At 48.2% G+C, this 51276-nt stretch overlaps 2 protein-coding genes across 5 annotated transcripts; both read left to right on the top strand.

Annotated features, from left to right (window-relative positions):
* Positions 1-6594: 6594 nt before the first annotated feature.
* On the top strand, positions 6595-28692 carry si:ch211-14c7.2 (uncharacterized). Of its 4 annotated transcripts, none has more exons than XM_052044258.1 (8): positions 6595-6681; positions 7345-7472; positions 13644-15420; positions 20228-20469; positions 23338-23468; positions 24805-24934; positions 26363-26488; positions 28358-28692. In XM_052044258.1, exons 3-8 carry the CDS (start codon positions 14073-14075, stop codon positions 28493-28495), a joined length of 2115 nt encoding a protein of 704 aa, XP_051900218.1. In that variant the 5' UTR covers positions 6595-6681; positions 7345-7472; positions 13644-14072; the 3' UTR covers positions 28496-28692. The 4 variants fall into 4 exon arrangements, with proteins under 4 accessions (XP_051900218.1, XP_051900221.1, XP_051900222.1 ...); XM_052044259.1 differs by having other exon boundaries at positions 6668-7185; XM_052044261.1 differs by lacking the exon at positions 26363-26488.
* A 7563-nt stretch (positions 28693-36255) lies between these two features.
* blvrb (biliverdin reductase B) lies at positions 36256-43806 on the top strand. Its single transcript, XM_052044289.1, has 5 exons — positions 36256-36450; positions 39223-39384; positions 40236-40325; positions 40639-40770; positions 43566-43806. The coding sequence occupies exons 1-5, from the start codon at positions 36375-36377 to the stop codon at positions 43721-43723; spliced, it is 618 nt and encodes a 205-aa protein (XP_051900249.1). The 5' UTR covers positions 36256-36374; the 3' UTR covers positions 43724-43806.
* Positions 43807-51276: the final 7470 nt, after the last annotated feature.

Here is a 51276-nt window from a genome sequence, read left to right as displayed (position 1 = left end):
AACTCTATGACTCTAAAATATACTTGCTCCTGTGTCCAAGGCCCTACCTGTATAGTGGAATGAGCTGCAAGGTGGTCACAGAACATTTCTGGAAAGTAATATCGACTTTTTATTTGGAATGTGGCAAACGTAAGCTCACTATTTAAAAAAGGAAGATGCAAAGTATCAAGGGATACTAAAACAGATCACTCTAAAATAAGTGGTGTCGTTGACAGTGAAGATGATTACCGGGATTTACAGAGGGATCTTGATCAGCTCGGTAGGTGGGCCGAGGAATGGCCGATGGAGTTTAATTCAGATAAGTGTGAGGTGTTGCATTTTGGGAAGACAAGTGAGGGTAGGACTTTCACAGTGAACGGTAGGGCCCTGGGGAGTGTTGTAGAACAAAAGGACCTAGGGGTACAAGTACATAGTTCTCTGAAAGTGGCATCGCAGGTAGACAGGGTGGTGAATAAGGCTTTTGGCACGCTGGCCTTCATCAGTCAGGGCAATGAGTATTGAAGTTGGGATGTTATGTTGCAGTTGTACAAGACGTTGGTGATGCTGCATTTGGAAGATTGTGTTCAGTTTTGGTCGCCCTTTTATACAAAAGATGCCATTAAGCTGGAAAGAGTGCAGAGGAGATTTACGACGATGTTGCTGGGACTCGAGGGACTGAGTTATGGAGGGAGGTTGAGCAAGTTGGGACTTTTTTCATTGGAGTGCAGGAGCATGAGGGATGATCTTATAAAGGTGTATAAAATCATAAGGGGCGTAGATAGGGTGAATGCACACAGTCCTTTTTCCCAGGTTGGGGGATCCAGAAACTAGAGGGCACAGGTTTAAGGTGAGAGGGGAGAGATTTAATAGGAACCTTGAGGGGCAACTTTCCACCCAGAGAGTGGTCCGTATGTGGAACGAGCTGCCAGAGGAAGTGGTTGAAGCAGGTACATTAACGACATGTAAAAGGTGTTGGACAGGTACATGGATAGGAAAGGTTTAGAGGAATATGGGCCAAATGTGGGCAAATTGGACTAGTTTAGTTGGGAATCTTGGCCAGCAGTTGGGCAGAAGGGCCTGTTTCTGTGCTTTATGACTCTATGAATGCTTTAGGACAGTAACCAAATCCAAAGGGGCTCCAAGCCCATACACACAGGCTTCCTCAGCACTCGTAACATAGTGTCAGCTGATTGAAGATGTTGCCACCTCACTGCATCAACAATGGACTGGAAGCCACGCCAGGAAACTTCTTGTGCTGATTTTCGTAAACACAAGTCCACTCCTCTGCCAACTAGTACACCCTGACCAGTTCACCTTACTCATGACCCTGACTTTCCCAACCGCACCTGCAGACACATATGGCACACAAAGGTATCTGCAAGTGAGTCAGCCTCATGACTGAAGGCATTGTTGAAAGAGCTGAGGTAAATATAAGGAACAAACAATCTGCTGGAGGAACTCAGCGGGTCGAGCAGCATCTGTGGGGGGAGAGGAATTATCAATGTTCAGGTCAAAGCCCTGCATCAGGACTGGAGAAAAACTTCTTCAAGGTTAGCATACCTTGAAGAGACTTTGCAGTGTAGTAAAATGGAGACCTAAGAGACTGCAGGGGATGAGTCCTGATGCAGGGTTTCAACCTGAAACGTTGACAATTCCTTTCCCCCCACAGATGCTACCTGACCCACTGAGACCCTCCAGCAGATTGTTTGTTGCTCCAGATTCCAGCACCTGCAGTCTCTTGTGTCTTCTCTGAGATAAATACCGTATGACTTCTTTTTGCAAAGACTTTCCTGTTTTATTGAAGATGGAAGTTGCGATTAAATAACAACTCTCATTGTGATCCCCAAATATTTTACAGCCAATGAAGTACTGTTGCGATGTAGCACAAGCTGCAGCCAATTTGTGCAGGACAAGCTCCCACAAATGTCAGTGAAATAATGGACTGAGTTAACGATTGCGGGCTGCCCCCAGAACACTCTACGCAAAAAATGCATTTCACTGTGTGTCTCGATGTACATGTGACTAATAAAGAAATCTTACCTTATCTTAATGATGTTGGTTGGGGGTTAAATTCTGGCCAGAATACAGAGAGGAATACTTCAATTCTTTGCTAGAACTGTGTTGTAACATTTAGCACTGACTGGGGCAGATTAGGATTCTGCTTAACATTTCTCCTTGGCACTACTGACAGTGGAGTGAGATAATGTAAGAGACTGCAGACAAAAAACTCAGCGGGTCGTGCAGTATCTGTGAAGGGAAATGGACAGTCGACGTTTTGGGTCGAGACCCTTCATCTAGATTGAAAGAGTGGAGGTGAGAGAGCCGGTATAAAGAGGTGAGGGGGGAGGAGCGGTGCAAGAGCTGGCAGGTGATGGGTGGATCCAGGTGAGGAGGGCACACGGAGTCAGGCGGGAGTGGGAAGGTTGGAGAAAGTGACAGAGGCTGGGAGGTGGTAGGTGGTGGCAACAAAGGGCTGCAGATGATGGAAAGAGATAACAGGCTTCCTTATGATCATTCTGCACAGATTTCAGTTTTACAGTCAGTCATCAGGGGGTCTCTGTGTAAGGTCCATGCTACACAATGAAAGAATGGGTTAGATGGCTACGGTCGGCTATTCCACAGTGTAGGAATTCTATTCATGTCTTATAATCCATTGGAAGGTTTTAACTCAAGTTCAAGTCTATTGTTGTCATATGCAGACATACACAAGGTATAAATGCCATGAAAATTAGCTTTTTGCAGCAGCAACACGGTACAGTACACTTAACTTAACATAAACTTAACATAACTTACATGACAAGATGGACAAAATGAACATAACAAGATTGGTGCAAGTTGAGAGAGAACAAGAAATGAGATAAGATTTCTTTATTAGTCACATGTACATCGAAACACACAGTGAAATGCAGTCAAAGTCAAAGAGTTTATTGTCCTGTGCACAAGTCCATGTGTGCACAGGTGCAATGAAAAACTTACTTGTAGTAGCATCATAGGCACTTGGCATATAAGCAGCATTCAGAAGAAAAACGTCAATAAAACATAAATTATACACAGTTTTTACAAGGAAATACAATCAGAACTTAAATTAATGTAGGTTATACTTGCTCTGCACTGTGAAATTAAATTGGTAAATTGGTTTATCATTGTCATGTGTACCGAAGTACAGTGAAAAACTTTGTTTTGCATGCCATCCATGCAGATCAATTCATTACACCGGTGGGAATGATTACAATAGAGGTAATGAGTAGATCTGCAGAGAGCAGCTTGCAACGAGTCACTCCAGTGCCAGAGTACTGCTGGTTTTCAGCTCCACAGTTAATTTGAAGGTGACCAATTGACACTTCATTGACTCCACAGAGCCATCAAAACAAGCCCTTTAGCCCCCTGAGTCCACATTGACCATCAAGCACCCATTTTACACTAATCCCAATGTATTCTCCTCACATTCCCATCAACTTACTTCAGATTCCACCCCTCACCTGCACACTAGCAAATTACCACAGCTGATTAACCCACCAACCTGCACGTCTTCAGCTGTGGGGCTTGTACAATGAAAATAAATAAAAACAAGACCTGTGCAATTCAGCCCATCTAGTTCACGCCGGTATTCATAATCTGCATGGCCCTCATCTCACCTTCATCCTGCCCTGTACTAACACCTTACCATCACCTTTCGCTCTCTGTACTTATCAAGGTTCCCCTGAAATTCTTCAAAGCAATTCACCTCAACCCCTGCCTGTGGAGTGAACTCTCCAGTGAGTCATAAGGTCATAGACTTGTACAGCACGGAAATAGACCCTTCAGCCCAACATCTCCATGCTAACCCAAGCTGCCTACCTGAGTTAGTCCCATTTGCCTGCATTTGGCCCATATCCCTCTGGAGCTTTCCTCTCCATGTACCTGTCCAAGTGTCTTTTAAACATTGTAATTGTACTCAAAAGAAAGTTTCTCAAATTTCTTTTTGGATTTATTAGGTACCAATCATATAGCTTTGTATATATCGAATAATATTGTAATTAAAGTCCTTTTCTCTACAATTTATAGACCACCTAAGCAGTTTATTATTGAACTGGGGTGTAGGATTATCATAGAACTGGTATTGTTGGTTCATTCATTACCAGGACACATCAGGAGAAAATCTAGATGAAAGTTATCTCTATACCTTTCTATTATTTATGATGTTGACGTCAATGGGAAAGCAAGTTTACCTGGTTACCAGACCAATGCAAGCAGTCAGTGTGAACCAGTGTCACGTCTTCACCCAACTTGGTGACTTGACAGAACCAGCTGTGGTTTCCCAACAATCTGGGACCTTTCTGGAATATTTTTTGGAATTAAGTCCAATGAGAAACCTGACAGACAGAGTTTGGAGAGTGGGAATAAGAGGGGAACAACAGAGCAGGTTTGAGGCAGTTTGGGGTGTTGGATGGAGTGACAGAGAAGACCTGAGGTGGTTTGTGGTCACAGGGTCAGAGAGTCATACAGCATGGAAACAGGCCCTTCAGCCCAACTGGTCCATGCTGACCAAGTTGTCTACTTGAGCTAGTCCCATTTCCTTGGGTTTGGCCGATATCCCTCCAAACATTTCCCATGCATGTACTTTAATGTCTTTTATGTTGTAATTGTACCCACCCCTACCACTTCCTCTGGCAGCTCATTCCACACACCAACCACCCTGTGTGTAAAAAAGTTGCCTCTCAGATCCCTTTTAAGCCTTTTCCCCTCACAAATGTATGACCTCTAGCTTTAGACTTCTCTACCCTGGGGAAAAGACTGTGTCCATCCACCTTATCCATGCCTGTCATGATTTTATAAACCTCTATAAGGTCATCCCTCAGGCTCCTACTCACCAGGGTTAAAGCCCCATCCTATCCATCCTCTCCTTATAGCTCAAGTCCTCCAGTCCCAGTAACATCTTTCTGAATCTTTTGGAGTCATAGAGTCATAGAGCACGGAAAGAGGCTTTTCAGCCCAACTGGTCCATGCTGACCAAGGTGCCTATCTAAGTTAGTTCCATTTGCTCGCATTTGACCCATATCCCTTTCAACCTATATACCTCCCAAATGTCTTTTAAATATTTTCTGAACTCTTTCCAGCTTAATGACATCCTTCCTATACCCAGCCGACCAGAAACTGCACACGATACCCAAGTATAGTCTCACTGATGTCTTGTCCAGCTGTAACATGACATCCCAACTCCTGTACTCAAGTGCCCTTACTGATGAAGGAAGCATGCCAAATGCCTTCTTCACCACCCTGTCAAACTTATTAGCTGGGGGACTGAGTTCAAGAGCTGAGAGGTAATGCTGCAGCTCTATAAGAATCTGGTTAGACCACACTTGGAGTATTGTGTTCATTTCTGGTTGCCACTTTATAGGAACGATGTGGAAGATTTGGAGAGGGTGCAGAGGAGATTTACCAGGATGTTGCCTGGATTAGAGAACATGGCTGATGAGGAGAGGTTGAGCGAGTTAGGGCTTTTCCCTTTGGAGTGATGGAGGATGAGAGGTGACTTGATAGGGGTGTATAAGATTATGAGGGGCGTAGACAGAGTGGACAGCCAGCATCTTTTCCCCAGGGTGGTAATGACCAATACCAGAGGACATCCGTTCAGGGTGAGTGGAGGAAAGTTTAGGGGAGATGTCAGAAGTAGTTTTTTTACATAGAGAGTGGTGGGTGCCTGGAACGCACTGCTGGGCGTGGTGGTGGAGGCAGATACAACAGGGTCATTTAAGAGACTCTTAGATAGGCACATGGATGAAAGAAAAATAGAGGGTTATAGGAGGCGAAGTAGAGGGTTATGGGCAAGCATGGTAGTGTATGGGCAGGCACGGTAGTGTAGTGGTTAGCGTAACGCTTTACAGCGCCAGCAACCCAGGTTCAATTCCGGCCACTGTCTGTAAGGAGTTTGTATGTTCTCCCCATGTCTACGTGGGTTTCCTCTGGGTGCTCCGGTTTCCTCCCACATTCCAAAGATGTACGGGTTAGGAAGTTGTGGGCATGCTATGTTGGCGCCGGAAGCGTGGCGACACTTGCGGGCTGCCCCCAGAACACTCTACGCAAAAGATGCATTTCACTGTGTGTTTCGATGCACATGTGACTAATAAAGGTATCTTGTCTTAGAGAGGGGGATAGATTGTATGTGGATAAGGGTTATATAGGTTGGCACAACATTGTGGGCTGAAGGGCCTGTACTGTGTTGTACTATTCTATGTTCTATAACCTGTGTCTCCACATTCAGGGAACTGTGTACCCATACCCCGAGGTCCCTCTGTTCTCCAACACTTCCCAGGGCCCTACCATTTACTGTGGATGTCCTGCCTTGGTTTAACTTCCCAAAGTGCAACACCTGACACTTGTCCAAGTTAGTTCCCATTTGCCATTCTCTGACCCACCTCCCAAACTGGTCTAGACCCCCTTGTGAACTTAGGTAACCCTCTTCGCTGTCTACTACACCACCAATGTCGGTGTCGGCTGGAGGTTTGAAGAATGTGTTTCATCGTGGTCAGGGGCTGTTTCTGGAGTGACAGGGATCCGACATAGTGTGTGGTGTCGGGTGGAGTTTTGGGGCCAGATCTGACGCTGCTTCTGGTGTCGGTAGGAGTGACAGCCCAGGTTTGGGGCGGTTGATATTTCTCTTTGATTGAAGCTCCGCCTCCCTCCCAAAGCGGAGCGTACAGAGGGATCTGGGTGCAGTGCAGGGTGAGTGCGCACTAGAGCTTTTAACGAAATGCCCCAACAACCTGCGATTTGTAGGCACCCCGAACAACCCCCGGAGTCTTTCCCCCAACACCGTCTCACTCCGCCCCAGAATGTAGGGACGGTCCATCTTCAGTTTCACCTGAAACCGACGCGATGCGTTCTGGTTTTCTGCAGAGCTGCAGGCACTGAGCAGAATGCAGACAGGTTCCCTGCAGTCAAGTATTTCTCTGCAATGAGACGGGGAAATTGCAGCCTCGTCTCTGTGTGTGTGTGTGTGTGTGTGTTGTGTCCCATTTTCTGTTGAATTCGAAGCTCCGGCCGTGTTGCGTTAATCCGGCTCTGAAATCCATCACACCCGGGAGCCAGGAGTGAAGGGGCGGCCTGTCAACCGGCAGCGCTCGGCTGCACTCAGAGACCGCTGACAGGTGACTGTCACAGAGTGGGCTGCAGAATGTCATCTAGACCGACGCTGCCACAAAAGGCCATGAATCCACCCCACGGCTGGTAAATATTGCATGGTCTGCCGGAGATCCACCAGAAGCACAATGTGTGTTTATTGTCCACGGTGCTTGTTGAAAAATTAACGATTTTTAAATGATTATGACAAAAAAATGTAGGTTGCAATTTATTGATGTGATGGATTGTGTTCTTTCTATTGTGAAGGGAGCCTTCGGTCCGTGTGTGGGCGCGTGCACGAGCATTGCGCGTACTCGCGCCGGTGCGGGATTGTGCCCGCGCCTGGATGTTGCGGGAAGAAGTGACTTCGGTAGGGCAAGAGCAGGGTGGAGCAGGTAGGTGTGCCGGGACGGTCCTGTGTGCGGGTGTAGGAGGTGCGGGCAGTGCGGGGACTATGCGGGGAGGGGAGATCTCCTGATGAAATGAGATCTGTGACGGTCGGGGAGACAATAGCCTGATGTTGGTTGCTGGGATCACGGTCCAGAGGCAGCGGTGGGGATGTGTCTCGGAGCTGATGTTTGGCCTCTGCAAGGCAAGGTTCAGAGAGAGGGTCACTGACCGGCAACTGTGACTCGGTTCTCTGTCCACAGACGCGGCTGAGTTCTACCGGCATTTTCTGGTTTTGTTCTGGATTCTAGATTCTGACATCTGTAGTTTTATGGGTGTATTTGTGTGGTGTGTTTGTGTGTGCATGTGTGTGTGTGCATGTGCATACATGAATGTGTGCGTGTGCATACATGAATGGGTGTGTGCGTGCATACATGAATGGGTGTGTGTGTGTGCATACATGAATGGGTGTGTGTGTGTGCATACATGAATGGGTGTGTGCGTGCATACATGAATGGGTGTGTGCGTGCATACATGAATGGGTGTGTGTGCATACATGAATGGGTGTGTGCATGCATGAATGTGCATGTGTGCATGCATGTGCATGCATATGTGTGTGTGCATGCACATGTAAATTGGTAAGTTGATTTATTATTGTCACATGTACCGAGGTACAGTGAAAAACTTTGTTTTGCATGCCATCCAGACATCATTTCATCACATCAGTGCATTTAAGTAGTACAAGGGAAGGACAATAACAGAATGCAGAACAAAGTGTTACAGTTACAGAGAACGTGCTGTGCAGGCAGACAATAAAGCGCAAGGCCATAACGAGGGAGATAGTGAGGTCAAGAGTCCATTTTATCGTAGGAGAGGTCCATTCAATAGTCTCATTGTGCTTAGTGGGGTAGAAACTGTCCTTGAGCCTGGTGGTACCTGCTTTCAAGCTTTTGTATTCAGCCCGATGGGAGGGGGGAAGAACAGAGAATGTCCAGGGTGGGAGGGGTCTTTGATGATGCTGGCTGCTTTACCGAGGCATTGGGAAGTGTAGACAGAGTCCATGGAGGGGAGGCTGGTTTCCATGATGTGCTCAGCTGTGTTTACAACTCTCTGCAGTTTCATGCATGTGTGTGTGTGTGTGTGTGTGTGTGTGTGTGTGTGTGTGTAGGGGGTGATGGGGTGGACATTCGCTGTTGAAAGGGAGCCCAAGGTTTTACAATCGATTCCAAGGGAGAAATGGGTACACACGGTTGTTGCAGTTCAGTGTGGATACAATGCATGCAGTGATTACCAGACATCCAGAAACTGAAACAAAGTCTGTGTTAAATAGAACAAATGCTTCACTGTTCTCAGCAGATTAAGAGGTTAAAGGGTGTGTTAAAATGGACAATGAGCTAATCGGGAGATTAAGAGGTTAAAGTGCATGCTAAATTGGTGATCATTGGATTTACGGGTTAAAATCCTTGCTAAAATGGAGCATGTGCTGATCAGGGGATTCAAGGGTGAAGGTGCACATTAAATTGGGTCGTGCGATCAGGAGAAAGGCCACCAAACTCCCTGCTGACTAGCAAGTTCAAATCTCACTCCAGCGACCACGGTATCCAGCCTAATAGTTTGGGAGCAGCACTGAGGTCAATGTTAGGAGGAGACATCAAACAGAAACTCTGTCTGCCTACCCAGGCATATACAAGGAGCTCAGAAATGTGTTTGAGACCACCCAACTTTCTGCAGTTCTCTTGGCCTTTCATTGAGGGCCACTCACTTCCCCTGCTCGCACCCTGAACTTGCATCTTTCTCTCATTACTTCCCCCCTCTGCTCACTTATTCACTTGACCCTACTCCCACCCAACAGCAGATCACCCTCCCTGATGTAGTCAACTGATCTCTGAGTCACTGCTCCCTTTAATGGAATCAAGGATAGTTCAGTATAATTGGCCCAGTGGCACAGCTGGTAGAGATGCTCCCTCACAGCACAGGAGACCCAGGTTCAATCCCAATCTCCGGTGCTGTCAGAGGAAACCCACGCAGACACGGGAGAACGTACAAACTCCTTACAGACAGCGGCCAGAATTGAACCCGGTCGCTGGCGCTGTAATAGCATTATGCTAACCGCTCTACTACCGTGCCTGCCAATTCAGTAACAACCACCACACTGGTGTACCTCACCCACAAGGTGAGGATGGAAATGGGGAGCTAGTGGGTGAATGGGCTACACCTTTCCAAGTAGACCTATAACGGCAAAAAACTGCAAAGGCAAGTAATTGCAAATAAAAGCTAACTCAACAATTCAACAATTTCAGCTAACTTGCTTTTTCCGTTTGTATCTAACTGGCCAGTTCTGCCCTGGGATTATTCATCTCCTGCACCTCCATTTGTATCTCTCCACAGATGCTGCCTGACCTGCTGAGCATTTTCAACTTTCTCTTCTTATCTTCAGGTTCAGCAACAGCTCTGACCTGCATTTCACATCCTTAACATGTCCCTGTATTTGTTTTTGCTCTCTCGAAATGCCCTCGTTCGTCTAATAATCTGATGGCTTCATAAGCATTGGGATCGCCTAGGCAACCCTCACCCTACCCTACTGGAGACTTTCCATCTCTTCCCCATCCTCTCTGCAACTTAACTCATTTTCTCCATTTCCAATACTAACAAAGGGTTTTCAATCTGAAACTTGAACTCTTGTTTCTCTTTCCAAAGATCCTGCCTGACCTGCTGTGTATTTCCAGACCTTAGTCCTAACCCTAACCACCCCCACCACCACCCTATTCCTACATACATGTCTATATACTTACACGGGTGCCTTGGACCCCTTCCCCTCACACAGGCTAGGATACCACCAACCCCAGAGGTCACGCCCACCAACCCAAATCACCTCCTCCACCCTTCTCACCATAAACACTCCCACATGTCAAAAATTCACCACCACCTCCAGCCCTTCCCGGAACACTAATATCCTGACAAACACTAGCCAACAGCCCCACAAGTCAAAACCCCTCACAAACACAACTTCAAAAATTCACCACCACCCCCAGCCCTTTACCTAACCCAACCACCCACAACCCTAGCCAAATCCCTGACAAACCCTTGCCAACACTCTCACAAGCCAAAACCCCCCACAAGCCCAATAATCCCCCACCCCCACCTCACATACACGACTACAATACCTGGGACCCCTATCCCACCCTATTAAGATATGGAATAAAGAATAAGGCACAGATCCCAATAAAGGCGAGTGGAGTGGAACCAGGATAATGAAGGCACGGGCCAGATCAAAGTGGCAGGGTCCAGTGCAACTGAATCTCCAGTAACGAGATCAATGAACACAGGGATAATTTTCCACTGTCTGCTAACTAACAACCTCACCCTATTTAAGTGAGTCGCTGGGTCACACAAGGAAAAGAGCCAAGGTTCATACTTCTGGTGACCCCAGCAGACTAGAGCTCACCACAAACACAGCATTCTTCCAACTCTGTCTGCCTCTGAACATCCAGCTCCCTTGACCCCACCATTTGCGGCTGTGACTTCATCCCTTAAGGAGCTTAGCTCTGGAACTCCCTCCTTCAACCTCTCTGCCTCTCCAATATCCCTTCCATAAAATCTACCCCTCTAACCAAGTTCTCATTGGAAAGCCAAGTTTGGCACTGACCCATGTTTTGTGACTGCTGAACTGAGTCACTGGAGAGACAGTGAAGCTGGTTGATATGAAAGGTCTTTATTCATTACGAGAAGCAGGTGTTTGCTTGGAGACCCTCTCGGTGGAAACTCCCCGAACTAAAAGTACATTAAGTTTTTATACTCTTAAGAACAAAGATACCAGCTGGTAACTCAATACAATTTCAATAGCCACAATGACATGATCTACCTCGATACTTTGAGTCTGACAAATGGTTCCATTGAATTACACATTTACAGTGGGAGCACACTAACTGACAAGACACCTCTGAATGTTCAAACACCTTGGCTGGGGCAAAGCAATTCACATGGATGGTCTGAAAGCTTCTGAGGACAGAGAATGCAGACACCCAAAATGAATGTTGTGAGGGCCGACTCTCTGAGTCCACAGATATCCCAGTTATTGACGGACAATGGCCATGTTTGATGTGCTAAGTGACAAAGTCACTTGGTTGGTGTGGAAGTTTCCTGGAACTCAGTCACAATGGTGCAAAGTAACTTAGTTGAAGGCATCTGACGCCTGGTTTGATGTAGGCCAATTAACCTACCCCGTTGTTTTTCGTTTGGCTGATGCATACTAGAACATCTCGTGGTCATGTCAGTTGACAAACCATACCTCCTGAGCAGCCAGCCTCCTGCTGTGAGTCAGTAGCCAATGATCTGTAGATAGTACTGATTACTAAGCTGTCCTTTTAATATCACACTGATTGTGGCTTGCAATTTACATTAAGAACTGAAGACTTGTTCTTGTTTGGGTTATTGTCTGGTATGTTCAGATAATTCCTGAATCTCTGACACCATGGAAAGTCATGGAGTCGTGCATGGTCGTGGATAAACTTAAGGGTTGAATGGCCTACTCCTGCTCCTATTTTGCTATGTTCTATGGTTCTGTCAGGTATTTTCATCTGCTAACACACCTGTGCACACATGGACTCGTGCATGGGACAATAAACTCGACTCGACTAACATTTTAACGAAACACCTTGGGGCATTTTACAACATATCACATGCTCATTATTGTGCTTGTAAGTGCGGGATCTTGACTAGGACCAGATCTGTTTGGCATTAAAGCCTTTCAGAACTGACTAGTGCCACAGAGGCGACTTGGGAAAACTTCAGGGGAAGACGAGGGTCTGTGCAAGTCCAATCATCACAGGAGTCAGTGCCAGGCTGTGCAGAGAGGGAATCACAGTGCACCCACGTCCAGTTTTCCCGTTTCCAATCCCATTAAAACGGATCAACCGCAGGCACTTCTCATTATCATGTTCGTTATCCTGCATCTCATTAGGAATGCACCTCATTAGCTGATATTAATTTGCATGAATTTCACTGCCATGGGTTGAACGAGGTAAAAATGAAATGTTGTAGACTGTAAATTAAATATAAATTTCCAGAATTGAGCAGCATGTTAGTGTCTGAAAGAGAAAACAACAAACTCTTCTGAGAACAGCTTCCATCTGAAAGACCAAATTAGAGTTCCCCAAATGCTCAATGCACTTCACAAGTAGTGAACCATATCCCCACTTTCAAACACAGCCTAATTTACCATGTCCCAGGTGGTTCTGTTTCGATCTCCACTTTGACAGTATAGTCACCAGTGGCTCGATGAAGAGAAACAGTAAGTTGTGTGATCCAGCCACGCACCAGAGACACAACCACAACAATACAGATGCTGCCTGACCTGCTGAGTTCCTCCGGCAGTTTGTTTTTTTTCTCTAGGTTCCAGTATCTGTGGTCTCTTGTGTCTCCATCAGCACAAAATCAATGTTGATTCACCCACTGCAGCACTGTGGGAGTTACACACTGTGGGAGATGCTGTCTTTTGAATTGAAGCCTTGCATGCTGTTTGTAACAGATTCCATACCATTACTATAAGATATAAGGTTTCTTTATTAGCCACACGTACATCGAAACACACAGTGAAATGCATCTTTTGCGTAGAGTGTTCTGGGGGCAGCCTGCAAGTGTCACCACGCTTCTAGCGCCAGCATTGCATGCCCGCAACTCCCTAACCCTTACGTCTTTGGAATGTGGGAGGAAACCGGAGCACCCGGAGGAAACCCACACAGACACGGGGAGAACGTACAAACTCCTTACAGACAGCAGTGGGAATTGAACCCGGGTCGCTGGCACTGTAAAATGATTACTGAAAGTTTAGTGGACAATATTAGTGGAATTAGCAATTTAATTTCAGAATTTACTTAATTAATGGAATTCAAACTCCCCAGTGCCAGTGGTGGGATTTGAACTCTCATCTCTGGTTTACTAATGTAGATGCTGGAATTGGAACTGGTCACATGTACTGAGGTACAGTGAAAAACTTGTCTTGCATTCCGTTCATACAGATCACTTTATTACATAGTGCATTGAGGTAGTACAAGATGTTGGGAAGCTCGTCCATACATAGAAGCAGTGTAGCCTGAGAAATGTAAATTATTCTCATCTTAAAGGGGATGAGGAGTCAGTTTAATACGGGACCAAGTTCTAACCTGTCTTCCTTTGTTCAGTTCTGCAGTTTGATGCCTGGGATACAACTTCACTCCTTCTGCTGCATCCTACATGGGTCAAAAAGATTGGCTTAACTCTCCCCAGCACGCTGGTAACCGCACCGAAGAACAAGGGGGCAAGAAGCAGGGGACCTGCTTCAAGTTATCCCCGGTGGTGAAGACGCCCCCACCTCTGCTGGGATTTTCAGGGGTGTGCTCCCTGCAGGAGGTTTGAGGGGCTGTGGTGTGCAAATACCTTCGGCTGGTGAAGGGATTGGGGCAGTGGGGGCGGAAGAGGTTTCAAAAACACGGTAGCACCACGGTAAAGGAGAGACGTCCCTGGGGCTGCAGGAGTGGTTGCCAGAGAGGGGGTGACATTTCCAAACGGGGAGGGGTGATGGGTTTTCAGCTCCCCCTCTGCCTTTAGATGGAGAGGGGACCTTGGCGTTGATGGAAGTGATGCTGTCGGGCCACCAGCTCTATGGTGCCAGCCTGCTGACCCCTGGCACTGGGGACTTGGTGAATCGGCTTCCTCCGCAGGGCAAGCCTGGCAGCAGCCCCTGGGCACCACTCCGTCCCACCAGGAGAGGCATCCAGGCCAATGGCTGCTGCTGGAGACGAGGCCCTCTCAGCTTGGCCGAGGATGGAGCTCGGCCCTTGGAGCTGACTCAGGAGGTAGTCTCCCTACCGGGCCGGCTTGCCAGTGGGAGGGGCGAGGAAGGTGGCGGCATTGGTTCTGGAAGGCCAGTGCTGGCGGCTGGTTCCACAGCACATGGAGAGGGCTGTCCCTCTCTCGGAGCTCCAACCATTGAGGAAGCAGCGGGTGGGTCCTGTCACGGAGCTGGTCCCGACACAGAGGTAGAGGGTGGGTCCTGTCATGGAGCTGGTCCCCACACAGAGGTAGAGGGTGGGTCCTGTCATGGAGCTGGTCCCCCCACACAGGTAGAGGGTGGGTACTTTCACAGAGTTGATTCTGCCGCAGAGGTCGAGGATGGGTCCTATGATGGAGTTGGTCCCCCTGCAGAGGTAGAGGATGGGTTCCATCATGAACCTGGCCTTGGAGCAGTGGCAGAGAATGGACCCTCTCATGGAGCTGGCCTTACAATGGAGACAGATGAAGCTGGCCAGATAGTGGAGAAAAAGCATGGGTCCAGTGATGGAGCTGGTCCCGGGGTGGAGGTGGATGATGAGCCCTGTCACGGAGCTGGCACACCCGGTGGACTCTGTCACAGAGCAGGCCATACAACGGAGATAAGTTGTGAGCCCTACCATGGAGCTGGCCGGAGGGGGGACTCACAGGATTATGGCAACCGTGTTGGCAAAGATGGTGCATTCACAGACCTGACAGATCTCCAACAGCAGCCGTGCATGCATCGGGGTATCCAAGTTGGCAAAGAGCGTGCTCCAGAAATGACTGGCCTGTCAAAAACCAACCCATGTGCAGCCTGGGAGCACTGGAGTCCCACTTCAGTCGTTGACTTGCGTCCTACAGGCCTGGCAACCACGACGACAGCTGCCATGGATGGCCAGGCCCATTGGCTCGATGCCAGCCCCCAGGAGAATGAGGAGCCTGAGGAGACTGATGATGAGTTTGGGACATTCGAGAAGGCGGGGAACCTGGTGCTTTGGGCCGAATCTGCCGACACCGTGTGGCTGGAAGACGGGAGACTGCTCGACCAGAGCGGAAACAGAGCCACCAGTAACCGGGAGGCTGGCGAGGACGCGGACGACCATCGAACGTGGAGACCTTGGCCCGAGAGCCCCAATGAAACCGTACAGCACAGAGCAAGTCGACACGGTAAACATCAAGGGGTGATGAGGCCTAGTGTTGTGCTGATGAGGCCTAGAGTTGTGCTGATGGAGTTCAGTTGACTATAGCCATTTGGCATGGCTCGTCTATTGGTTTCTTGGCAACGGGATAACACATGGGCTCTGCTATTAGATTCTATCATTTTCAGCTTCTCTCCCAATGCTGGTTAGACCACGCTTGGAATATTGTGTGCAGTTCTGGTCACCACACTATAGGAAGGATGTGATTAAGTTGGAGAGGGTGCAGAAAGGTTGTTGTCTGGTTTGGATGGCTTGAGTTATAAGGAGAGATTGGATAGGCTGGGTCTGTTTTCCCTGGAGCGAAGGAGGCTGAGAAGTGTAGTGATAGAGGTACATCAGATTATGAGAGGCATCACTAGGGTAGGTAGCCAGATTCTGCTTCCCGGGGTAGGGGTTTCTAAAACTAGAGGGCATAGGTTTAAGAGGGTAGAGGTGTCTAAAACTAGAGGGCAGGCACGGTAGTGTAGCGGTTAGCGTAACGCTTTACAGCGCCAGCAACCCGGGTTCAATTCTGGCTGCTGTCTATAAGGAGTTTGTACGTTCTCCCCATGTCTGCGTGGGTTTCCTCCGGGTGCTCCAGTTTCCTCCCACATTCCAAAGACGTACGTGTCAAGGTTGACCTGCGCTTCTGTAAAAAGTCAGACAACAGCAGAACCAAAGAACTTATGATAAATGCTTTATTAGCTTTCGCTAGCGGGAGTGGGGGAATACAGAGAGAGTAAACCATGTAACCCTAACTCTATACTGAAACCCACTCAAAGAGGACTTGGCTACAGCATACCTTTATACCCATTTTCGAGGGAAAACTAGGTAAGAAGTTACTCTTGCACAGGCAATTGTTTACATAAAGTTTCTTGCATAACTTGCATCTGGCATTGAAACTAGACAAAACTAAATCACACTATACATGAGATCATTCTTTACCTTGAGAACCCGTTTACCCGTTATGAGAAGCATACTAAGAAGCAAACTATTAACTCTTACACTGCCGGTCATTAACCCTTGCATTCCCAGCTATCTATTACATACGGGTTAGGAAGTTGTGGGCATGCTCTGTTGGTGCCAGAAGCACAGCGACACTTACGTGCTGTCCCCAGAACACTACGCAAAAAGATTCATTTCACTGTGTGTTTCGATGTACATGTGACTAATAAAGATATATATTTTTAAAATTTTATTTACAGCATGGTAACAGGCCCTTCTGGCCCAACGAGTCTGCGCCGCCCATTTTAAACCCCAAATTAACCTACCCGTACGTTTTTGCAATGTGGGAGGAAACCAGAGCACCCGGAGGAAACCCACGTAGACACGGGGAGAACGTACAAACTCCTTACAGACAGCGACGGGAATCGAACCCCGATCGCTGGCGCTGTAATAGTGTTGCGCTAACTGCTACGCTACTGTGCTGCCCCTATATATCTTATATGTTATCTCTTATCTTTAAGGTGAGAGGGAAGAAGTATAGCGAGTTCATCCAGCAGGTTGGTTGTTGCTCCATAATCCCAGCATCTGCAGCCTCTTGTGTCTCCAAATTTAAAGGGGATCTGAGGGGTCAATTTTTCACACAAAGAGTAGTCGGTATCTGGAATGAGCTGCCAGAGGGGCTGATGGAGGCAGGAACAGTAATAACATTTAAGAGGCATCAGGATGGGCACCTGAATGAGCAGGGCATAGAGGGATATGGAACTGTTGCAGGCGTAGGGTTAGTATAGATAGGCTGTGGGCTGAAGGGCCTGTTCTATGCTGTACAACTCTGTGACTTGCAGCGGTGGGTCAGACCTTTATTGCTAAGTTGGAAACCAGGGAGAGAAACCGAGGGAATGCACGCTGCTCCACAGGAAACCCATCCTCCCCAACGGCCTCACCCTACACACCGAGCTCCCCAGTCACCAAGGAAAATTCCTGGGAATGCTCAGTTTCAGGAGCAGGAGGAGCGATTCCTCCCCCAGGATTCCTCCCCTTCTCAATCCCGAGGGAGGAATTGTGTCTTCCACCCACTCACACCTGTGCCAGCACTTTGAGGGGGCCAAATTTCCATATGACATAGAAAGAGGCCATTCATTTGAACGGCCATGGAGCAATCCTATCCCTCACTAATTTTTCCCCTGTAACCCGTTCTCCCCACATTCCCATCAACTCCCGCCAGATTTTCCCACCCATCTCCACTAAGGCATAATTTACAGTGGCCACTTAAGCTACCAACCCGCACGTCTTTGGGATGTGGGAGGAAACCGGAGCACCCGTGGGGGAAACCCACATGGTCACAGGGAGAATGTGCAAACTCCACACCGACAGTGCCCGAGGTCAGGATCAAACCTGGGTCTCTGGAGCTGTGAGGCGCCGCTCATGTATCTGGCATCTCAACCCATTTTGGTCATAGCTCTGCAACTCTTCCTTGCGGAGTAGCTGCTTGAAGCGTGTGGTTGAATCTCATTCCAGTACCCATTCTAGTCCCTCCCTTTGGGCTCAGTGTGGAGCAGGTGTCAAAACTGGGCTTCCCCAGATCCTACATCTCAATTAAATTAACAGGACCGGTTGTGTAAGGTTAGTCTGTTTTCCCTTAAGATAAGATACCTTTACTTAACACATATACATCAAAACACACAGTGAAATGTGTCTTTTGCGTAGAATGTTCTGGGGGCAGCCCGCAAGTGTCGCCACACTTCCGGCACCAACATAGCATACCCACAACTTCCTTACCCATACATCTGTGGAATGTGGGAGGAAACCGGAGCATCCGGAGGAAACCCACGCAGACACGGGGAGAACGTACAATCTCCTTACAGACAGCGGCCAGATTTGAACCCGGGTTGCTGGCATCGTCATAGCGTCACGCTAACCGCTACACTACCGGTGTGAAATTACCCACCTTGTAGGAAAAGCAGAAAAGCAAAATGAGTACTGGAAAATGTAGCTGCATAGAGAGCTGGGTATCCCCTGTGCAGGGGATATTGCATTAAGATTAAGAAAACAATTGGAGAGTTGGCCTTTATCACAAGAGTGGAATATAAATGTGTTATAGGAAAGACTTGGTTAAACTGAGCGCAGAAAAGATTTATGAGGATGTTGCCAGGACTCGAGGGCCAGCGTTATAGGGAGAGGTTGGCCAGGCTCGGTCTTTATTCCTTGGAATGCAGGAGAATGAGGGATGACCTTATAGAAATGTTTAAAATTATGAGGGGCATGGATAAGGTGGATGGTAACAGTCTTTTCCTCAGGGTAGGGGAGTCCAAAACTAGGGGGCATGGGTTCAGGGTGAGAGGGGAAAGATTTAAAAGGGACCTGAGGGGTAACTTTTTCACGCAGAGGGTGGTGAGTGTATGGAACGAGCTGCCAAAGGAAGTGGTTGAGGCAGGGACAATAGTATCATATAAGAAGCACTTGGGTAGGTAGATGGGGGGGGGGGGGGGGGTGGAGGGATATGGGTTGAACACAGGAAATTGGGACTAGCTGGATGGGCACTGTGGTTGGCATGGACTGGTTGGGCCGAAGAGCCTGTATCCGTGCTGTATTGCTCTGTGACCCGATGGAGGTGTATAGATTCATGAGAGGCATGGATAGGGTAGATCATCAGAGTCTTTTTCTCAGGGTGGAAATGTCAAATACTAGAGAGCACAGCTTTAAGCTGAGAGAGGGAAACTTTAAAAGAGATTTACGAGGGAAGTTTTTATACAGAGAGTGGTGGGTGCCTGGAACAGGCTGTCAGAGGAAGTGGTGGAAGTCGATACAATGGTGGCATTTAGGAGACATTTAGACAGGCACATGAACAGGCAGGGAATGCAGGGAGACAGACTGCGTGCAGGCAGATGGGATTAGTTTAAATTGGCATCATGGTCAGTACAGACATCGGGGGCCGGAGGGCCTGTCCCTGTTCTATGTTCTATAGAAGTCTTGTTGCAAGTGGATATTGGTGAGACCTCAACATGATATAATTTTGGGCTCCTTGTTTAAGGAGGAGTATTCTTCGGGGTAAATAAAAACAGAAAATGTTGGGAACTCTCAGCAGGTCAGGCAGCATCTGTGGGGAGAGAAACAGAGGTAATGTTTCTTTGTTCGAACTGTCTAGAAACGTTAAGTCTATTTCTCTCTCCACAGATGTTTCCTGACCTGCTGAACATTTCCAACATATTCTGTTTTTATTACAGATCTCCTGCATCTGGAGTTTTTTTGATATTCATATACTTGGAAGCATTTCAGAGAAGGTTCAGTAGGCTGATTCCTGGGGGACGAAGGTGTTGCCCTATGAGGAGAGGTTGAGCAGATGGACGAGTGAGAGGTGATTACATTGAAGCATTTGAGATTCCAAGGGGTTAGATGTGAAAAAGGTATTTCCCCCTGTGGGGCTGGGGTTGGGGATCTAAAACGAGGGACGCACATTCAGAATTAGGGATCCCCCGTTTGAGGTGGAGGTGAGAAGGACACAGGGGGTTGTGAATGTGGAGTTCTCTGCCTCATAAGATAAGTCATTGAATACGTTGAAGGATGAGATAGATTTATGGACACAGGAGGGGAAAGGGTGTTAGGGAACAGGCAGACAGGGACTGAGGCCAAAATTTGGCCATGATCTTATTGAATTGCAGACACAGTGAGAGGTCCAGTCCTTCTTCCATTGCTTATGTTATTTCAGGACATCAGAAGATTCGGGGATGATCTGACAGTGTTTGCAGTGGTAAAGGGATTTGATGAGGTTGGTTTGCAGAGACTCTAACCAGTGACTGAAGGGACGGGAAGACCAAGGGTCACACAGTACCAGAGGTTTGTTTGTCGTCTTCCAGGGTCCTCTGACGGTGGAGTTGAAAGCTGGGAGAGCAGGAGCCCCCACCTCAGCACCTCCCCGACCTCCAGAGGTGGCTGGACGGCCTTCCACAGTGACAGCCGGGACGGCGGCTTCGATGCTTTCTCACCGAATGAGCGGGAGACGGGACAGTGTGGGGGCGGAGGGCAGTGGTGGTCCGCGGGTGCACTGGAACGTCCTGCTTTTCCAAGGGCATCGCCTTCTGAGTCTTCAGCAGGCAGAGTAAGTGACCTGGGCATCGAGGCAGCTGTTGGTGCCCGACACTTACCTTCCCACAGCCCGACTTGAACCACGTGGTGAGCACACCCCTCTGCCCCTTGCCCCCTCGCATACTTCATCCAGCATCTCCTTAAAAGGTAGGATCATTCAGATTGACAGCTGCTGACTCCGCCTCCTGTCAACAAGGCCTTGGTATTCAGTAAAACAGACCGTAATGTAAATTGGTAAAATTGCTGCCCTCACCCCATTTTACTCTCCCCACATTCACGTCAACTCCCCCCAGGTTCCACCACTTGCTCACACACTAGGCGAAGCTTACAGCGGCCAATTAACCTCCCAACCCGCACGTTTCGGGATGTGGGAGGAAACCCGAGCGCCTGGGGAAAACCCACGTGCTCTCAGGGAGAACATGCAGACTCCACACAGACAGCACTGGAGGCCGGGCTGAAACCCAGGTCGCTGGAGGTGTGAAGCATCAGCTCTACCTGGTCCTTCACTGAACTGCACACTTAATCACTCCATCATTAGCGTCCTTGCCTCCAGTTGGTGTGGATAGAAGAGAGATACGGGCCAAATAGGGGGAAATGGGACTAGCTAATCATGACTTGGTCGGCGTGAACAAGTTGGGCCGAAGGGCCTGTTTCCATGCTGCGTAACTCTATGACTCTACTCCCTAGAAGTTCCTCTCTAAATCCCTGCACCTCTCTCTCTGTTAGAACATAGAACACTACAGCACAGTACAGGCCCTTCGGCCCACAATGTTGTGCCGACATTTTGTCCTGCTCTAAGATCAATCTAACTTTTCGCTCCCACATAGCCCCTATTTTTCTATCATTCATGTGTCTATCTAAGAGTCTCTTAAATGTCCCTAATGTATCTGCCCCCACAACCTCAGCTGGCAGTGCATACCATGCACCCACCACTCTCTGTGTAAAAAACTTACCCCTGACATCCCCCTTAAATGTTCCTAAAACCATTGACAAGTTTGTGGTCACCTGCCTTAATTTATACAGCACAACAATTTGTGCTTGACAGCACTCCCTTGAAGTTACTTACTATGTCGAATAACTGATGCTGTAGGATATCATGGTTGTCAGAGGGTAAGCCCAGTGGGTTTAGGAAGGAATTCCAGAAGGTTTTCAGGAGCAGGAGGAACTGCCTCCAAAGAAACTGGTGAAGGAGCCAGTAATGGAGCACTGTAGATTCCTTCGAAGGATGTAGCGGTGGAGATTGTAGAGGTATGAAGGGGGAAGACTGTGGGAGGGGGTTTGAACACCACAATTTGGTGTCGAGACAGAGAAGGTTCCAATAAAGGCAAATAAAATGTTGGCCTTTATTGCAAGAGAGGTAGGCTGCAAAAGCACAGTGGTGCGGCAGTTAGTGCTGCTGCCTCACAGCTCCAGAGACCCAGGTTCGAGCCTGACCTCGGCTGCTGTCCATATAGAGTTTGCGCGTTCACCCTGTGACCATGTGGGTTTCCCACCGGTGCTCCGGTTTCCTCCCACATCCCAAGGACGTGCTGGTAGGTTAAAGGGCCACTATAAATTGCCCCTAGTGTGGGTGGGTGGCAGGGGATTCAAGCGAGGACATTGATGGACGTGAGAAGGAATGGGCCTCAGGGAAATATGTGGGGGAATGGTGGGAATGCTCTGAGAGCTAGCATGGACTTGATGGACCTAACGGCCTCTCTGTTTGTTGCATCTGAAATAAAATGTGAGGAAGTCTTGTGACCAGAAGACAGGTTTTAGTGTGTACTGTAGACAGATTTGATCTCACTTAAGGAGGAATATAATTGGCCTGTAGTCAGTGCAGAGAAGGTTCACTGGGTTGGTTCTGGGGTGAAAGGACTGTCCTATAAAGGAAAACACTGAACTGAGCAGGTTGTACTCATTGGAGTTTGGAAGAATAATGGATTGTCTGATCGAAAGAAGGACCCTGACAAGGTAAATGCTCTGCAGAAATTTCACGACTGAGCAAACCTGGGCAGAGTCTCACGACGTGGAGTTGCCTGTTTAAGGTGGACGAGAGGTGGAATTGTTCTGGGGCTATGAATCTCTGTAATTCTCTCCCCCAGAGGGGGAGTCAAGGGTTTCAGAAGGAAAGTGGGACTGAGACCAAGATCAGGTCAGCCACGATCCTGCTGAATGGCAGAACAGGCTCATGTTCACATATCTCCATGCCACGTAGTAGGAGGTTATTTGGCCCATTAGGTCTATGCCAGCTCTTAGAGCAATCCCAGTGATTTTCCTTGCAACCTGCTCTCACTCACACGCCCAGTTAATTAATAACCAACCCGCATGTCTTTGGGATGTGTGGGGAAACCCACGGGGTCACAGGGAGAACGTGCAAACTCCATACAGAGAGCGCCAGAGGTCAGGATCGAACCTGGATCACTGGAGCCGTGAGGCAGCAGTGCTAACTGCACTTCCACCCTCCCACTACGAGCAGAGTGAGACAGAGACACAGGAGGGGTACAGTTGACCCCTCGTGCCTGCTCCACCACTCAATAAGATCGTGGCTGATTTTTTGCCTCAGTGCTAATTTGCTGCACTAACCCCACATCCCTTGATCCCTTTAATATCCCTGCCCCAATAATGAAGGTGGTGGGTGAAAGGACAAGGTGTGAATTCGGAGCAGAGTTTGGTTTGGGTACTGAACGCTGAACGTGGGATTATCTTCCAACAGAATTATAATCTGAGCAGTGTGTGTAGAGATGGAACCAGGGAGGTTCGCTGGTCCAATGACAGGTTGTCCAGAGTTTATCTCAGCTTCCAACACTCCGTCTGGGTTTTGGCAGTGGTTAACATTTTCCTTGTGCTTACTTGTAGCCCCAGCTCCCTGTACTGACTCACCTGTCTCTCTGGTTCCCAGGGTGTCCTGGAGTCCGTGTTGCACTCCTGTTTCCCCACTGTCTCCTCCGTCAGCGGCTCACGTGACACATTCCCCACATTGGAACGGATTCTGGGCGGCACTGAGGAGAGGAGGGGTGAAGGACTCCTGAGGTATGCTAACCCGGTGTTCGGCACACAAACACTGTGGACACCACCCTGGTCCAGTCATGGCAGGTCCAAACTCTGGAAATACGAAGAACTTACGATATAGAAACAGGCTGCTTATATGTCAACTATGGCTCAATTGGAGCACGTGCATCTCAAAGAGAGTGTGGTCATTATAGAGAGATACAGCACGGAATCTGGCCCTTCAGCCCACTGAGTCCGTGCCGACCATCAACCACCCATTTACACCAATCCCATAGAAACAGAAAACCTACAGCACAGTTCAGGCCCTTCGGCCCTCAAAGCTGTGCCGAACATGTCCCTACCTTAGAAATGACTAGGCTTACCCATAGCCCTCTATTTTTCTAAGCTCCATGTACCTATCCAAAAGTCTCTTAAACGACCCTATGGTATCCGCCTCCACCACCGTTGCCAGCAGCCCATTCCATGCACTCACCACTCTCTGAGTAAAAAACTTACCCCTGACATCTCCTCTATACCTACTCCCCAGCACCTTAAACCTGTGTCCTCTTGTGGCAACCGTCTTAGCCCCGGGAAAAAGCCTCTGACTATCCACATGATCAATGCCTCTTATCATCTTATAAACCTCTATCAGGTCACCCCTCATCCTCCTTTGCTCCAAGGAGAAAAGGCCGAGGTTACTCAACCTCTTTTCATAAGACATGCTCCCCAATCCAGGCAATATCCTTGTAAATCTCCTCCGCACCCTCTTTGTGGCTTCCACATCCTTCCTATAGTGAGGTGACCAGAACTGAGCACAATACTCTAAGTGGGGCCTGACCAGGGTCCTATATAGCTGCAACAATACGTCTTGGCTCCTAAATTCAATTCCACGATTGATGAAGGACAATAGACTGTATTCTCCCCACATTCCCGTCAACTTACCCCAGATTCTACCCCTCATCCACATGTTAGGGGCAATTTACAGTGCCCAATTAACCCACCGACCCGCACGTCTGGGATGTGGGAGGAAACCGGAGCACCCGGGGGAAATCCACCCGGTCACAGGGAGAATGTGCAAACTCCACGCAGTCAGCACCCGAGGTCGGGATTGAACCGGGGTCTCCGGTGCTGTGAGGCAGGGACTCTGCCCACTGTGCCACTGTGCTGCCCAGGTGAGTTGTGTGTTGCAGTCTGCACCAAGATCTTGGCACAAACATCCTGCCCACTCCTCTGGTTGTGGTTATATTCTAGGCAGGAGCCAGTGAAGGGGGTACCTGAGGTTTGCCTCACTGGGCACCGTTGCCATGGCGAGTCCAGGGGGGTGGGGGGAACGTGCTGCGTCGGCGTGTCTTTTACCTCCTGAACCATTCCATTGCAGCGGCCGGGCCTGTGAGCTCTGGGCTTCGCTGCGGGACATCGACGAGGCTGTGGGTCTGAAGCACAAACGGACGGGGTGTCGGAGTCACGGGCTGCTCCTGCAGTCTCTGAGAGTGGATCCTGCACACGTGGTGAGTCCCGGCTTACCCAACCTTACCCTTTTTTTAATAAACATTTATTAACTAAAAGCACTACAAAAGGACAACCAATGTTAATACACTACAACTAATACAGAAAGAGAAGAAAAAGTGACACGAATTAAACACCCACAAAACACACACGCAACACTTCAGAGAAGAATCGCATTCTCACCATCCGTGACACATGCGATCCCCTGAGGGGCCCACCGAGCCAGGGTGACCGCGTGCTCCCCCGAACCTTACACTTCCATGTTTAAACGAAAGGAGGCCAATCAGCCCATCGAGTCTACGCTAACTCTCGGAGCAATCCCTGTGCACTTATGTTCAGGACTTTGATGCAAAAACTTCAGATCACTTTACTCTCTGACGATCAATTCAGTTTATTTCAGTATTTAAAAGCAAACGTGAATGTAGAGTTTCACCAACACCTGAATTGGGGCTATTGCCCCTGGTCTGGCAGTGTTGTCCCAGGAGAGAGATGGGTGTCCCGAATCTGGGCATGTGTCCTGGGGCAGGGGTGCTGCTCTCGGTGTCTTGGGGCAGGGGTGCTACTCTCGGACAGAGCGGGGTGTCCCGGGGCTGGGGTGCTGCTCTCGGACAGAGGGGGGTGTCCTGGGGCAGGGGTACTGCTCTCAGACAGAGGGGGGTGTCCTGGGGCAGGGGTGCTGCTCTCGGACAGAGTCCTGGGGCAGGGGTGCTGCCCTCGGACAGAGGTGTGTCCTGGGGCAGGGGGCTGTGGTTAAGAGCCGTGCATGTTATCCAAGGGCTGGGTCTGTCTCATCTCCCAACACTCCCTGTCTCAGCACTCAGTTGGTTTTGACTCTGGTTAACATTCTTTCTGCTTCTTATTCTCAATCCCACCCTTTTCCTAAAACTACGATAATCCGCTCTCCGGCCGCTCAGAAATTCCGATGGTTGGGCATCCGGCTCACCAGCTCATGCTCTCTGTCCCCTCACCAAGACCCCAGTTCCCACACTCCCTTGAAACTTACGGGATTCACTGAAATGTTGCTGTGTAATATTTTTCTTTACAAAATGATCTAAAAGTGTGTTGGAGTGTTAATAAATAATAACACTCAATAAACCTGCTAGTGCGGCACCAAAGTCCTGAATGTGCTGGATTAGCGGAGGTTTCCTCGACGCGATGCTCCTTATTTTTCGGGAAAACGAATAAAACTGCAGCTGCCGGAACCTGAAGCAAAAACAGATATTTTCCGAATCCGCTCCCACCTCTCTCTCTCTCTCTCTCTCTCTCTCTCTCTCTCTCTCTCTCTCTCTCCCTCTCGCTCTCTCGCTCTCTCTCTCTCTGCGTTCGCCTCCTGCTCTTTCCTCTCTCTGTTATTTTTCTATTCTACCCCTGCCTCACTCTACTCCCCTGTCGATCCCTTTGCCCCTAATCCCTCTTGCTCCACATTGCAGGATCTCCCCGCGGGCCGAACAACAACCCTGGGCTCTCCCCCTCAGTCCTCCTGGGAGCAGAGGTTGGAGTCGTTCCCTTCTCCGGTTGCCTTGGGCCGGGATTCCAGGGAGTTAATGTTGATCAAGGTAGGTCAGGTCAAACAAACCCGAGCAGTTCACCCTCAAAATTCTGCCCGCAAAGGAAAGAAGTTTGGAGGACTTAGTAATTCCTTTTGGGAGAGGGAAGATTGCCCTGGAAAAGGACCATCACCCTCCTCAATACTTAGTAATGCTGCTGCCTGTATCCCAGCTCTCACACTGGGTTCACCATTGCCACATCCCGCTGACGTTTATCTGCTCTCAGTCCTTCAGTGTCTCAAATCCTTCCTCGTCTCCCCCCCCCCCCACTCTCTATCTCTGTAACCTCCTCCACAGCTACAAACTCTGAGACACCCCTCCAACCTCTGCCCTGTTGATCATTGCTGAGTGATGTCACTCCACTACTGATGCCTCTGGCTGAAGTTACCAAGGCTTGAAGTCACAGTGTCATAAGGAGGTACAGCCCATCGAGTCCACACCAACCATCAACCACCCATTTACAACACACACCAGTCCTCGTTGAAGGGTCAGCGGTGGAGAGGGTGAGCAGCTTCAAGTTCCTGGTTGTCAACATCTCAGAGGATCTATCCTGGGCCCCCAACACATTGATGCAATCATGAGGAAGGCACACCAGCGGCTCTGCTTCAATAGGAGTTTGAGGAGATTTGGTATATCGCCAAAGACTCTTACAAATTTCTGTAGATGTACGGTGGACCGCATCACAGCCTGGTACGGAGCCTCCAATGCACAGGATTGCAAGAGGTTGCAGACAGTTGTAGACTCAGCCAGCACAACCCTCCCCACCATCGAGGACATCTTCAAGAGGCGGTTCCTCAAGAAGGTGGCATCTATCACTGAGGACCCTCACCATCCGGGACATGCCTTCTTCTTGTCACTATCATCAGGGAGGAGGTACAGGAGCCTGAAGATCCACACTGAATGTTTCAGGAACAGCCTCTTCCCCTCCACCATCAGATTTCTGAACGGTCCCCGAACCCATGAACATTACCTCGTTATTCCTTCTTTTGCACTCTTCATTTACTTTGTAATTTATAGTAATTTTATGCACTGCACTGCTGCCACAAAACAAAAACTTTCACATCATCTCAGTAAGTGACAATAAACCTGATTCTGAAAATCCTGGAACTCCCTCCCTATCAGCAGTGCGGGTGTACCCATACCTCAGGGACTCCAGCGGTTCAAGAAGGCAGCTCACCACCACCTTCTCAAGGGCAACTAGGGATGGGCAGTTAAATGCTGGCTGAGCCTGCGAAGGCCACGTCCCTTGAATGAATTGAAAAGATAGGTCAGGTCAGGTTTTCACTTCAGGCCCAAGACCCTCTGTCAGAACTGGGAAAGAGTTCTGTTCCTCTCTCCACAGATGCTGCCCGACCTGCTGAGTGTTTCCAGCATTTTCTGTTTTTTATTTCAGGGACAGCACAGGTTAGAGACGGAGTAAAGATCCCTCTACACTGCCCTGTTGGAGATAGCTGGGGCTAGATATATGTCACTGGGGCTGGTATGCATCGTGGACAAGGTCATATTTGAATGTAAATTTTGTATACAGAACATGTAACAGTACAGCACAGGAACAGGCCCTTCCGCCCATGAACTAATGAAGCTAATGACACTCAGTCCCTTCTGCCTGCACAATGGCCATCTCCCCCCAGTCTCTGCACATTCATGTGCCTATCTAAGAGCCTCTTAAGCACCTTTTTTGTATCTTCCTCCCACCACCACCCCTGGCAGCGCATATACTCTAATGGAAATAACATAGACATTGTATAGTTTATATACAGGTTAAAACCCCTCCACGCTGAGCTGTCATTCACTCTGGGCAGACACAAGCTCAGGTTAGATACAGAGTACATGACCCTGTCTCACACTCTGCCATGCCTTTGCTTTTTTCTTTTCCAGAACTCCATCCCTCAACACCAGATGAACGGCTGCAGCCCAAGCCATCGTATCCAGGCCTTCTTTTATCACTGGACACAGGCCGATAGAAATGGGAGGAGCAAGACTCCATACGACGTCAACAAGAACTTCATGGCCTAGGGGACCGGAGGCCGCAGTGTTGGCACTGTCTGGTTCTCTGTGAACTCTTTTGCACAGACTTTTAACTGTGTCTCCAAGTTGTGACATCCAACATCTGGAAGGACTGTTTGCCCATGGAAAGAGTGTAAGGCAACGTGGACAGGACTGATGGGGTTGGGGATTGTAGACCTTAAAAGAATAGAGCAAAATACTTGAAATCTCCATGGCAACATTATTTTCCCTGCGTTTCAGAAAGCCAGATTCAAATCCATCTTTTCTGGACTGGTTCCAAGGACTTAGGCTCCAAGTTAGACCAGAGAAGCCAGGGTTGTTGCCCTTGGAGCATAGGTTGAAGGAGGAATTTGGCAGAGGTGTACAAGACCCTTTTGAGCTTGGATCGGGAAGCGACTTCCATGTGTTTCATGGACCAGGGAGGGACTGAAGATATCTCCGGGACAGGGGGAATGTGAGGGTAACTTGTTTATGTGGAGAGTGGTAAAGATTTGGAAGTCACTGTAGGGCTGTTGTCAATCAGGGCTTTCAGAAAGGAATGGGAAAGAAACTGGGGGGAATATAATTGGGAGTGCAGTGGGGAAAGAGCAGAATGGAACTGACTTGCTAGATTGCTGTATGGGACTCGATGGGCTGAATGGCCTAATTGTTTGCACAATGATTAACCATCAACGCGTGTGTCGCTGTTGTGAGTGAGAAAACAGATTCGATGGGTCTCAAAAGCAAGGACTCTGAACACAGTCTGGCAGTAAATGATTTTATTTACAAAAGACGAGCATGGGAAAATCGCACCAGGGATAAAATACACGCACGCACGCACGCACACACACACACACACACACACAATGAACTAGGTACATACAATCAAGAAAAAACAATACGATACCCGCCACCCCTTGACTCAGTGCAGGCACGGCTCTGTGCTACTAGGGACACTAACTAAAACGTTCCCAACCCTTTAACAGTGCACACCTCACTAACGATTTCTCCAGTGCCGTGCCACAGTACTTGGCCTGGAGTGAAGCAGGGTGATCCCTCGAAGATGGCAAAAGAGAGCCGAGTACATGTGGCACCCTTTATAGTGCTGGAGGGCTGGGGGATCCAGCCCAGGTAATTTACAAAGGCCAATGGCCCAAGGTCAAGTACAAAGGTACTTAAAGAGGCCAATGGTCAGGTGTGCGCTGATGGGTGGGGTGGAGCCAGACCTTGATTTGCAGTGGTGTGTCTTCTGACCAGGTAGTGGGCAGTGCTGTCACGTGACAGCTATGACCCTCCACAATACAGTCGCAGGGTGACAGTCATATCCCTGGCTCTGGCATGGGTCAGGGAAAATGGGATTGAATTCTATCCTGCAGTGGGATTCGTGCTGCTCTGGCTGGGTCCTTGAGAGGGGTTCCTATCTCGGCACTGTGGGCGGTGGATCGAGGTCCCTTCCTGACCCCGGCAGTCCAGACGAGTGGATGGGGTGGGACAGGCTGAGCTGAGGGCACGTCTTCACAGGTAGGGGGTCGTCCACAGAAGGGAGAGGTGACCATTGGGAATATAAATGAAATGGTGGAAAACAGATCTGCTCCCACTGCCCTTGGACAAGTTGGCATCACTGTTCACTGCTCCTGCACACCTGTAGTGAAACAATGAAGGTCAGCCGTCAACGAGAGAGAGAGGGAGATGAGTGGTTTTGACTGAACCTGCTTGGAAGTGAGAGGTTAACAGTGTAAGGTCCCTGTGCTGGGTGCTTGAATCTGCCCCCTTTGTATGGTCTGAAATGTCCACTGGATCTGCCTTTCAGGGAGAGGATGCCGGGTGTCCACACCCTGTGTGAAGAACCACTCTTCACATGAGGAATCATAGGGAGTCACGGAGTCGGCCCACCCAGTCCTCACACCATCAACCACCCACATTTACACTCATCCTACACTAATCCCATGTTATTTCCCCGACATTCCCAGCATCAAAAGATTTAGGAGCAGGAAAAGGCTATTCAGCCCTTCGAGCCCACCTTGTATCACTTTGCCCTCTCTGCCTATCCCTCAATTCCTCTAACATCCCCAAATCCACAGATCTCTGTGTCAAATGAACTCAGTGACTGAACCTCTGGCAGGGAGAATTCCCCAGGTTTACCGTTGTCTGCGTGGAAACATTCTCCTTGTCTTGGTCCACAAAGGTCTGAGACAATGAGCTGCTTTGTAATTGGTAACTGGTTTATTATTGTCACATGTACCAAGATACAATGAAAAGCTTTGTTTTGCTTGCATCCAGACAGATCACTCCATGCATCCAGACAGATCACTCCATGCATTAAGTATGTCGAGGTAGTAAAAAGGAAAAACAATAGCATGCAGAATATAGTGTTACAGTTGCAGAGAAAATGCATGCAGGCAGACAAATAAAGTGCAAGGGCCATGACGAGGTAGATTGAGAGAGCAAGAGTTCATCTTTATCATACAAGAGGCTCGTTCAAGAGTTTTATAACAGTGGGATTGAAGCTGTCCTTGAGTCTGGTGGTACGTGTTTTCAGGCTTTTGTATCTTCTGCCCAATGGGAGGGGGAGAATGTCTGGGGTGGGTGGGGTCTTTGATTACGTTGGCTGCTTTACTGAGACAGTGAGAAGTGTAGACAGAGTCCATGGAGGGGATTCTATTATTTGAGTTATTCTATTCACTCAAACGATGTGGGTTTTGCAGGCTGAGCCAGCATTTAATTGGCCATCCCTAGTTGCCCTTGAGAAGGTGGCCTTCTTAAACCACTGCATTATGCACACTCAGTTATTTACTTTCCAACTAAGTTGCCTCAGCGTTAGAGTCGTGGAGACGTACAGAACAGAAGCAGGCCCTCCAGCCCACAGTGTTCGTGCCGATCACCAACCACCCATTCACAATAACCCTTCACCCGATCCCATTTTATTCTCCCCGCATTCCCAGCAACTCCCCGCACACCCCAGCCCACCCCTCACCCGCACATCAGGGGCAATTTACAGCGGCCAATCAACCTCGCATCCTTGGGTTGTGGTTGGAAACCGGAGCACCCCGATAGGGGTATACAAAATTATAAGGGGCATAGACAGGGCTTTCCCACCGTAGGGGTATCAAAAACAAGAGGGTGTGGGCTTAAGGTGAGAGGAAGGAGTTTTAAAGGGGGTCTGAGGGGTAGGTTTTCCATGCAGAGAGCGGGTGATACCTGGAACATGCTGCTGGAGGAGATGGTGGGATCAGATGCTGTCACTATGGTTAAGAGAAATTTAGACAGGCATGAATAGGTGAGGCGTAGAAGGATACAGACCTAGTGTGGGAAAATGAGGTTAGTGTAGATGGGTATAAGGTCGGCATGGACATAGTGGGCTGAAGGGACTGTTTCTGTGCTGTAAGACTATAAGGCTCTATTAAATCCACACAGTCACAGGGAGAACATGTAAACTCCACACAGACAGCACCGGGGGTCAGGATTGAACCTGGGTCACTGGAGCTGTGAGGCTGCAGCTCTGCTAGCTGTGGCACTGTGCCACCCATTAAAGCCTTCCGCAATGTTTGAAGGCCTCCCTACCCCAAGGGAGTTATGCACCCCTGGTAAGGAACCACTGGTTTGAACACTTCAATCAGATCAACACTTAATCTGCTAACACTTGGGGTGCGAGGTGGGTCTGTGCAACCTGACCCTTGGCCCTGAGCTCCTGTATCGGCAGCAGATGTGGCTGCCAGCAGAGTGCGCCGGAGAGCCTCCTGGGTCTGGACTCTGACCGTGCTCCACAGAGCCAAGCAAGGCCGAGGTCCTCGATGAGTCACCCCCTGCCCTTCAGCCTCAGCTGCCTGCCTTGCCCACGGCACGAAGGGTACGATCGAACTGAAACGTTGACTGTCCATTTCCCTCCGCAGAGGCTGCCTGACCCGCTGAGTTCCTCCAGTGTGTTGTGTGTTGCCCCAGATTCCAGCATCTGCAGTCCCTTCTGTCTCCATGGTGTTCCCAAAGTCTTCAGCAGCCAGGGTGGTGATGGTGGGAAAATGCTGAGATGCAGGTCAGCAGTGGAATAGACCCATGGGCAGAAGGTCCTCCTGTTCTTATAATGGGTTTCCAGGCTTTTGAGCAGCTCACCCTACACTGGAATGGTGCCCGGCCTAATGTCAGACAGGTGTTCAACGTCCCTGGGACGCGCCAGACCATGGACTACGACGCTGGGGGAGCCTTTCCCATTAGGTGAGGGTAAGGAGCACATCTTCTGCCCATGGAGACTCAGGGGCTGTAGACACCCCTCATCACATGGGGGACACTGAGCCACAGGCATCTCCTCAATGGGATGGAGTTCCAGCAGAATCCTTTCATCCTGGGCAACACCGTGCCTGTGTGAGGGTCACACCTACAGGCACACCAGTGCGAGGGTCTCACCTACAGGCCCACAGTGTGAGGGTCACACCTACAGGCCCCACAGTGTGAGGGTGACACCTACAGGCCCCACAGTGTGAGGGTCACACCTACAGGCCCCACAGGGTGAGGGTCACACCTACAGGCCCCACAGGGTGAGGGTCACACCTCCAGGCACAGTGTGAGGGTCACACCTACAGGCGCAGTGTGAGGGTCACTTCTTTCTGTGGTCCACTGGAGTTTATAGCCACTGAAGGTGTGTGAAGCTTGGTTTCTGGATCTACTATTTCAAAAAAAAATTTATTCAAAATAAAAGATAAATACAAAGAAAGAAAATGATGCAAAATACAAGAGCTTAACATTCAGTGTTGTTACATTCAGTAGTGTAAAATTGAAAGAGAAAAAAAAACTACAAAAACATAGCACCATTGCCACTGATGTGGCTCCCTGAGGTGATTCCCCCTTTCATTTCTCGAGGGGCTTCCTCACCCTTACACTTCCCAATCCGCTCCAGCCAATTCTTGCTACACTCCTCAGCCCCTCCGAACCAGACCCCCAGCACCTTCAGGTAATCAAACCTGACGTTGAAGGGGAAGTTGGATTGGTCGGGCCAGTTACTGAAGAGTACGGCCTCGCTCTTCCTACGGTTGACTCTGGCTCCCGATGCCAACTCGAACTGGTCACAGATGTTGATTGATCTGCGAACTGACCGTGGGTCCGAGCAGAAGACGGTGACATTGTCCATATACAGGGAGGTTTTGACTTGTGTGCCTCCACTGCTTGGCAACTTCACCCCTCTTATGCTCTTGTACTTCCTGATGGATTCGGCAAAGGGTTCCATGCAGCACATGAATAAGACTGGAGAGTGGACGACCCTGCCTGACTCCAGACCTGATGGGGAAACTATCTGTCTCCCACCCATTGATTTGGACTGCACTATGGATGTCTGTGTAGAGCAGTTGGATCCAATTTCTTACTCCCTCTCCAAAACCCATTTTGGAGAGCACGTCCATCACGTACGTGTGTGATATCCTGTGGAGGGCCTTCTCCTGGTCCAAGCTGACCAGGCAGGTGTCCACCCCTCTGTCCTACATGTAGGCGATGGTATCCCTGAGCAGCGCGAGGCTGTCAGAGATTTTCCTGCCAGGTACAGCACAGGTTTGGTCTGGGTGGATCGCCTGTCCCAGAGCAGACTTGACCTGGTTGGCGATGGCCTTGGATAGGATCTTATAGTCAACATTGAACAGTGAAATGGATCTCCAGTTCCTGATGTCCTCCTCCTCCCCTTCTGCTTGTCAGTGAGGGTAATAATGCCCTTCCTCATGGAGTCTGACATTCTGCCAGCCTATAGCGTTATACACTTCCAGCAGGTCCGGGCCCATCCAATCCCACAGAGCTGAGTACAACTCTGCTGGTAAGCCATCACTTCTGGGATGTTTATTCATGCCAAGGGAACGGATGGAGCCAGTTAGCTCCTCCAGGGACAGTGGCTGATCCAGGCTCTCCTGCTTGCTTTCGTCCAGCACCTCTGTGATAGAGGACAGGAAGTTTTGGGAGGCCATGCTATCTGTGTTCGTACTGTCATACAGACTGGCTGACGCTGTTAGCAGCGGTGGGAGCTGCTGGAGGACAGCCAGCCGCTCGCTCCGCACGGGCCAGGCATATACATTAATTAGCTGGAGCAGATTGTTATGGTACTTTACGTCAGCCACGAGGAGCCGCCGCCCCACCACCTCTTTGACCAGTGATAGAGAAGTCACCTCCCTGCAGCAGAATCCCCAGGCTGTGTGGGTTTCCTCCAGGTGCTCCGGTTTCCTCCCACATTGCAAAGACGTACGGGTAGGTTAATTTGGGTTTGAAGTGGGCGGCACGGACTCGTTGGGCCAGAAGGGCCTGTTACCACGCTGTAAATAAAAAAGAAAATGATTGGTAGAAAGTAGCACATGGGTGGAGCCAAGACATTCCAGAAGGGCTCACTGTTTAACCTGATGTGACTGAACAAGCAACCACAGGTTGCATGGTCACCTGCAGCGGTCTGGGGTTGTAGGGCCAGTCGGCGTACTGCACAGGTGCTGCATCGAAGGCCATTGCAGATGGTGCAGGAGTTAACACCAGCATGGAGAGATGATTGGCCAGCAGCTAACAGGAAATAGAAAGTTGGCATAGAGAGACAAAGGACCGCAGATGCTGGAATCTAGATGAAAAATACGACGATGCTGGAGGAACTCAGCAGGCCAGGCAGCATCTGTGGAGAAAAGCAGGCGGTCAACGTGTCATGTCAGGACCCTTCCTCAGGACTGAAGATAGGAAAAGGGGAAGCCCAATATACAGGAGGGAAAAGCAGAGCAGTGATAGGTGGACAAAAGAGGGGAGGCGGGGTGGGGGACAAGATAGGCACCTGCCTATCACTATCTCTTACCTGCATCTACCTATCACCACTCTGTGCCCACCCCGCCTCCCCTCTTTTGTCCACCTATCACTGCTCTGCTTTTCCCTCCTCTATATCGGGCTCCCCTTTTCTTATCTTCAGTCCTGAATGGAAATGTTGACTGTCTGCCTTTCTCCGTGGACGCTGCCAGAAAGTTGGCATAAATGGGTCCTTTACGGGTTGTCGAGGTGTGACGAGTTCTGTGTAGTGGGTCCGCTGACGGGCCTTGGCTTTTTACAATTTATAACAATGAAGGCACTGAAGTTACGGTTACTTGATTTGCTGATGACACGGAGACAGGTAGGAAAGTAAGTTGTAGGAAGGACACGGGGGGGGGGGGGGGTTGACAAACGGAGATTGACGGATTTACTGAGTGGACAAAAATCTGGCAAATAAAGTGTGGAAAAAATAAAACTGTCCATTTTGGCTGGAAAAACAATTTTAAAAAAAGGAAGCACCTTAGCTAAATGGTGAGAGACTGCAGAGCTCTGAGATACAGAGAACCTTTGTGTGGGGGGAGGGGAGGGAGAGAGGCAGAAGGGGAGGGGGAGGTGAAGAGGGGAGGGAGAGGGCAGAGGGGCAAGGGCAGACAGAGGGGGAGGGCAGTTAGGGAAGGAGGGGAGGGGAGGAGAAGGGGAGGGAGAGGGGTAGAAGGGGAGGGGGAGGTGAAGAGGGGAGGGCAGTTAGGGAAGGGGCGGAGGGGAGGAGAAGGGGAGGGAGAGGGGTAGAAGGGGAGGGGGAGGTGAAGAGGGGAGGGCAGTTAGGGAAGGGGCAGAGAAGAAGGGCAGGGTCGGAGCTCAGTGGAGGAGGCTGGGGAAAGAGGGGGCGGTAGGCGGAGTAGGAGAATTTTGGAGAGAGAGAGGCGAGGGGGTTGGGGAGAGAGCGGGCTGGGTGAGGGAGAGCGGGGGGGGTGGTGGTTTAAGCTGGGACGGGGAGAGGTGCAGTGAGTGGGGCAAAGGTGCAGTGAGTGGGGCAAGAGGGGGAGGAGCAGCAGACGCCGCGGGGAGAGGCCAGAGTCCAGCGGGCGCTGGGAGGAGCCTCGCCCGGAAGGCGAAGATAAAACCGCGGAGAGGGGGTGGAGGGAGGAGAGGTCCCAGCGGCGCCACCATGGGCAGGAAGGTCGTGATCTTCGGCTCCACCGGGATGACGGGGCTCGCCACCCTGTCGCAGGCCGTCGCTGCAGGTGAGCGGACGTCCGGGGGGAGGTGACAGCTACTGAGCCAGACCAGCAGCACCGACTAACTACTGACCAGCAGCACCCAGCCAAACTGACCAGTAAACCAGCAACGCTGACCATTGACCAGCAACGCTGACCAATCATTGACCAGCAACGCTGACCAGCAACGCTGACCAATCATTGACCAGCAACGCTGACCAATGAGACCAGCAATGTTGACCAATCACTGACCAGTAAGACCAGCAACACTGACCAATGAGACCAGCAATGTTGACCAATCACTGACCAGTAAGACCAGCAACGCTGACCAATCATTGACCAGCAACACTGACCAATGAGACCAGCAATGTTGACCAATCACTGACCAGTAAGACCAGCAACACTGACCAATGAGACCGGCAACGTTGACCAATCACTGACCAGCGAAACGGACCAGTAAGACCAGCGAGTGAGCCGGGGCGCTGGGTGAGTCTGGGTTAGAGAGAGTGCCAGTCTCTGTATAACCAGGTACATCGCTTTAACGTCAGCTCCGTGTGTGGAAGTGTTATCTTCCAGTGCCGAAGAGCTGTGTCGAATGTTTCTGCTCTTAAATAAATACAGCATTTCAACACTAATAGTCGATTCCAATAATATTTAGTTACAATCATAATAGATAATCAATGGGCTGTAGTGAGGGGGGAACTTCAAACAGTCTCAATTACTAGAAAAAAAACATAGAGGGCAAATTAATAAGCCCAATAAATCGGGAACTCAACAGTGGTCATGTCATTTGAGTGTCAAAGACCAAAAAAAATGAAGCTGGAGGAACTCAGCAGGCCAGGCAGCATCCCTGAACAAGGGTCCGGACCTGAAATGTTGACTGCCTGCTTTTCTCCACAGATGCTGCCTGGCCTGCTGAGTTCCTCCAGCATTATCGTGTTTTTCCAGCATTTGCAGTCGAGTGTCAAAGGCGGGTGGCTGGACTCTCTATGGAAGGCCATTTTAAATGCACTCATATTTTACAGATAATTGCATGGGTCCATGTTCTTAGTGAGATGAATGACTGTTGGGAGCACCTTGACCACACAGACTGCAGGGGTTTAAGATAGTGGTTTACCACCCCTTTTCTCAAGAGTGGTTAGGAATAGGCAATAAGGGTTAAGCAATGCCCAAATAAAAACAAACACAGCATTGGGAGAAGGGGAGCTAGCAACCGGTTCCTTTCTACATTTCAAGAACCCCTTGCTTGGTTAGAGGCTACTTCGGGATGTCCTCGGATTGTGAGAAATGTTGTATAAATCTAACATTGTTTTTCCTCCAGCTAACTGAAAAGCTTTGATCCATCCAATCTACTGCTCACTCCTAATCCTCTCAAGCCCTCATCCAGTTGCTCCCTTGCACAAAGTCTTGGTTGAGTCATCCCCGCGTGCTGACATTCTCACCGACATTGTCAGTCATTCGTTGGTGCCTTGATCTAGTTGTCAGATCCCCCTGGGTGTGGCCACCCTGCAATGAACAGATAAGTCCTTATCCATCTGTCTGTGAGAGGGAAGGGGCTTATCAGCTAGCAAGTCACCAAGGCAGTTGCTCAGACTCCTGCCCTCAGAAGAAAGAGCAAGGCAGCTGGGAGGGGAGAGGGGAATGCAGGCTAAGGGAGAGATTAAGGGAAGGGGAGACTGAAGGGGATTAGGGAAGGGGGGTTAGGCTAGAGAACATGTATGTTTGGGTCCACCTGTGTCTGTGGGTGTTATAGTGCATCTGAATGTGGCTAGCGTGTGAGTGTATGTATGCACGCTTTTATTCTCCAATCAGCTTGGACATTCTTGCTGTTGGACCAAGAACTTATGACTGTGTGGTAGCTGACATGTAATAGCCATTCTGTATTAAATAAGTTCATCCACAGGCATCTGCTGCTGCAATGGAAGCAAGTCATCCTTGACCCCAAGGGTCCACCTGAGAAAAGAGAATGTTGCTTGTCTCAAGTTGAAGTATTTTGAATGATACTATTAAATGTCCTAACTTCTAGACAAAAGACATGTATATACAAGAGGTTATATAACTTTGGTCTGTCCCACAGCTGTTCTACTGTAGGGAATATGGAAGCCAATCTGTGCATAGCAAGATCCCACAAATGTAAATATTATCATGACTGATAATTTGTTTTTCTTGGTGATGTCTGAGGAGTAAATTTTGACCCTGGATCCTCAGGAGGACTTCCCCTGCTCTTCTTCACAAAGTCCTCTGCCTCCAAATCATCCAGCAAATTGCCTGAAGTTTTTCAGTGACTTTATAAGTGTGATAGGACTGGCCATAGGTAGTATAAGCAGAAACTTCCAAACCTGTGTGCTTTCTTTCAAAATAATCTATTCAAAAAAATTATATTCATCAAAGTTGTCACTTGCACAAATACATGTATGCACCAGTGCAAGAACTTACCTGCAGCAGCATTGCAGGCACATCGCATTAGAGATGCAACATCCACAAGGAAAACAAATTCAGTTCCAACCTCTATGAGGCAGACATATCTATATACATATTCCAACACTTTAGACATAAAAGTTGTTAGAGGGTTAGGATATAGTTGCATCAAACTCGCACTTGAACTCCAACTGGTTGACAACACAGAGTCTAGAGGGAAAGTTGTAAAGAAACTGAATTCTTCATCACATTCTGCAGGAGGGGACATGGACGTTATGATAAATGTGACAAGAATATTCATTATCCTTAGACCCTGAGGTTCCCATGGCTGAATCGGTGTCTGCATTCACCTGTCCAAAGGTAACCTGCTTTCTCTCATAGGTCACGAGGTGACAGTTCTGGTCCGTGACCCTGCCAAACTGCCGGCAGAACACAAGGGGATAAATGTCATCGTTGGCGATGTCCTGAATAAGGAAGATGTCCAGAAGGCCGTCAAAGGACAAGATGGGGTCATCGTCGTTCTGGGAACCAGGAATGATCTGAGTAAGTCTTCCCAATGGGTTGGGCAGCAGTGACGTGTGACTCCCTGCGACATGGAGTGTTTGAGCTGAATGGTATGGACTGGTAATGGGAATTTGAATAAATACATTGGGGGGGGAGGTGGGAAGGAATATAAAGATTAAGGTGCAGTCAGAAGGGAGGAAACTTGAGTAGAACATAATCACCAGTTGGGCCTTTCTCTGAACTTTGCATTTATTTTGGAAACAGGAGTGTAAGAAATAGAAACATGAGTGGGCCATTCCTGAATTTACTCCTTATCCTTTGAATCCCTTAATATTTAATTACGTATATTTTCCTTATGATCCATGCACATTTCTAATCTAATTTTAGTGGGATTTACTATCAATTGTTATTAATATATCAGGCATTAATGGAAAAGCACGGCACTGGAAAATTTATTGTACCACTGCTTTACATCTGAAAACACAGAATTACAAGTGTGTGGTGTGTATTAATAGAAGTAACATCCATTTGTCCACAGAAGTGCTGTGCCTGCTGCGTTATTGGAGTTTCATTGGTGCTGCAGCATTTGTTGCCATTTTACTCTTTTAAACACAGTTTAAAAGGTTTAAATGTGACTTTTGGGAGAGGTTGTGCACCCCACCGTGTCCCAGGCTAGCGTCCTTGTAGCCTTGCCAGTCACTGTGACTGGCAGAGTTAAACCACTGCCCACTGTTCTCCATCCCCACGTGCAGTTCGTCCTTGGGCTTAGCAATCAGCCTTGTGGCTTTCCAATACTCGCTGGATTCCTCCATGTCGAGCATCTGAAAATAACGCCTGAACTCAGAGTGCTGCAGAAAACTAGTTTTCCGTTTTCCTTTGTCTTCCATCAGGCCCCACGACGATGATGTCCGAGGGAACCAGAAACATTATTGAAGCAATGAAGGCCCACAATGTGAGGAAGGTTGTGGGCTGCATGTCAAGTAAGTTTAAAGTTGGAATGCATTTTATTGCATCCTTCATCACCCCAGGACATTCAACACGTTGGAGTGAGTTTTAAAATGGAGTGATTTCTACAATATTGGCAATGTAACCAATCAATAACATGCTAATTATTTTTGGTGCTGTAAGTTGAGGTTTGAATCTTGACAAAGGGACCAATAAAAACTCCTCTGCTGTTCTTCAGAGAGTGATGTGGCTGTGTACCACACCAGTTGATGTCATTAGCCAGTAAAACATAGGAGGCATTACCTTGGTGTATTAAACACAGCTGATGTGATGTTTCTATTTCTGCAGCATTCCTGTTATGGGATGAAGCCAAGATTCCGCCACGCCTCCTGGAGGTGACCAAAGACCACCAGAGGATGTATGAAGTGCTGAAGGACTCTGGGCTTGACTACGTGGCTGTGTTTCCACCTCACATTGATGGTTAGATTTTCTTTAGTATAGAACAGGCTCTGGGTGCCAATCACTGTGGTCTTAAGATGGTTCACTATCGAGGTGACGTAATTCTGATATTGAGCATGTTAAGCAATCTTGCCCCCATCCATTCAACATCACTTTGTGGTGGACAATTCTCAAATCTGCAGTTTAGCACATGATTCGGACTCCGAAGCTAACCCAATACTGAACAGCCGGTTAAGCTCTGCTGCATTCAAATTAGAGGCAGTAGCAGGTTATAATACTGCTCTGTGATATCTGTGCCCCTTCATCAGAACGGGGAAAGTTTCCAAGAGGTGATTCAAATTTTTCCTTTTTTTTTTCTTTCAAGAGTTGTCTTTGGGTTGGGATGGGTTTTATGTTCTAAAATGCCGTCATCCAGAGAGCAAGCAATTGCATTTACCCTAACCTCATCTTGTGAGAGAGATTCCCCTCGTCCCTCCCATCCTTCCCCCACCCTCTCGACAACCTAAAACTAACTTGTTTTTTCTTTCCCAGTTCTGATGAAGGGGCATCAACCAGAAACCTTAACTCTGTTTCTCTCTGCACAGATGCTGCCTGACCTGCTGAGTGTTTTCAGCATTTTCCTTATTGCAATTAAAGTGCTTTTCTTGACTTTGGGATATCCCAAAGCAATTCACAGCTAATTTAGTGTTGTGAGGATGCACACTTATCTGGGAAAATACAATGGCTTTTTGTTCCATAAATGGCAAGGTCATGTTATTTGAGGGATAAATATTGGCCAGGACACTGGAAAGAGTTATTGTGTTCTGCAAATAGTGCCATGGTTTTATTTACTTCCACTGGAGGAGTGGGCATGTCCTTGGCTCAGTGTTTCATCCAATGTGACAGGCAGGACCACATGCACGGTCTTTGGACAGGGAACACACTCTGATGTGCAACCAAGTGAGCTACCAATGATCCAGGATACACAAATCCATCAGTGACTTGGTGCTAAATTTATAAAACATTACAAATGTTCACAGCAGTGAAACGGGTTCTTGAGCCCAACTACTGCACACCAGTGTTTCTGATCCAAACAGCCCGCTCCCATCCCTTCATCTCCCTCCCCCACCAACGTATCACAGAGTCATACAGCACAGAAATAGGCCCTTTGGCCCAACTTGTCCATGCTGACCAAGGTGCCTACCTGAGCTAGTTCCATTTGCCTGTGTTTGGCCCATATCCCTCTCAACCTTTCCTATCCGTGCACCTGTCCAAATGTCTTTTAGACATTCTAACTCTACCTGCCTCTACAGCTTCCTCTGGCAGCTCGTTCCACATCCCCACCACCCTCTGTGTAGAAAAAGTTGCCCTTCAGGTCCCCTTCAAATCGTTCCCCTCTCACCTTAGACCTATGCCCTTTCGTTTTAGACTCCCTAGCCTGGTAAAATAGACTGTGACCATTTACCTTGCCTATGTTGCTCCTGATTTTATATACCTCTATAGAGTCACCTCTCAGCCTACTGCTAGGGAAAGCAGCCACAGCCTATTCATGAATTTTTCCATGAATTCCTATTAGTTTTATCAATTACAATCTCATTGTTATGGTCTCAAACCTTTTCTACATCAACCCTAAGAAAATCTTAGGGTTATAAGTTCCATTCCTCTATGGAAGAGCCCCAACCAGTTCAACAGGCAGAAAGTCCCTGAATCTGTTTTGAACGCAGGTCCCTGAGGTAAAAGGTTAGCACCTGACCTACTCCATGCATCGCAGTGTAACTTCCCCTCCTCCACTGCAGGTACTGACCACGGTGTAAAAAAAAGGGGCAACTAGCTGAGGCTCCTGCGAAAGCCCAAACTCCTCCCAGTGCTGAGATCAGAAACTTCTTGCAGGGCTAAGACTAAACCTGCGACTTCCTGGTCTGTGGCGCCTTCATCCACAGCCCGTTTGTTGACAATAAATGGAAATTAAGAAACAGCAGATGCCATAAATCCGAAAGAGAAAATGCTGGGAACACTCAACAGGTCAGGCAGCATCTGTGGAGAGAAAAACAGAGTTAATGTTTCAGGATGAAGACCCTTCAGGTCTGACAGGATCCTTAACCTGAAATGTTAACTGTTTCCTTCTCCACATATGCTGACAGACCTGCTAGGTGTTTCCAGCATTTTCCGTTTCTTGGCTGCTGGTTTTAATGCCTATTTTGAAAGTCAAGCAACAGGGAAGTGAGCTCAAATGAATACCCTGCAGTGTAGCATTAATGCAGAAAGAAACTCTTACAGTTGGGATGAAGTCAGGACCAGGCATTACACAGGAAATAATTCTTGTTTCATTCCCTTTCCCAATATCTGTGTCCTCCTGACCACAACATTCCTATCCCTGGGCTTCCTATCCTGAGTATTGTTTCTGTGCTCCTTATCCCTATTCCTTAGAACATAAAACAGTACAGCACAGGAACAGGCCCTTCAGCCCATGATGTTGTACCAAACTAATTAAACAAGTAATTAAATGCCTAATTAAATCAGAATCAGGTTTATTATCACTGATGTATGTCGTGAAATTTGTTTTGTGGCAGCAGTACAGCGCAAGATTAAAAAAAAATTACTACAAGTAAACTAATCCCTTCTTCCTACACAATGTACCTGTCCCTCCATTCTGAGGAACATGTGCCTTGTCTAAGAGCCTCTTAAACACCTCTGTTGTATCTGCCTCTGCTTCCACCACCACCCCTGGCAGCGCATTCCAGGCACTCACCACTCTCTGTGTGTTTAAAAAAAAATATAAAACTTGCCCTGCACATTGCATTATGGTTTGTTTTAACATCACTTTGTTCCTCTTACAGACAATCTCCCTCTGACAGGGAATTACGCAGTGTCAGTCGGTCAAAGGGGAGGCCGAGTCATCTCCAAACATGACTTGGGACACTTCTTCGTCAGGTGTCTTACAACCTCTGAGTACGACGGGAAGTTCGTCTGTGTTTCAGGCACTTACCAGTCCTAGTGACGCCAACAAACAGGGAATGGGTGGTGCTCTGCCGTGTTAGCATGTCTCAACAGAATGATAAATAAAACATCTAAATCCACCATTCTCACTGGGTGTTCTTGTAGCCGAAGTGTGCAGATCCATCAGTGTGTGATTAAACTGCACAGACAGGTGGTTAAAGGGTAGGGAGCGATGCTGTAGCATTCCTAGAGAGTAATCTGGAGATCTGAGGTCCCATCCCACAGAAGCAGGGGACTTTATAGTAAATAAAGAGCTACTTTCAGTAATGCTGGCCAATCTTTGGGGGAAAAAACCCATGAAGTTTGTGGAACAATCCATCTTTCAAGGAAACTGCCACACTCACCCAGTCTGACTGATGTTCTTCCAGCCACATTTCACTGTGGAGCAAAAAACAAATGGCTGGAGGAACCCAATGGGTCAGGCAGCATCTGTGGAGCGAAATGAACAGTTGATATTTTGGGTCAAGATCCTTCATCTGGTCCATTTCCCTCCACAGATGCTGCCTGACCCATTGGGTTCCTCCAGCCGTTTGTTTTTTGGTCTAGGTTCCAGCATCTGCAGTCTCTTGTGTCCCCACTGTACTACTTCACTGCAAAGTCTCTCAGGGTGCCAACCTTGAAGAAGGCTTCCTCCTATCTCTGATGGGCGTTCTGGGAGACCCTCTCTCACTGCCTTCTTCCACAACCCCACCCCACCGTGGTTCCAGTCCTGATGCAGGGTTTCGAACCGAAACGTTGGCAATTCCCTTCCTCCAACTTATGCTGCTTGACCCGCTGAGTTCCTCCAGCAGATTGTTGTATCTGCAGTCTCTCGTTTCTCCACACTGCAATGTGGTTGCCTTTTATTCCCCTGTGAGAGAACCCAGTGCCAGTTTGAGGGCAATTAAAGTTAGGTCAGCCTCGCACCTGGCTGACAGAGAGTGAAGAATAACCCAGTTTTTCCTTAAGTAATAGGAATCTGGAAATCTTTGTGTGGTGGAGGTGAACATGACCAACGCATTCGAGGAGAAGCTGATGGGCAGCAGGTTAGTGCTGCTGTCTCACAGCTCCAGAGACCTGGGTTCGATCCTGACCTCGGGTGCTATCCGTGTGGAGTCTGTGGCTGGGTTTCTGTCGACTGCTCAGGTTACCTCCCATATCCCAAAGATGTACCAAGAGGTTAATTTGTTTCTGAAAATGACCTCTCAGTGCAGGAAAATTGAAAAAGAAACCAGTTTTGTCAGGGAGTGTGTGGCAGAGGGATGAGGCACAAATGGAACTGAAGAGATTGCTCTTGGGGTTATGTGTGCCAGTGAGGCAAGAAATAGAGAGATAGTCACAAGAGCACAAGACAAAGGAGCAGAAGTAGGTCATTTGGCCCATCGAGTCTGCTCCATGAGCTAAACTAATACTATTCCTATCCAGCCCTAACTTCCGGCATTATCCCCATATCCCTTGATACCTTGACTAATTAGATATCTATCAATCTCCTCTTTAAACGCCCCCAATGATCAGGCCTCCACTGCCGTACGTGGCAAAGAATTCCATAATTTCACTACCCTCTGGCTAAAGAAATTTCTCCTCATTTCTGTTTTAAACCGGTATCCTCTAATTCTAAGATTGTGCCCTCTAGTCCTGGACTCACCCACCAAGGGAAACAGCTTAACCACATCTACTCTGTCCAGTCCTTTTAACATTCCAAATGTTTCTATGAGGTCCCCTCTCATTCTTCTGTATTCCAGTGAGTACAGTCCAAGAGCCGACAAACGCTCATCATAAGTAAGCTCTTTCATTCCGGGAATCAGCCTCGTAAATCTTTTCTGAACCCTCTACAACATCGGTACATCCTTCCTAAGATAAGGGGCCCAAAACTGCACCCAGTATTCCAAATGAGGCCTCACCAGTGCCCCATAGAGCCTCATCAACACTTCCTTCCTTTTATACTTTATACCTCTCAAAATGAATGCCAACATAGCATTCACTTTCTTTAGCACCGATCCGACCTGGTGGTTAACCTTTAGGGTATCCTGCACGAGTACCCCCAAGTCCCTTTGTACTTCTGTACTTTGAATTTTCTCCCATCTAGATAATAATCTGCCCGCTTATTTCTGTTTCCAAAGTATACAACTGCACATTTCTCAACATTGAATCTCATCTGCCATTTCTTTGCCCATTCTCCTAAACTATCTAAGTCTTTCTGCACCCTTCCTACTTCTTCAATATTCCCTACTCCTCCACCTATCTTGGTGTCGTCTGCAAACTTAGCCACAAAACCATTTACTCCATAATCCAAATCATTAATATACAAAGTAAAAAGAAGCGGCCCCAACACCGTCCCCTGCGGAACACCACTAGTAACCAGTAGCCAACCAGAACAGGATCCCTTTATTCCCACCCTCTGCTTTCTGCCTACCAGCGAACGCTCCACCTATTCCAATATCCTACCTGTAATTCCATGGCCTCTCATCTTATTAATCAGCCTCTTGTGCGGCACCTTGTCGAAGGCCTTTTGAAAGTCTAAATACACAACATCCACAAATTCTCCCTCATCCTGAGATTTCCTCAAAAAACTCCAATAGGTTGGTCAGGCTGGATCTTCCCTTCACGAAACCATGCTGGCTTGGGCCTATCTTGCCTTGCACCTCTAGGTATTCCATAACCTCATCCTTGAGGATCGATTCCAATAACTTTCCCACCACTGATGTCAGACTAATAGGTCTGTAATTTCCTTTATGCTGCCTCCCACCCTTCTTATACAGCAGAACTACATTTGCGACCTTCCAGTCCTCCAGAACCATGCCGGAATGTATTGATTCCTGGAAAATTATCACCAATGCCTCTGCAATCTCTGAAGCCACCTCCTTCAGAACCCGAGGGTGCACCTCATCCAGTCCGGGAGACTTATCTGTCTTTAGTCCATTTAGCTTCCCGAGCAACTTTTCTCTAGTAATCTTAACTGAATTCAGTTCTATCCCCTGAGACCCCTGACTATCCGGTATATTGATGTCCTCCACAGTGAAGACCGACGCAAAATACTCATTTAGTTCCTCTGCCATCTCTTTGTTATCCATTATAATCTCTCCCGCACCGTTTTCAATTGGTCCTATATCAGCCCGTGTCTCTCTTTTACTCTTCATATATTTAAAAAAACTCTTGGTATGTTTTTGAATGCTATCTGCCAACTTCCTTTCATAATTCATCTTTTCTTTCCTAATGACCTTCTTAGTTTCTTTCTGTAATTTTTGCTTCCTTGTATGCCCTCCCTTTTGCTTTTAGTTTAGCCTTCACCTCTCTCGTTAGCCACATTTGTGCCATTTTTCCATTCATAACCCTTTTTCTTGGAATATATCCTGCATTTTCCTTATTTCTTGTAGAAGTTCCATCTATTTCTGCTCTGCCGTCCCTCCAACTAGCTTACTTTTCCGATCAATTTGGGCCAGTTCCTCTCCCATGCCACTGGAATTTCCTTTGTTCCACTGAAATGTTGACACACCTGATCTCAGCTTCTCCTTTTCAAATTTGAAACTGAACTCAATCATATTGTTATCACTAGTTCCTGATGGTTCCTTTACCTTTAGTTCCCTAATCACCTCTGGTTTGCTACACAGTACCCAATCCAAAACAGCTGATCCCCTGCTGGGTTCATCAACAAGTTGCTCCAAAAAGCCATCCCGTAGACCTTCCACAAACTCGCTCTCCTGTGGTCCACTGCCTTCCTGTCTTTCCCAATCCACCTTTATGCTAAAATCCCCCATAATTATCTTGACGTTGTCTCTCTGACATGCTTTTTCCATTTCTAGCTGTAACTTATAGTCCACATCCCGGCTGCTGTTAGGGGACCTATATATAACTGCTATTATTGTCCTTTCACCCTTGGCAATTCTTAGCTCCACCCATAAGGATTCCACTTCTTCTGACCCTATGTCCCTTCTCTCTATTGATTTTATATCATTACTAACCATCAGGGCCACACCACCCCCTCTGCCTACCTGCCTATCTTTCCTATACACTGTGTACCCCCGGACATTTAGTTCCCACTCACAGCCTTCCTTAAGCCATGACTCGGTGATTGCCACAATGTTATATTTTTTAATCTGTCGCTGTGCCACTAGGTCATCCACCTTATTTCTAATGCTATTGTGCGTTTAAATATAATACATTTAGACCAGTATCTGCTGCCGATTTTGCTGTATTTCTATTGTTCAGCAAATTATCCTGTCTTTCCACCTGCCTGTCCTTCTTTCCATCTTCACTGCACACTGTCTCGGACTTGCTCCTATATACCTCTTCCTCTATCCTAACATCTCAGTTTCCTTCCTCCTGCCAACAGCTATATTTAACATTCCCACCAGGATATTGGACCCCTTGGAGTTAAGGTGTAACCCATCCTTTGTGAATAGGTCATACCTCTCCCAAAAAAGAGCCCAATGATCCAAGAATTTGAAGCTCTGCCCCCTGCACCAGTCACTCAGCCACGCATTCATCTGCCAGATCTTTCTATTCTTACTTCCATTAGCACGTGGCACAGGTGGTAATCTCAGGATTACTACCCTGGAGGTCCTGCTTCTCAACCTTCTTCCTAGCTCCTTGTAATCTTCCTTCAGGATCTCCTCTCTTTTTCTACCTAGGTCATTGGTACCTACATGTACCAAGACTTCTGGCTGATCTCTCCCCTCAGAATATTCCAGACCCGGTCCGAGACATCCCGTACCCTGGCACCAGGGAGGCAACACACCATCCAGGTACTGTTGTCATGTTCGCAGAATCTCTTATCTGTTCCCCTCACTATAGAATCCCCAATGACCACTGCATTTCTCCTTGCCTGCCGGACCATGGCACCAGCTACGGTGCCAAACTCCTGTTTGCCGTGGTCTTCCTCTGTCAGGTCATCCTCTCCAACAGAATCTAAAATGAGATACTGATTTTTGAGGTGGACCACCACAGAGGTACTTTCTATAAAATCTTTATAGCTTCTGTCTATTTACTCCTCACTCTCCCTAATCAGCCGAAGGTCATCGAGCTTCTTTTTAAACTGCTCGTGTGCTACCGAGTGATGTCATGCAGCTGCGCAGTCACTCCCCGCTATTCTTGAATGCTAAGGAAAAAAAACAATTATTGCTTCGTTAGTCTTCAGCTCTCTCTGCTCCCTCGCCTCTCGCTGCCAATCAGAAACTCCGAAGATACTCCTGCAACTTTTAAACTGCTCGCGCGCTACTGAGCACGATAGTACAGTTGAATGCATGGCGAAAGAGCTGTTGTAGGAGGGAGTGCTTCAGATACCTGGATCATTGGAGTCTCTTCCAGGGAAGGTGGGATCTGTACAAGAAGGGTGGGTTGCACCTGCACTTGAGGGCACCAATATCCTCACAGAGAAGTTTGCTAGTGCTTCTCGGGAAGATTTAAACTGGTGTGGAAGAGGGGTGGGAACCAGAGCAGTAGGTCAGCAGGTGGAGGGGTTGATGAGAAGGTTGAGGTTAAGTCAAGTAAGTCTGATAGCAAAATGGGTGGGGCCAGGATAATGGACACGGCAGGTCTGGAGTGCATTTATTTTAATCCAAGGAATACAACAGGTAAGGAAGATGAGTTTAGAGCCTGGATTGGAACTACGATATCATAACGATTTCAGAGACTTGGTTGAGAGAAGGGCGGGACTGGCAGCTCCATGCTCCAGGGTACAGATGTTTAAGGCATGACAGAGAAGGGTGTATAGAGGTGGGGGAGTTGCATTACTGATTAAGAAGCTGCCATGGCTGCAATAAGAGAAGATGTCTTGGAGAGCTCATCCAGCGAGACCATATGGGTGGAGCTCGGGAATAAGAAAGGTGCCATCACTCTGATGGGGTTATACTATAGGCCTCCCAACAGCCAGTGGATAAAGGCTACAATATCGCAGTTCCTTGTACTAATCTAGGCAATAGAAAAGCTCATCTGCCTTTCCTATTGCATTCCTTGGATTAAAATAAATACAGTTCAAATCATCATTCCTGAAATGTCCATCATGCTTGTCCTGCCCATTTTTTCCCATCACTTAATTGACTTCTAACTTCTCCTCAGTTTGGGGGCAGCTGTTTGAGGGTAAAAACAAAAGGGTTGTTGTAGTGGGTGATTTCAATTTCCCCAATATCGACTGGGACTCAGTGCTTGGGGCTTAAATGGGGCAGAATTCATTAGGTGCATCCAGGAGGGTTTCTTGAAACAATATGTAGATAGTCCAAGCAGGAATGGCCTGTACTAGACCTTGGGGATTGAGCCTGGCCAGGTGATTGAATTTTTAGTGGGGGAGCATTTTGGGAACACTGATCATAATTACTTAAGTTTTAAGATAGTTATGGATAAGCATAAGACTGGTCCTCGATGAGTCCTAAATTGGGGCAAGGCTAATTACAATAGTATTAGGCAGTAAGTGGGGTAGGTGGATTGGGGGCAGCTGTCTGAGGGTAAATCCACATCTGACATGGAGGAGTCTTTTAAAAGGCAGCTGGTTAGAGTTCAGGACCAGCATGTTCCTGTGAGGACGAAAGATAGGGATGACAAGGTTCAGGAACCTTGGATGTCAAGAGATATCGTAAGTCTAGTCAAAATGAAAAAGGAAGCATACGTAAGGGTCAGGAAGCTGAAATCAGACACGACCCTTGAGGAATATAAAGGAATAAGAATTTAAGAAATTAGGAGGGCTAAAGGGGGCTATGAAATGTCCTTGGCGGGTAAGATTAAGGAGAATTAAGGAGAATATTAGTAGCAAGAAGATAGTCAGAGAAAGGGTAGGTCCACTCAAGGACAAGGAGGGAATTTATGCGTAGATCCAGAAGAAGAGGGTGAGGTGCATAATGAGTACTTCACACTGGTATTCACCGAGGAGAAGGACGTGGAAGGTGGGGAGATTAGGGAAGGGTATGTTGATACTGAGAAGGGAGGAGGTGTTGAATGTCTTCAAAAACATTACGGTGGTTAGGTCCTCTAGCCCTGATGGGATCCATCCCAGGATACTGACGGAGGCAAGGGAGAAAATTGCTGGGGTCTTGACAGCAATCTTTGTATCCTCTTTAGCCATGGGCGAGGTGCCAGAATACTGGAGAATAGCCAATGTTGTTGCTCTGTTTAAGAAGGGCAACAGGGACAAACCAGGAAATTCTAGGGCGGTGAGCCTTATGTCAGTAGTAAGGAAATTACTGGAGAAGATTTGCAGGGACAGGATGTACTCACACCTGGAGAAGTATGGACGTAATAGAGATAGTCAGTATGGCTGTGTGTGGGGTATGTCATGTGTCACAAGTTTGATTGAGTTTTTTTTGAGGAGGTGATGAAGATTATTGATGACAGTAGGGCAGCGCATGTTGTTTACATGTGCTTTAGGAAAACATTCCACAAGGTCCCTTATGGCACGCTGGTCCAAAAGATTAAGTCACAGGCGATCCATGGTGAGTTAGTAAATTGGATCAAAACTGGCTTTGTCATAGATGTGTAGCTGTGGAAGGATGTTTCTCTGACCTGGGGTCCACGACCAGTGGTGTTCCACAAGGTTCACTGCCGGGATTCTGTTGTTTGTAAAGATTTAGATGAAAATATAGGTGG

Source organism: Pristis pectinata, chromosome 35 (assembly GCF_009764475.1).
Source record: "Pristis pectinata isolate sPriPec2 chromosome 35, sPriPec2.1.pri, whole genome shotgun sequence".
In the NCBI taxonomy this organism is placed as follows: Eukaryota; Metazoa; Chordata; class Chondrichthyes; order Rhinopristiformes; family Pristidae; genus Pristis; species Pristis pectinata.
The sequence above is the reverse complement of the archived record's forward strand: the minus strand, read 5'-3'. Positions and strand labels throughout refer to the sequence as shown.

Bases quoted from the DNA above. Each gene is read 5' to 3' on its own strand.
- si:ch211-14c7.2 (XM_052044258.1), top strand. From the start codon at position 14,073: ATGGAAGTGATGCTGTCGGGCCACCAGCTCTATGGTGCCAGCCTGCTG. The intron at 15,421-20,227 runs GTAAACATCAAG...GTCGTCTTCCAG, and splicing joins GCACAGAGCAAGTCGACACG to GGTCCTCTGACGGTGGAGTT. The intron at 26,489-28,357 runs GTAGGTCAGGTC...TTTCTTTTCCAG, and splicing joins GGGAGTTAATGTTGATCAAG to AACTCCATCCCTCAACACCA.
- blvrb (XM_052044289.1), top strand. From the start codon at position 36,375: ATGGGCAGGAAGGTCGTGATCTTCGGCTCCACCGGGATGACGGGGCTC. The intron at 36,451-39,222 runs GTGAGCGGACGT...TTTCTCTCATAG, and splicing joins GTCGCAGGCCGTCGCTGCAG to GTCACGAGGTGACAGTTCTG. The intron at 40,326-40,638 runs GTAAGTTTAAAG...CTATTTCTGCAG, and splicing joins GGTTGTGGGCTGCATGTCAA to CATTCCTGTTATGGGATGAA.